The sequence below is a fragment of the Micrasema longulum genome, unplaced genomic scaffold (genome assembly GCF_059751315.1).
Source record: "Micrasema longulum isolate JH-2025_06_02 unplaced genomic scaffold, ASM5975131v1 h1tg002399l, whole genome shotgun sequence".
In the NCBI taxonomy this organism is placed as follows: Eukaryota; Metazoa; Arthropoda; class Insecta; order Trichoptera; family Brachycentridae; genus Micrasema; species Micrasema longulum.
The window spans coordinates 15,894-87,982 of record NW_028279548.1 but is presented as its reverse complement, the minus strand read 5'-3'; the positions used below and the strand labels follow the sequence as shown (position 1 = coordinate 87,982).

Sequence of the window (72,089 nt, the reverse complement as noted above, 5' to 3'; positions counted from 1 at the left end):
TTCCACCATTCCTGTCGCGACCCGCCTTCATCCTTTCCAGGCGCGAGGCGACAGCATGCTAAGGACTCGTGACAGCCACGACCAAACATTAAACTTACATCACACAACTTGAATTAACGTAGTTCGAGCAGACAACGCGTCTTGTGGCCTGATTGCTTGGCACACACACCACACTATACATTTAAAATAAAGTCATATTTAAAATTTAAAATGGAGATTAAAAATGTACGGAAGTTTATTGACATTGTCCATATATACAATTTATAGGGTTTAAATATTACAATCAAAGAATAGTTATAATAAAACATGAAGAAAAAAGAAAAGAAGCATTGACAAACATAAGGGTCATCAAGACAAGATCTGGACTATTTATTTAGTGCTCGTTTAAATCGTTGTAAACTTAAACCAAAAAAGTCTAGATTTTGTCTTGAGTTAACAATACGACAAAGACGGGTCATTGGAGAATTAAGGCCAGTGTTTGTTCTATACTGATCGATAAACAATATTTCATCATTTCTCAACCTACGAGTCGGAATATTGCATTTTACTTGTCCCAGTAATGATGCAACATCGATTATACCATTTAGTATGCCAAACGTATATATGGAGTCAATATTAGTTCTACGTTTTTGTAGACTAGAAATATTTAACATTGACTCTACATCAGCATAAGTATAATTACCTCTCTCTAGTCCAAGCATCCACGATACTTTTCGAAGCAACCGATGTTGGACTGATTCAATGTGATTTATGCGATTGAAATAGGATGGAGACCAGACCACGGAGGCATATTCTATTCTACATTATCTTTATATCCATGTATATATATATAAGTCAATGTTAGTATCTATCCTCGATAGACTAAACAACTACTGTTTACTTGCTTTGCTCGTTTACTTGGTTTACTTGCTGTTTTCAGCAAAAGATGAGCTTTGCTATGGGCATAATCATAGCTTAATAAAATTTTTAATTTATTTAGATTAAAAAATAGAAGCTTTAATGTTTTATTCTTCGTTGAGCAAGGCTGCATTTGGAGAAAATGCATATACTAAAAATTGAAAGAATGCATATTTTTACACAAAAAAGTTTATTTTTGAATGTTTACAAACAGCATTCGTTTTTTATGGCTCCAAATCAGATTCTTCTCTTAAACGTAAAAATTTTCAATAATCCTAATCTTAAGCAGTCATTTTCATTTCATTTATTTTTAGCGTCAATATTTCTAGCTTATTGTTTAACTTTGTACAATATAAATTCACAATAAGATTCAGAACGTGACGAAAATTTTAAGTAATATGTTTTGGATAACTTATTTTCCTAACACATTTCTGGAACAAAATAATTCCCAAGTCAAAATATTATAATATTTTACTTACTTCGTGATACGTTGTAAATATAAAACATTATTCAAAAGTTCCTACGTTTTAAGCTATTCCTACTATTTTGATGTACAAATAATAAAAACAAATCTCCTGGCTCACAATTGAATCAATAAATACAATTCTTACTCGACGTAGATGTTTGCGTACATTTTTATGAGCTGGTAAAATAATAAATATTCATATGACAGGGTGAATAAAGAATATCAACATTTCTGTGTAAATTGAACCAGAATCCTGAACTAGTGTTTACAAATCGATAGCACTCAGGTAAAAATCCTGAAAAAATAAATTGAGTAAAGAATATTTCATTTCTTAGTGTAGTTTTTTATATTTTTTTTATAAAGTAGTTGCTTTATTATTTACCTTGCTAATAATATACAGGGTTTATATTTTAAAAGTGGATTTTTCTGCAATAAAATTTATTTAAATTTATCTAAACTGTTGGGATCAGGAGGGATATACTAATGTGGGCCAATCAGGAACTTATCAGCATTTGCTCATGTGGAGAGGAAACCACTTAAAACTCTTCAAGAGAAACCGGCCTGTTGGCAGTAGTCAACAGGCTTTCAATTCCACTAGATGAGTGTTCGGCATTATCTTCCCTACTTTGGTTTATTTTACCAATTGCCTGCACTATATTGACCATGTATGATACTACATCTCGTGTGAGTTTTTTATTACCTATCACCGATGGGATGTCGCATAGGTCTTCACCCAGGCTTCTGCATCGCGCCTCCAGCTCTTGTCTTTGAAAACTGAAAAGGGGGCAATGCATCAACAGGTGAGGGACATCTTGAGGAGTTTCAGCATCGCATGGGCAGCTGTTGATCTTGGAGAGCTTGAAGCGATGCAGGTAGTTCATAAACCCACCATAACCCGTAAGCATCTGGGTGAGCTCATAGCCAGCATTCTACATTCTCCTGAAATCATAAGCATGGAAAATGGTAGGGAAAAACATTTCAGTTATACTTCCGGTAGGTTCACTTAAATAACGATCGTTCCAGAGTTGAAGAGTTCTGCTTCTTATTTTCTTTTTGGCAAAGCTGAGCGAGAAATCGACAAAATCGGGGGGCTGTCCTCTTGAGCGTAGCTTTCTGAGCTATTTCGTCAGCCTTTTCGTTGCTAAGGATTCCGCAGCGTCCCCGTATCCAGCCGATGTACACGTCCTGGTGTCTGCATCTTAGCTTCTGGATATCTGTTCTAATATCCATTACAATAGGGTTGACCGAATTTCGGTCAGATATTGCATGAACGCCTCTTAGTGTAGTGGTTCGCTTACCATGCTTGAGATGCCAGGTTCGGTTCCTGAGAAAATAAACGTTTAACATTTTCTTCAAAGATATTTGGCACTAAAATATTTTACTGTCCCTGAAATAGCACGTAAAACGTAAGATTGATAACCTTACCTGTGTAACCAATGATCGAGATACACATCATTTAGTTTAAGAATGCAGTGACCTATGCGCCATCAGGTGGATATAAGGAATTTAAATATATCATTTTTACAGGTTGTAATAAATTTATCTCAACAGAGAGGGAAAAACATTTTTGAGAAAAGAATATGAAAGTCAAGGCATGTACAGGGCTTATGACCTGTCATTGGCTGGTTTAAGTGGCCACTTTATACACTGTGTAACATTCACCATTCTGCCCATGTTTAAACATCCACATTTCCTCAACTCTTCCTTCTGTTGACTTTTGTGAAGTAAAAGAGCTGAAACCTTTATCATTGGTTGAGCTGGATGAATCTCACCCCCGTGAGTACTAAGAATTAAGTTTAGGATCTAGGATGCTGTAGGCAAACGTACTTTGTGGAATAATCTCCACTTGTTTTCATTTTTCTAGATTTTTGCCTGAGCGTAGCCATCGAGTCGAAAACACGCGTTCGGGGTTATGTTACTATTTCACACACAGGAGTTGTCCAGGGTTCTTATCGTTATGTACCTATACGTGAAACTGTTTTTATTTAAAACCCTAAAAAAAATAAAAAATATTTCAACTTAATAAAACAAAACAACCCTCAAAATGTCTTAAAACAACCCGCGTCTTAAAAAATAACAAACAAGAAGAGAGTAAAAATATAAGTTACAAAGCAAGTACGATCATTGGCACTTCGACGGATAAAACATCGAGTAAAACAAAATGTTGAATAAACAATTCTAATTCAGAACAAAGAACGCAAAAACGCTAAACTTTTTTGTATCTTTTTGTTCGTGAAAGTAAGGCCTGGATCATCGGACACGCTTTTTGTTGGCAAAATGGGAGTTGCTTTGTTTTCTTGATTCGAGCTTTTTCCCAAACCTTTTGATAAATTGCATGTTTCCTTTTTACCGACGTAAACAAGCTATAGAAACTTGCCTCGGACTGGAAATTTTTATTACGGGTTTTGTTAACTCTGCGAGTTCAAGTGAATTTATAATCTACGGTCGGAACGTTATAATATAAACAGACGGGGGAAATATTTGAACAGATTACACGGGAGATTTGCTTAATTCTCTATTATTAACTGCTCATCATTAGCCATACGTAAAAGTGCATAGGGTCTGACACTGTCTTTATTTAAAAAACTGAAAAATAGATTTATACAATATGAAACTTTATTTTTTTTTAATTAACAAACGAAAACACATTTTTTACAACTAAACTTTATTTGTCAAACATATCTACTTATATATCCTTCATAAAATCAATCTATTTTGGGTCTAAAGTGGGACTGAAACTTGATATTATGGGGTTGGGGTCAAAAAGTAAAAGAAATTTTATAAAATACATCTATTTTTATTCATGTCTTTTTTTTGCCTTGTCTTCTCCAATCATTGTTACTTCTGGAGTACCTCAAGTAGCTCACCTTGTTCCATTATTATTTAATACTTTTGTGAGTGAAATTATTGATGTTTTTTAAAATATGAAATTCTGTTTTTTTGCTGATGACAAGATACTTAAACTTATTGAATCTCCCAATGATTGTCTTCTTTTTCAACATGATATTATTTTTTTAATGAATGGTGCGACATCAATTGTTTTCAACTAAACATTGACAAATGTAAAATAATTTCTTTCTCGCGACGAAAAAAACCTATACAATTCAACAACAAACTAAAAAATATTTCCCTTACAATGGTTTCGTCAATAAAGGATCTTGGCATTACTTTAGGTAGTAAACTCTCCTATCGTGAACACATTGATAATATTGTAAACAAATCTCTCAAACTTCTCGGTTTTATCAATAGAGTGACGACGGACTTCAAAAAAATTAATAACATCAAAACTCTTTATTGCTCACTAGTTCGACCCCATCTGGAATACGCTTTTCCTATTTGGTATCCATTTTACAGTGCTCATATTGACCATATTGAGTCTGTCTAACGCCGTTTTCTAAGTAAAGAAAGTGGCATATTTGTTCGAATAACAAAAGGGTAATTTTTCCTATTTTGAAATAGAGCAATATAATATAATCTGTCTTCATTAGAGAAATGTAGAACTGAGATGGACCTTATATGCATTTTTAAATACCCCAATGTCCAGAATGTGTAGATTAGTCAATTCGTCACATGACTTGGAATTCTTTGGGATAGATCTTCCAGCTTTTCATAGATCTTTTCGCAACTAAAACAGTGTGGGCTGAAGTTAGATTGGCATCGTTTAACTCGAAGTCTTATGTCTTTCGTTTTTATGAATAAATTATTTACCATTATTGTAATGCCTTTGTTTGTCTTTGCTACATGGTTTTATGTTATTTTTGTTCAGTTTCTTGTATTTATGTTTCTTCGTGTAACTGTTGTAATAGTTGACTTTGGCCGTATATATAAAAATTAATTAATCATAATAATTAATATTGTCCAAACTGTCACGTGTCTCGTAGCATTTTTTTTTTCAACCGAGTAAATTTAGGAGTGGTTTTTTCTGCAGGTAAAGTTTTCCGGAGTTTTCTCGTGTGTAGGAATTTTCGCACACAATAGCCGCCCGAGTACACTCGGGCATAGTTCAGAAGCGGTTATCAATATTTTAAGTTTGTCCAAATGTTTGTAGACACGGACTGGATTTAATGCCCTAAGGAGTTATTACAATCAACATTTGACAACAGAGATATAGAACATTTAGAGAGTGCAAATAGGCTACATAAAATCCTTGAAATATTTCAAATCAATTTGAAAAAAATGTTTTTTACAAATTTTGATAGAAAATGAAATGTTATTTTTAAGTGCATTTTAGTTATTTAGAGGCTTTTGACTAACTTGTTAAAGCATAAATAAATCAATAAACGAGAAAAGGTTAGGTCCCAAGCCCTATAAATGCCTAGATTTCAATATTCCCTTATTTAAAATATTCTCCATCTAGTTAACATTATTATGTAAAACAATGTTCTACACGGTTAAAAAATGTTTCTTCATGTTTTTTCATCTACATATTATATTAAATCGAGTACGGAAAGATTGCTAATAAATCTTCATTAAAAAATATTTTATGAAATTTATTTTGGAAACTCTACCATGTGAAGTTTTTTTTTTAATTTACTGATTTTACTCCCAATTCTTCTGCTGGAGTTCAAAATACTGGAAAATCATAAAGTTATTGATTTAAGAATTAATTTTATATGTATGGTTCAAATGCCTATTTCAATTTATTTATTTAAAGTATGTGATCCATTCCTTTTTTTTTCATCATTCCGTTTTTCGTTACACACATATTATATGTTTATTTATTTATATATATTAGAAAAATCACGTATGCATAATAACAGACCAATCTACTTAAGCACTAAGGATAACTCAAACAAACGAAGAAGTACGCTCAAGTATAGCGGAATACTTCAGGAGGTAATCTTCAATTATGGTTATATCCACTTTTGTCAAATTTGAGTAAATATGATTTTTAAGTTCTGAAGTTTCTATGCAAATATGACACTTGCTGACATCAGTATGTATGAAAAGAACAAAATTAAAATAGATTTGTATATTTATTCTTATTTTTATAAAATAATAAGCCTAAAATGGGTAATTTAGTTTGGACTTGACTAGTTTTGAAAACAAGTCATTACTTGTTTAAGTCCATTGACTTGACTAATTTTGAAAGCAATAGCCAGGGACTTGACTACTTTTGTTGGCAACTAGAATGACATAAACCTAGGTTAACCAAATTCAGGATATTGATAATATAATTTGAAATTAGAAGTTTTTTTTAGATTTAAGTTCACTGTGTCAAATAACTTGTAGTTATGGTTTACAAAACAATCAATTAAATTCACAATTAAAATTATTCCAAAAAGTGAAAAATATGAAAACTATGACAACGTTCATATTTAAAAAGAAAAACAATTTTTACTCATTTATTATTAAAATTAATGAAAATGATTCCTCGAGGTGTAGAATGTACAAACAATATTTCAGTATTTATATTTAAAATCCGGAAAAAATTACAAAATAAATTATTGCCCCGTACTCTACCTTTATTTATTGGCAGTGACTGTAAAAAAAGTATTTCTACAAACAAGTATTATTTCTTTATTTCTCATCTTTATTGTATATAACACGTTTGAAAATGTCCTAAAAAGACGAAACACGTCACAATATACCCTGTTGTATATTTTAAAAAATAAAGGAAAATGAAAATCCAATAAACGTGTTTTATTTTGGCTACATTACCAAATCTAATATGGAATTCTACCAATATTTTGCATACACAATAAAAAAGTCATTATCTTGCCATTCTCAGTCCTAGTACTAATTCTCTTCCTTTTAGGATTTTTTGCAGTTTACAATACTTCAAAATGAAGTTATCAAGATTTGGTTTCCCAAGGGAAACTTTATTTTTTTCAAAATAAAACAAACTCCATTATGTCTTCAAGTACTAAATTTACACACTTTAAAGCCCCTGTATTATGACCACAAGGGTAATTTCGTTTTCTCGGTTTCTCCGAATATCTAAAAATAATACGAATTTATTTAAAACACACAGTTTTAATTTAATTTTTTTTTTTTAAATTTCAATCAATGACATCTTGTGACACCCTTGTATGAGTAAAGCGATTTAAGTTATTGCTGGGTAAAAACTCACTTTTTAATTTTATCATTTTCACATTGTGTAGCTCCCCACAATTTTTTATTTTTCTCCCCACATCCAATGGATATTCCTCTATGTTTTTTTAATATAATTTTCTAACAAAACAAAAACGATGCGAAAACTCTTGACACGCACTCACTAGATAACTTTCAAATTTGTATGATGTTAATCAAGATGGCGGGTCTTTATACGATTCTCTCATTGGTCAAAATGGACTAATATTGAAGCAGAACAGTAAAGGACTAGACGAAATTTGAAACTAAGCAAGGTTGTGGTCCCGCGGCTAGTGTTGCGGACTCACGGGCCAGAGATCCGAGGTTCGAATCCCACTATACCCCAACTTGATTTTCATTTTCTAATGGTGAGTTATTTACAACTCGTTGAAAATGGCCACAAAAATTCAAATATTTGGGTAGATTGTAAGAACGCATATTTTTTTTTCTTTTTAACACGTGTAATTTTTGTAAAAATAGGAATGATATTGTTCCATTTGGAAAAAAAGCGATGCTTTAAAATAAATGCACAAACATATTCCTCAAGAATAAAAAAGTATTTTTGGACTTGACCATTTTTGAAGATTACCTCCTGACTTGAGCGGATCTATCGGTTCCTATATAGGCAATGCCTGTTCTAAGGAACCGATATGTTGCGGAAAAAATATATGTAAGAACGTATGTGCAAAGGTGTATGTATATATAGAAATAAATATTTTCGTTCTTATGATTAACAAAATTATCCCAATTAAAGAGTTGTAAAACCCTATAAGAAAATGACAATCAGTGTTAGAGCAGGATTCGAACCTCAGACCTTTGATTCGCGAGTCATCGACACACGTCAAAAGTCCACAACTCGGTTTAAATTTATAAATTCGTAACTCAACGAGGTTTTTTTACAATTTTCCAGTATCTTAATTGATCAAGAAAATAAAACAAGTATATTCTGATTATTTAAAACATGTACTTTGTGGTCAAACATTTGACTTAATGTTTTTAAATATTTGTATCTAACCACTTGCCGACTTTTCTATGTATTTGAGAAGTACTCATCTCTTTGTCAGAACTCCAATTAAACTATGCAAATTGTAATTATAATAACTTATAAATTATAATCTGTTTATATAAGGGTTACCTACTTAAGGCATGTAGTTTCAAATCGAAACAACTTTAGTTATGGTGTATGGTGTATGGTTAGTTTTGCATATTAGTTTAATTGGTGTCCTGACGGAGAGACGGGGACGTTTTGAAAACCGGTAGGCATAGAAAAGTCAGTAGGTGTCTATTTACAAATATGAGTTCTTTTTACATTTTTAATGCACCTAATCAAGGTCTATGATATACTACCCAATAAAAAAAAACAGTTTTTGTTACTTATTGGCAGGATAAAAAATAATTTTAAATTTTGAATTTTGAATTACTGCAAAAACGGTCATTCTATTAACCACGCCCCTAATACGTCACGATTAATTCTTATTTGTTCCTGACCATTCAAATTTGTTTAGAACATCATCGTGAATCTTGATCATCCTCACAACGATCAAGGCCAAACGTGTCGCGTTTTTCTAATGACTTTTTTTTTTTTTTTTCTCTATTATATTTATATTTTATTTGATTTTATTAGGGAAATCAACAGTTCTACATACATATTTTTAGTAAACAAACAGATATAGTGCATAAACTCAGAACTAATAAAAGATTTCTACATAGTATACAAAGTTAGTAAAGAAAATATATTACAAATCAAATAAATACATACAATTTATACATATCAAAATGTTATTTTCATGTACTCAATAATCAAAGATTTTTAAAATAATTATTTTAAGAACATTAAGTTACTGTAAATTGGGCGAGATAAGGACAAAAATGCTTGAAGAGAGGATAAGGAGGGGAAGAGAGATGTACATATTTATTATTATAATGTCTACTAAGTTACATATATTAAAACATTTCTCCACAATATTTATATTAATTTTGAAAATATAATTTATTATTCTGAATCCATTTCATATATTTTTATCGGTATTCGTAGTATGTGATATTTCCATATTATATTGATTCGGGCTGTTATACTGTACACACAGTATCTTCTCTCAATTTCTCAATTATTTCCCTTCATTAACATTTCTCTAATCATGGTACGTCTCCATCGCAGGTTCTACTAAGTTAATGTTAATGGCTAGTGACATACTGGCTGTGCCGCCCAGGGCGAAGTGATTACCATAGGCGAGATGTTCCAATTAGTGCACATATCCTATGGAATATGCTATGGCATCAACTGCTCAGCCCCCATGGTAGGATGGTAGACATAAGGCGGGTTACTATGTGCCTTCTGCGTTGCTACTCAAATTCCGCTCAAGGCGACTAATTTTAAGGTTAATTGACATGTTTATATGTTATCTAGATACAGGTTGTAAGTTACCGAATATACTCAAATATTACAAAGCAAATTATATTACTTCAAAATGAAAGATTTTCATAGGAATAGAAAATTAAACGCGTGTAACCCCGAGTCGCATTTGACTCTCGAAAAAATAAGCTTTTAAATAATACACATATTATGGTACAAACATAATCGAATAGAATATAAATTTTATATTTGAAGCACTAACTTTACGTTTATTCATTATAATAAAATAAATAAAAACCAGTTTATTTTTAACTAATTATTATTATTTTCTACCGGTGGGTTTCAAAGCTATGCATGCTTGTTTATCAAAGAATGAATTCTATCAATTTTCGTTTTATCAACGTTTACATATTATGCTGCGTTTGGAGCTAACAAATCAAGTACTTTTATCTTATGAGGATAATTTGCTTAATGTGAGATGGATACGATCTTTAAAACTAGACAGGAGTTGATTTATTAGCTCTCATATTTAAACGTTGATAAAATAAAATAACTTAGAATTCATTAATTAAGTATACATTGATTAAGAAACTCGTATAACTTTGAAAACGGTCCGCAGAAAAAATAAAAATAAGTCGTTAAAATAAAGTTGTTTTTATTTTTTATAAATTAAATATAAGTTTGGGTTAGACTTGTTAAAACAGTAAACCTCCTGTATTTGACATGCACTTTTGCTCTTATTCCGAAACAAAACTCAACGAGATGAAAATACATTATACTGTCTTCACCTTCAAGTTATTCTCCGTACACGAGATTAGAATGTACTTTCTTTTTTTTTTTTTTGCACCACATTAGGGCCAGGAGGCCTAATTACAGTGGTGAATTACATCACAAAGCACCCAGGCTTGAGAAAAATCACATTTTTATTTTTTGTGTTCCCACCGGGAATCGAACCCGGAACCTTCCGTGCGTGAGTCAAGCGTCTTGACCACTACACCACGGAGGCCGCCGTCTATAACCACAGGCATCTTTATGTTGAACAATATTACTTTGGACATTGACATTTTTCACGTCTCTGAAGGAGTTTTTCGTTACAAGATTCTCTTACTTTTTTAACATATTATTCTCTGGATATTATGTATACTTATGTGTTTTTTTAAAATATATACATCTTCTTCTTTCAAGTCGGTCCCTCAATGCTGAGGATCGTGATTACCATGAACACTTCTAATTAGTCTGTCCCACTCCAGTCTGTCCTCAGCCCGACGTACTGACTCATCAAATTTTAGCCCCGTAGCTACCTTTATTTGGTCAGTCCATCTATATGGGATTCTACCCCGGCTTCTCCTACCTTCAACTCTGCCAGACATTATTGCCTTTTCTAGATTGTCTGGCTCACGTCTAGCAATATGTCCAAAGAAAGACAGTATCTTTCTCCAACACACCACTGATAGACGAGTTGTAATATGGAGCTCTTCCAGTATCGATGCATTCGTCCTTCTGGCTGTCCAAGGCACTCGCATCAGCCTTCTCCAACATAAATATACTTATTTTTATCTAATTATTTTAATTATTTCTATATGTATGAATTAGGATATTTCATTTTGTAATGTACATATATATGAATAAATATTTTATTTTTTTAAATAACACGAAAAACTGGAAAAAGTAATACGGAGATCCCCGATAAGAAAGCTCAATATTTTTTTTAAATTTTTTATTTGTTTATAGACTCTGCAAAGAAAAAAAATATATATATCGTATTCTCATCGCTACGGAGTTTGTAACTTTTTAGTTACACAGCGCGTGACATTACTAGTTCTCATCGGTGAGTTGTTATGACTGGTGGGTTGGCTTCCGGAAACGGAAATTGATTAAGAGGAACTTGGGATGTCATTTCAAGTAGTTCGTTTTTTTTGCACACATTTTAAAGAAACTTTGCCATACAATAAAATGCTCATATTTTTACTACGCATAAGAAAACGTTTTTATATCCAATTTCCCGTAGCGCTGAACTTCCTCATTATATGTATTCATCTAATATGTATATATATAACACGTAAATGTGTATATGTACATGCACATATATGCATGCAATGCATTACATTACCTAATGTCGTCGAGTGGTGTTTTTTATGTTGCTTTGACACGTGAATATTTTCAATCAATCAATCCATTCAATACCAAAAAATTAAAACAATAAAAATATCATCATTCCATGTCCGCTCCCTAGTTGGAACATATAATGTCCACGAAGATCCTCGAGGCATCTTTGTCAGTTGCCAGCTCCTGTGCATCCCCCTAGGTCAGGTGTGCGTCTTGTAGTTCTGACATGAACTGCCGATGAACAGTCGGCAGTGGACGTGCAGGACGTCGAGAACCTGATGCCTTGTAAAGTAGGCAAGCGTGATTAAAGCTCTCAGGAGGCACCCGCAATACATGGCCAAGCCAACCGTATCGCTTCCGATTAGTGACAGTTATCACCGGAGTTTGTTGCGTCAGTTCTCTTACTACTTCATTCCACTCAGAGTCAAACCACCGCACATCCGATATTCTTCTGAGACACCTATTCTTAAAACTCAGTATTTATCAGGTGCCACGATTCGCATCTTTCATACTCCTAAACACACTCCCAGTTCTTTTTGAAAGCTTCCATTTTCCATAACATATACTCTCAGGTATTTGAAACTCTTGGCGCTTTCGATGATTTGGTTATAATGAGTGCACTCAATTTTTTTTTTACAATCCGCCTGAAATGCGCCACCATGTGTATTTTTTTGTGTCGTAATGTCGACGTCACATTAAGCATAACTGTACTTCCTAAAATGGGTAAGTAAATCAATGATAATTCCACCCATCATTTCTGTTATCTAGTGTACGTACGTAATATTCATATGTGGGGTAATTTCCGATATGCAAGCATATTCATCAATGTCAAAAGCAGATAACTAAATTGTGTACCGCAAGAGATAGCAAGATTCTCTCAAAATAATTTGTTTGTAATACCATGTAGCATTATCAGTTGCTAATTAATAGGTCAAGCGAAGGTGTATATTTCAAATTATGTAATTTCCTGCCGGTAAAACAACTTTGTGACTACAAATTGATTGTAGATCACTTTGTTGATCCGGAATATGAAAAAAGAGTTTCCCACACTCACAACACTAGATTAAAAACTATGGGCTCCCTGATCGTTCCTCGAATTACAAATTACTTCGGAGAACGCATATTTAATTGCGTTATTTCAAAGTTGTTCAATTCATTTCAATTTTTAATTCAATTTATTTATTTTATAAACGTTTATGCACATTACAAAAAAGTTCAATACATACATAAAACGAAAAAATTAATACTAAAATTTAAATATACAAAAATGGTAAAATAAAAATACTCAGCAATTATAGAGAAAGAATGCTATCCTCTCTGAACTTTTTTTCACTAATATGAAAGATGTCGATATCCGAAGAGATACGGTTGAGTAAAGACATTGCTCTCAATAATCTGCCTCAAACCATCATTAACATCAGGATCGCTAATTGAAAAAAAAAACCGAAGAAATATCTTCTAAATACTCTATATTGCCTTTCAAACGATAATAAATAAATATTTATAATATAAATAAAATAATGTAAAAAAACCTGTCTAAAAAATTTGTCCTACCAAAAAATTTTTAGACTTAGTGGGTAACAAATTTTAATTTGTGTTTCAAAAATATCAAATAAACGCTGTTCAGTACTGAAGCTAAATAATAATTATAATCATCTGTTTTATATTTTTTAATATCTTTAAATTTTTATCATGTGTTTTGTATATTGATGTATCATCATATTTTTATTCTGGTGCCGACTCTGAAGTATTTGTGTTTAAAAAATATCAAATAAACGCTGTTCTGCGGTACTGAAGCTAAACAATAATTATAATTATCTGTTTTATCTTTTTTTATATCCATAATTTTTTATCATGTGTTTTGTATATTGATGTATCATAATATTTATATTCTGGTGCCAGCCCTGAAGTATGGGAGCGAAGTATGGAATTGAAAAAATTACGAAAGTAGGTTAAATGCTGTCGAAATGCGACCTCTTAGACGCATATGTGGTAAAACGATCAATAATAGGTGCACAAATGTCGAGATACGTACTAGTGCACGTAGTACATAGTATACGGTTCATGGTTGTAAGGCTGAGACAAGCATTATCGACAAAATCAAGATAGGGGTGCTGCGTTGATTTGGACATGTAGAGCGAATGGACAGCGAAAGAACGACTAAAACGATCTATAATGCTAATTTTGATGGATGCGGAAAACGAGGAAGACCGAGGAAGTCATGTCACGGTCAAATCTAACAAATACTTGAAGATGGACATGTCAAGAGTAGAAATAATTGGCGTACATGCATGAGAAGATGTACGATTGTAAAGGACTGCGAGGTCTGTATCAGAGATAGAGTGATACGGCGTTCTATCCTCTCTGCCTAACCCTACGTGGAAACAGCGTGATATATATATTTTTTTTTTGTATTATTTAATTTAGTACTCGATCTTATTTGGCATATTATTTATTACTTCTATTTCTTACTACAGTTTAAAGTGAGATTATAGAAACCATATCTCAATTATCATTTCAATTATGTTTTTATATATTAGATATTATTTTTCTATTGATTTCAATGATCCAAATTTTTATTTTATTTAATACTTCTATATTTTACTATTATACTTTTATTTTGTTGATTTCAATGATACTGTTATTTTGTATATTTGATTATGCTTGAATCTAAATTTGTATAATTTATAATTTACATCTTAATATTTATGTCTGATTATCTTTTTTAATTTGTATTGTCTTCTTTAGAATTTTATTATTTATTACTAATACCTTTTTTTCTGGATTGTTATTATATTGCATCACATGACATTTTATTTGAATCTAATTAATTTTACAATGTATTTTTTATTTTTTATTATTATGGCTTGACACGGGCACAGCCTAAAAAGCCTTAATAAGTTCACTTTCATTTAAACAAGTGTAATTTTAAATAAATAAATTTATAAATATATTGATTTGAGTAAAGAAGAATCCCGATTTAATACGGAATTTTCTAACTAGTTCGGACATGCAAATTAGTGATAGCGCTATAATTAAATTGTATTGTGTGTTTTAAGGAAATATATTTATTTTATATATTATGTATAAATTTAAATTTAAAAAAAAAAACTTAGTGCTATAAGCCTCTTTAGTTTGACCTTGTACACTGTATATGAAGACAGTAAAACAGCGTATCTTGCGTATCTTGATCTTACCATTCTGGGACCAGTCCAGGGACTATGAAATATTCTGGTGTAAAAACACCCTTTTAAATTAATAGTATATGTCAACTATGTCGGGAATCGAATCCGAGACCTCTTGTATTGTAGGCAAAAATGCTGACCATTACACCACGAGGCCGTCTAAACTGTCACTAGTTGCAAAATTATCTTGACCGTAAATTATAAGGTAAAGTGATGACGTAGATAAGAAATAACACATTGAAAAAAAACTGTCCTTTTTATTGTTGCTGAGGCTTAAAAATGTATTTTAACCCAATTTCATTTACAAATGTGTCATCGTGTAATGTTATTTAATTTAAATAAAACCATGTTATTTTTAGCAAATCGCGTAATACATCATTCATATTCATCGTTTGTAATTAAAAATATAATCGAGGACAAAACAGCTTCACAAAATATAACTTTTCTTTTAAAAGCCGTTATCAGTTTTGCGGCCATGTGATATTCGATTTTAACCACCAGAAGCAATAATTATAGTCATTTGTATTGTAGAGTTCATAGTTGGGACCAAAACGGAACTTAATTGCTGCTAAAACGGCATTTGGACTTAGGAAATAGAAAATTACAATCAAAACTCGTTTGCTCCTAAAATTAGCAATTAACCGACATCGACAGTTCTAAATCCTGCAAATACCAGGGATTTACGTACATACATACTATATGTACGTACAGTTGCGCATTTGAAATAAAATGATTTTGCATTCACTGACTTTCACTGTAGTCATCGAAGTCAGTGAATGCTGAAAAATATGAATAAAATAATTTAGGAGTGGGTGGGATCAACAATATCAAAGACGTAACTCAAGAAATTGATGACCCAGTATTTCAGTATATTCCTGCGTCTTGCCATCGAGCTCGTTCTGCAAGAGAGTATTTTTTTAATGCATTTTGATGCTTTACCTAATTGTAATAAACATTTTTTTGACTACTTTTGGGGTTTTTCTTCGCATCTCAAAGAATTATTGGTAGTTAATTCCCTTTAGTAGATAGGAAATAGCCAGAACTGAACGGGAACAAAATGGAAAAAATCGATCCAGGAGTTCAAGCATTTTATAAAAAAAATTCGTTTCAAAAAACTTTAAGTGAATTTTCAAATAAACTCTACAAATCCATGCCGAGATGAAGAAATAGTGAGATCAAAATTAAAGTTGGTCGAAAAAATCTAAAAAAACAGTATTTAACAAGTAATTTTTTTCAGATGCTTCTAGGTGTTGTATTTACTAAACAAATGTTTAAAAGTTTAAATATACATGTTTTTAAAACAAAATTATTATAGATTATTTTATTATGGTATAAGGCCTAAATAAAGTGGAAGAAACGTATAGGTATTTTTTTTGGATTTTAAATGTTTTTTTTCTCGCGTAGAAACACTCATAACTTTTTTTTAACCGTCAAACTTAGTGTTTCATTGGCGTAAAGTATACTCATATGTTGCCTGATTTCCATAGAATTAAAAAATATATTGGAATGCGCCGGAAAGAATCGGAAAAATAAGGAAATATCAAAATTGCCTTTTTTATGCGTTCGGCTTTTTATGATGCGGAGTCTGTTGGTAGTTGTCTTTTTGCATATATTTTTCACATAAATATTTACATGTGAATTGTGATTTGATTTCTCTTTTTTCAAATTGTTGAGAGCAACGCAATATTGGATATAATATGTAAGATGGAAATAGTGTAAGAATAAAGTGTCCATTTTTTTTCACGTTAGTGGTCTAAATGCTAAGAAACAACACCAATCCAACCATTACACCGACTCTAGATCCTATTTAGCCATCTAAAACTCTGATTCTCGTTAAAAATAAAAAGAACGGAACATGTCTGAACCTTCTTTAGACCACAATTAAAGAGGTTAGCTTATGGAAGGGGGCTCAAGCCATTTGGTTTATCTAAAATGGCGATCGGCCGCAAGAAAATGGAGGGAAAAAAGTTAACATGGCGTTATCAGCCGAGGCGGGGTTGCCAACTTTGCGACCTCTGCTGCCAATAACGGTATCGGCATCGTCGCTAATAAATTGCCGCCAAAAGGTATTATCCTCCCGCGCTTTTTGTTTTATCAACTGAAAGAATAGTCTTTTCAAGGGAGAAAATGGACGTTTGTTTATAAATCGAAGCAATAATTACGTGCTCAGAAAATTTTATTCACAATTTTCTCCCGACGTTGGATTAGATTATTTTGGTTCTAGTAGATTATGGCTATTTTTATGAGTATTTCGTAGAAAAATAGCTTTCATACTTCCATATCTTTGTAGATAATTGCTAAAATTATTTAAACAAAAATATCAGTTTAATCCTATAACGTCAAGAGCCCTTTTAATAACAATGACGCTTGTATATTAATGGCAGTTGTTTTGAGTGTGTAATAAAACTAAAAACCTGGAAATGTGTTTTCGGCTCGATAGCTACTCTCAGGTAGAAATCCGAAAAAGAGAATCGTTTGAAGATAAGTCAGCCTCTCGATATAACGATTAGCGTGTTTGCCTGCCAGCCTTTAGGTCCTAGTTTTGATTCCTGGCAGGGTCGACGTGGTATATTGTTTTTATATGTGATTCTGCACCAAACTGCAATATTTCACGGTTAATGGAATAGTACCTGAGGTGAATAACTGTTCACCGTGCATTCCATGTAACAAATATGATTGGGATACGCTGGGGTTGGTGTACTGATTCAGTGCCCTATTCACCATTTGGCACGGATAGGTAAATGATTAAAATAGATTTATTGAACAATTATAGACAAAAGCGTTTGTTTTTCAGAAACCAAGAAATTTTATTGAAATTTTTATCCAAATCGAAAATATTTTGAGTTTTTTCGATTGTTTGTAGTGAAGAAATGCATTTCACCCCTTATGGAGCCTCAAATATACATTCTATGTCAAGCGCATTGTTGGGCCGTATGGTACTTATTAAAACAGCCTCTATATCACATGTGGACATCTCCGGCCCGCATTTTATCCGCGCGATTTTTGATCGCAGAGATAAAAGACAAACGAAAAAATATTGATGGTTAAAAAAATTATTCTGGGTAACAAACTGTTAATAACGCGCCAGATTTGTCGGCTGCAAGTTCCTAAGCGTCCTCCCAAGTCAGAATGACAAGAACCCGATGCCTAGTAAAGTGGGCAAATAGTCACTTTTACCATGGAATAAAATTCAAAAGTTTACTTTTGAGATAAAAGAAGGCATTCAAAATAAATAATAAATGTAATAATCCTCTTTAATAAAGGTTTATTTATAACTTACTTACCTTTCGCACTTCTTAAGCCTTTTCTTATCCCCTTACAATACATTGCCTTATTTATTTCATCAGACCCTAATGAACCCGCATTGTCAATTTACTAATTCCTTAAGAGAGTTGAATCAACTTTTATTTCCGCCTTAATTAAGTTTTCCAAGAACACTTCTGTTATGATATGACATCTGAGCTAATTCTTATTCCTCGGAGGTTTTTCTTCCCGCTTTGTTTAGTACTAATAACAATTATACAATTTTATTTCCAGAAGAAATAAATACCTGAGAAACGAAAATATGATGATTTGAATACATAACTCGTCCTACTTTTGTATTTCTTTTTAATCTTTATCTTTTTAATAAATTTAAAAAATAGGTATTTTATTCTCATCTTTGTATTCTACATCAACAGAAGATTAAGAAATATGGGTCAAACAACTTATAAATTAAATATATGTATCATTATCAGAGCAAACATAAGAATATGTTTATATGTGCCCTATTTTAAGATCAAAAATAAAATAAATAAATTCTGTAATATCCGGACTGCGCAACACCTTAATATAAATTGTCAGCCAATTTTTATTAAATCGCATTTATTTATTGTTGACGTTATTATATATTATTAATGTCTTAATTTATTGCAACAGAGAGGGAAAACATTTTTGAGAGGGAAGTGTGAAAATCTAAGCATTAACAGAGCTTATGACCTGTCATTGGCTGGTTTAAGTGACCACTTTACGCACTGTACATTCACTATTCTGCCTGTGTTGAAACCTACTCTTCCATCTGTTGACTTTTTGTGGGGTGAAAGAGCTGAAACCTTTATCATGTAGGTGAGAGTCATTCGGCTGAACCTGAATTTGGTGGGGATAAGTCCGCTTCGCAGTTAAGTGGGTGGCCCATTCGCCTACCATACTTGAGGTCCCGGGTTCGATTCCTAAGAAGGTTGACATGAAACATTGATGTGAAAGGCGGTTATACACTTCAATATTTTATTTTCCCTGGACTGAAACGTACGACTGACCGTATCTCCATGCAACAGGTTATTAATTTGCGCTGCATTTCGTGTACGAATGCAGTGCCTCATGCAAATGAGCTTTAAAAAAACCATGATAAAAAAATAGAATCCATTTATGAATATTATTGATGTCTAGACCTGTCATTGGTTAATTAAAGTGGACACTTTTCTTACTGTATAAGAATCGCCAGTTGGCCTTTCATACTTTTTAAGTCTTCCGTCTATTGATGTTTAATTTGACTTTAAAACCATTTTTAGATGTCCATATGGAAAATACTCTGTAGAGTTTAGAATAATTAAAAATGCAATAAAATCTATTTTTGTTACAAAAACATTAGCTTTTCTCAGAATCTCCTGCCATTTGCCTAAAAATAATATTTTAACAAACTCACTTTTCAATAAAATGTTTCAAACCAATTATTATAAGTAGGAGAATAAATTTTCTTGGGCGTGATAGTTTTTGTTTAAAAACATTCGTTTCAATTACTTTTTATTAGAATAAGTACAAAACAATGAAAAAATCTTACCTTTTGATCTATTTGAACACCTGGGACCAAAATACGTATAACGCACTACAATTTGAAATCAATTTATTTTGACCACCTGGAAAAGATGAATTACATAATACTGTAATCATTATTGAATAAAAAAGTGGGATTTTAATCCTTTACACCGATCGCTTCATGAATTTCGAGTTGTACATCGATGACATTTCCTCGTCAAATCTGTCGAATGTTCCTTTGACCGCATCGCCAATTGAAATGACAGCTTCCTCCGCTTTGCTCTTGGGTTTAACTACTCCAATTTTCTCGCCTACGTACTCTCCTGCGTCCTTGAACGATTCTCCGACTGAATGAGCTGCATCCTTTATTTTCTGTCCAGCTTTTTTAGCGTGCCTCTCAATTGTCTCTAAGAATGTTTCTGCGTCATCTTTCTGCTCTTCGATGTTGTCTTCGATGTCTTCCGAAATATCTTCTACTTTTTCGATTCCTTTGTCGACAGTTTCCTTGACTTTCTTTGCTTGTTGCTTCAACTTGTCTGTGTGTTGTTCTATTCCTTTCTTTGCTTCGGAGAGAGCGTCGCTTATATCTTCTTCTAGATCCTCGATTTCTTTGTTAGCTTGTTCATTGTACGTATCGTCCGCATTGCAGATAACGGAAAGAGCTATCAGCACCACGATTGTTGTCGACTGAAAGATGCACGAAAAAGAACGTATTTTAATCCGGAATTAATTTAAAAGATGTTTTTTAGAACTCAAATAAAAAAAACATACCTTAAGAAACATTGTGGACTCACCAATTGGCACAAGTTATAGTGAGTAACTCTCTAAAGAATCTGATGTTTGTCGTTCGCATTAAGTTCTTTTATTAAAATCAATTGGTCGCGATCCCTCAAAATGTGCAGTACGATCAATTTTTTTTTAGGGCTTACTTACGTACAATATTATGTACCATTCAAATGCTAATGTAGAATCAATGAGAATGTTCAGTGGTTTAAAAAAAAAATGTTTGTTTATTGACTATTAGCCATTTAAAAAATATTTTTTATGTATTGTGTTATCGGCGCTATAAATTTTTAAAGTTTTGTAACTGTGGAGTTACTCCGCCTGCGACGTCACAAGTTCTGCTGATTTGTAAGTTGGCTTTCCGTAAACCAGAAATCCATCACTGGTCGATTCGATTGAACTTGTGACCTAGTTCAAAGTAGTTCATTATTATTAAAATCGTTTTGTATTTTCTTCATGCATTTTCGAAAAACTTTGCCGAACAATTAAATGCTCCAAAACCACGTGTAAGAAATCATTTTTATACCAATTTCCCGTAGCTCTGAACTTCCTCATTGAATTTGCAGTGTAGATGACGGCATTTTTTATTACTGTGTTTTTTTTAAAATTTCATTTACTTTACACAGCTTACCACCTTTTATTGGAGCACTCTTAAAAGTTAGGATTTATAGACCACCAGTGCTGCATTCAACGGGATTACAATTACAAAAAAGGGGGGATTTTATTTTTATGGAGACAAAAAACTATTTGAATGTTTACAAACAACATTCCGTTTTTATGAATCCCGATGAGATGTTTTCCTTTAATTCCTTATAATTTCTTAATATTTATTTAATTTTACTGGAAATTCGGTAATCCTAAAATAATATTACTGTAAAATCAAAAAAGTTTGACATTTACAAAAATAATTATGTATTTGATGTTTTGGGATTCAATCATAAACACCTAGGTACCTACTTACCAATGAAAAGTTTACACTATATTTAAACGTTTATCCAAACGGTTTTTACACACTTTCACGACGAAATACGGCTTTTTGGTTTCGAATTAAATGTCAAGCTTACGTCAAAATCTGGCTGGCGGTGAAAGAATAACTTAATACGCGTTGGGCATGACTGAGCGTTTAGGCATGAGTTTAAGTGTCATTATTTAAGAGGGCTCAGAGTGCGTCCATGTGTATTAATAGGTCGATGTTTTTATTAAGAACACCGAACCCGTTTTTTTGGTTACGCAAAAGCATTATGAAGTAAAGTTTTGTAAGTATACTGAATAATGTTGAATCTTAGGAGGAAATGTGTTCTTTTTTTTTTCCATAGAAACGTATTCCCGTAATTTCTCCCTGGATAATGGCACTAGAGTAGTGATTTTTGCGCAATAGATATTCAAATTTGGTGTGTCCGTATTGTTCTGTTTTTTTTCATAAATTGTTTATTATGGGAACTAAAACTAGAACCACCCAAAAACCTGTAAAAACGCCCAGTTTTATTTAGGGTCTTCGGGCGCACGTTATACAAATATGATGAATATTTTTTAAAAACGCAAATCGTACAGATACAGAAAAATTCATTCATATTCTCGGTCTAAAAAAATATCAAAATTGGTTTAGTTTTAAGGTGCAGAAAACGGGACAGCGAAAATACTATTTTGTTAATTTTAGTAAGGCACAGTATCGGAGAGGCATCTACAAGAAAGCGACAAAAAAACAATGTTCAAATATCTATTTTTCGAAATTTCACCCTCACCGCATATCCTCACAATTAATGAAATCCAAAACACAAAAATAATCATGTGTTTGTAGGTACATATTTTATTTTAATTAAATACAATACCCGATATCAAACTTTCAATTGTTTCCATTCAATTTATATAAGAGTATATTATACTCAAATCTAGCAACAGCGAAGCATTGTCGGGTTCAGCTCGTACTGTATAAAAGTTATGCTTATAAATCAAAACCATAGTAAATCATCGCAATTCTAAGGGCGGTTTGTTTTTTTAGATTAAAATATGAAAACTACGGTTTAAAGTATACATTTGAATATCCACTGGATCAGCCGAATGTTTAATGCCAATTACAATAAGATTTAACTGGATAATGTCACACGACTTGAGCTTCTCAGAATGAGTTTATCCGTGCCTACATGTTTACAACTGTCATATTAATATGGTGCGACGGTAGGTACCCCCAATTTATGGCTCCTTGCTGGCGGATATCACGTGTGCTGGGAAACTGGCGGATACAAACAAAAACATTAATTCCAAAAGGAAACGACGATGAACCAATCAAACTCTCGCTGTACTTTGAGCTGTTTCGAAACCCTTACTGTAAGAAACCGGGAAATAAAATAGTGATGCTCCTAACCGACAGAGCTAAAGGAATAATCGAATATTAAAGAACCGGTTGTAGAAATAATGACTGTTTTTCACGGCCCGGATTTTCGAAAAATGGAATCTCAATTTTAGATTCGCTAATAATGCTATCAATCGGTTTTTGTTATCATAATTCATCAGTCTCAAAACCATATTTATGTATCAACATAATCTGCATATTTATTTGTTTTTTTTATTTTTTTATATTTATTTGTCGATTTGTTACTTCATTTATTTGATTAGATTTTTTAAATACTCATTTACTTATTTATTTATTGGTTCATTTGTTTTATTATTGATTACTCTATGTATTTAATTGTTTGTTCATTCATTCATATTTACGCTTGTTTATAGATTCATTATTTATCAAGGCTTTTTAGTCTATAATAAAAATAAAATAAAAAAATACATTGAAATATAAATTAAATTGTACATACATGTGATGCAATAGAATAATAATCCAGAAAAATTAAGCATCAATAATAAATCATAAATCAGTAAGTGAATATGGAATTGTATTTTGATAAAGAGTGTGAATAAATAAATAAATAAATAAATGACATTCCAAAGAAGGTAACACAATAAGAAGTCAGATATAAATATTAACATATAAATTATACAAATTTAGTACTATACGTAATCAAAAACCTGTACAAAATAATAGAATCATTAATATCAATAGAAAATAATACAAAAAAAATAACTAATTATTTATTAATCTAAATTTAGATTTATTTTATTATTGTTATCAAAAACATTTTTCACTTTGTGGTATGACATTTTAAACTTATTTGTTTATAAATTTGTATAAACCACTTTAATTTATTAACAAATAAGTGTTAGATTTATTTATTTATGACAAAAAACATAGTTTTTAACTTTACATATAACATTAAATTACATATTTTATTTGTACGAAATATTCCCAATTGGCAAAAGTTCTGGTATGAGGGGATATGTATAATATATTATGACAATAGTTTCAATAAAAGGTCGATAAAATAACATAACATATCACTCGTCACACGGGCTTTTAAAACTGTTTTATTTAGGTGTTTTTTTAAGGATGTATATGTTTTGTATATTTGTAAGGTCATTAGAAAGTGAATTGTAGACATTTATTGTTGTATACACAAAACTGTTTCTTTTCTGTTAGTCCTAGGTTGTTTGCAAGGTAAATTATTTTACGCTCTTGTATTTATTTCATGTATATTGTAGTTGAAATTAAATTCAATATTTGTCTGTCTTTTATTATTTTTCTTCTGAAATATCATATTTACCTTTTCTGTGTAAATTGATTCATCTGAATCGAGCATTTTTGTTATTTTGTATAAATCTGTGGTTCTAGTATATTTATAAAAATTAAATGTTACTTCAAGTGATTTATAACAAGATTTACATCTGTTGATGGCCTAGTCGTACCAAAATTTAAAAATAAATATGGACAACATACGTTGGATTATATTGTTCCAAAAATATTTAATATGTTGCCGCTTGACATGAAAACGTGTCATAATAAAAAAAAAATGTTTTTATCGCGAAAATGGTTAGTAGACAAAACGTTCCTTTATTGATTTATTATTTATGTAAAACATTTTTTATCTCTCCTTGAATACATTATTGTTATTTTATTAGGTAAACATTATTTTGTTTCTTATTTATTTTATTGACATTTTTAGATCTTAATTTTAATAGGTACTTATATACGCCCAATGGGCATTTTTAAGGCCATATTTATACATGGAAAGTAATTATAAAAAAAGTAGAAAGACTCAATGGTATATGGTAGACTTTGTGGGAGAGAAAGCGGAAGAGAGGTGTTTATAATTGAATTTGATTCAGTAATCGCCTGAAAGAAGATCACTTTTTATTTATTTGGCGGCCTCCGTGGTGTAGTGGTCAAGACGCTTGACTCACAGACGGGAGGTTCCGGGTTCGATTCCCGGTGAGAACACAAAAATTAAATGTGATTTTTCTCAAGCCTGGGTGTTCTGTGATGTAATTCACCGCTGTAATTGGGCCTCCTGGCCTGTTGTGGTGCAAAAATAGAAAATAAAAATAATAAAATATAAAAAAATCAAGACTGGTATGTTTGTTGGCAGTCCTAAGAATTCTTGGCATAGGGGAATGAAAACCATAGTTAGTTCAATGGTTATCGGTATGAAAGAGTAAGTTTTGTCTGAGGTTTCTAGTTGCGATATTTAATTTTACTGAGCTCAGTAGTTCAGGCGCATCAAAGAGTGAGTTGAGAATTTTAAAAGATATATTAAAGGTAGTTTCTAACTCATTATACGTTTATTGGTCTCTGGATAAGCCCAACCTCCAGCCTATCTTTCTCAAAAATCGATGTTGAACTGATTCAACATTTTTGATGTGAACATCAAGATATATAGTAAGCAAATAAAAGTATTTAAGGAAAGCAGATTAGTGAATGTTCACTAGTCTCGAACGAAATACGATCAACTTTCTCCTATAGTACAAATAATAATTATGGTTATCACAAAATTAATTAATTATCTAACTAATTTCTAATACCACACAAGCGAAGCCGCGGGTAAAAGCTGGTAAGACTATAAATGCAAATTTCATCATAAAGAACCCTACATTATCATGGCAGACGAAAGGAAATAAAACCTTTGGATTTTATCTCCTAAGAAAAGAGAAAAATGTTAAAATCCTTTAATAACAACAGAGATGGAGAACATTTCAGAGAAGGGAATATAAAAGTATTTCTTAGATAAAGGAAAAGGGAATATAGAATAAGATATTTTAGACGTTGCTTGGGTGGTAATCTGAATCTTCTCTACCCCCTTAGAGAGTGATTAATTTTAAGTTTTTTTTTATTTTTATTTGCTCCATATAATGGCCACACTGACGATAAAACGTTAAACAAATACGATCACGTGCAACTAAATCTGAAACTTTTTATTTAAACCATTGTTGCGACCCAAAACACTTAATTATATATATATATATTTATATATATGTTTAGATAATTTATACAGCGCTATTTTTGTGAAAATTACCTCAAGGGCGCTGTAAAATAAATAAATATCCCAGCACGTCTTGCAGCTGCAGAGCGCATGGACAGTAAGAAATGTAGCCCCTATTTACAATTTTTATTTTTTTTATTTGCCAGTGAAGTTTAGAGTTTAAGTGATATTTTAAAAAACGAAATAAAAAGCAAATTTATAAAAATAGACGTTAGACAACAACAAGTCTTGCAGCTACTGAGCGCATAGACGGTTGAAATTCTAGACCCCATTTACTAAATTTAGATATTTGATAGTTGATAACATTTACATAATATGATAGTCTTGAAAAAAGTCTTGTAGCTTCAAAACGCATTGCATGATAAAGCATATTGCATATTGCAACAGAGATGAATAACATTTGAGAGAAGATATTATAGAAGTCTAGACATCTACAGGTCTTATAACATATCATTGGCTGGTTAAAGTGGCCATTTTATACACTAAGTAATATTCACCTTTCTGCCCATTCTTGAATATATATATTACCTCAATTCTTTTATCTGTTGATGTTTGTGAAGTTAAAGAGCTGTAACCTTCATTTATGCGGGTGAGATTCATGTAATTGAATTATTTCACCTACATACTAGGCAACGCCTGAAAATGTTATTTTTTCAATTCCTATACTTCTTCATAAACCAGGTGGATTTATCAATATTTTGAGTTTGTCCAAATTTTTGTAGACAAGGACTGTTAATTTAAACAGCTCCCCAGGGAGTTGAATGCAGTCCTTGACTACAAAAATTTCGACAAACTCAAAATATTGCTGACATCAAAATAAAAAGCAATTTGTTAATTTCTCTAAAATTTTATTGGACACGCGGAAATATTGATTGACACAACAGAGTAGATAAGTAAAGGGTCATTTAATAAGAGTAATTGAATAAATGAACTCTGAACTTAAAATATAAAACAAATTTTACATGAAGTAAAATGGATATTTTTAAATCATGTTAAATAATATTCGATGTTTTAAAAATAATGTCGGTCAAAGTTCCACTACGGCGTTGTTTAATCCGGGGTCCAATTTTCATTAGTTTTCTCATAAGATGAGCAAAATAGGGAAAAAAATACTACCCTGTCAACACTAACGTAATGTCCATTTTTTTTTCTTCTAAAATCTGACAGATGGAAAAATAATTCAAGATTAAGTAACGTATTTGCCACTTACACATGCATTTGCTAATTTCACATGAAATGTGATCTTATCCTGTTTCTTTGAGATCCCAGCAGTATTTCACATTACACTTAAAAAAAACACAACACCGCATAGTTGAATTCAAATCGGGAGTTGCGTACTGAGCGACGTCTACAAAGAAACTAACGGGTCAAAACGTACAACTACTCTTTTAAGAGTAGTTTGGTTGCCTTCTGTTTGATGCTCGAATGCGGTTTCTGGACTATCCTTAATTCTATGCATATAAATATAAATACAAAGATTAATTAAAAGCGTAAAAAAAAAGCGATACAGAAATCTGTTGATAAATACACTTAAAAATGCATCTAAAGATGTTTTATTATATTGTAGTATACATAAGAAAAATAATACAATAAATATTTTTCAGCAAAAGCACAGTTTGAATCAAATAGTTATGACATCTGTGTATACAAAATCAAAGCTTCAACAAACAAGCGATGGCATGGTGTCAAATCCTTATTAATGGTTAAACACCTTTTTAAATATGTTCATAGATGTCACAACTATTTATTTTACTTTTAACTAATTTTTTTAAATGTTTATTTCGAAACCAATAATAAACAGCTTTCAATAAAGCCGCAATAATGTATTAAAATGTACTTATGCAATTAACACGTAATTTAAACAAATTAATTTCAACGACATAGCTGCCATCTATGTTTTAACAACCTGAAGCTTCTTCATATATCCGAGCTTTTAAAAATTTAATACCTACCTAGGTTTTAAAATATTCTACACTTTTTAGTTGTTTATTAGGAATATGGATAAAAACGATTTTTTAATTCGACTACCGTTTAATAATACAATAAATAATTGTGAAAGGTTGTTTTTTATTGAAAAATTATTAATGAATGTATAAGAAACATATGAATTTTTTAAAATTACGAATTTATTAGTTTAAGTAATTAATAAATTAATGCAGCAGATAGATTCTCAAACTCATGTCTTATGCTCAGGCATAAATAAAAACACCAGTATTATTTTAGACAAATTCAAGCAATCTTGATCTCAAAATGCAGGCCAAAAAATCTATCTTATTTTGTGTACGTACATTTTATTTTAAAATTTCTGTCGTTCCTAAAAATAATTATGATTCAAAAATATATCAGCAAAATCTAAATTAAGTTCGACCGTGACAGGACTCGAACCTGCAATCTTCGGATCCGAAGTCCGACGCCTTATCCATTAGGCCACACGGTCATGGGAGAAGAAGGCGAAAAACTGTTATTTAAGCTAAACATATTGATTATTAAAACATCATGTGGGATTAAGTTTATTCTATAAAATTGAGTTCAAGAAATTTGCACTGATGATTTCATTTTCAACTTGAGCAAAAACTGTGAAAATATTAAACTATTTGATTGACATTATTTATATTCATGTAAAGGTGCCAGAAAAACTGGTTCATGGTTCAAACACTGACAGAAAAACTGGTTCATAATATTACCAAAAAATATTTTTTTTGCAGATATAATGGTATTTCAAATTCTACCTTATATACTTATTAAAACGAAACCTGATACTTAAGAACAATACCAAAACTTGGCAAGAACCTAACGCGATGAATTGAACTCAAGTGCAAGATTTCGAGAGCTGACCAAAAACAACAAATACACAATTGCGACGTATTTAGAACCGCGTTATAAATCTATTTTTTTCACCAGCGTCACTCCGGAGCAACTTGACTCTAAATTTTTAAATATGACGATCAGCAGAACCCAATAATCCAGACAGTTCACTAGTTCTACATCTCAGAAGTTCAGCACTTGTGATTACGGCATGCCATCCCCAAAAGAAAATCAATTATGAATTCATCATTACAAATGTTAGAATCCATGTTGAGTATAAATGAAAACCAGCAAGACTCAATTACAAATAACGAGAATGACAATCTATTTTAGAGACACAATCACAACTTCAGGAGCACAAAAAAAAAAAAAACAATTGCCTTTACATGAGGATCCCCTTATGTGGTGGAAATAAAATTAATTTAAACGTAGTAATCATTTGCCATTTGTGCGCTAATATTTATCAGCTTTTCCCAGCAGCGCCGCCAATGAGCATCATTTAATATCAATAGTCTAGAAATATTACAGTGTTTTTTTTAAATAATCTTTAATTATCACACGTGTACTATATTTGTAAGTCAAAAAACTGTCTTCTTTTGAACGTATAAAAATCGTGTAGATTTCAATAACAAAAACATCTAACACATGACCCAATAATTCGTGGGTCAACAATTTTAATTACTTTAGTAGCTATCATACATCGTAAAAATATATTTTATTCAAGTTATGATTTGTCATTACTCTAGGCAATGACGTTATCAAAATAAATCGACTCAGTTTGACATCACGGGTGATATAATGAAGTTGGTAGTATTTTTATCGACTTTGGTTTGTATTTGTGCTGTGAGGGTGTCTGTTCCAGGTTTGGGAACGATTTTGGGAACAAAAACGCTATCAGCATGGACTCAAAGAACCATATTTGCTTTTAAAGGTATAAAATTTGCACTGTCGCCCTCTGGCAACCGCAGATTCATGGTAAGAGATTTTTTTGGTACAGATATAAAAAAAAGCATGTTATTATATGTTAAGCAAGTTGTTTATTGTTTTATTTTATACTTAATCTAAGCCATATAACATCAAATAGTTGTTTTTAATTTTTTACGTATTGGGTCAACAAAATCATATTTTTTCGTCATTATTATGTTACTAAGACAAGTTCCTAAAATCTTATCCTCATCACAAAATATAAGCAGTAGTTTAAATATCTTCTTGGTCGTTAGCTCTCGGCAGAGCAGTCGTTGTCACGATGGCAGGGGGAAGCACGTCGCCAAGATTCGACTTCACCCGCTTCTGTCGTCAGCGCTTCTGAAGGCCCTCTGAAGAGGGACGCCAGTCGTTTCTATCACCGAGACTCTCCATCTTGAAGCGCTTTTTCCGGGGATTGAGTTTACTCTTAATTGTTTCACAAATTGTTCCACAAATTGTTCCACAAATTGTTCCACAAATTGTTCCACAAATTGTTCCACAAATTATTCCACAAATTGTTCCATGTTATCACGTCGCCTAGTAACGTGCCTGAAATACCCGAAAACACCACGATTCTAACTTATAAATCCGGTGTTAAGTTATACCTAGGCCAATGGCTATTATACTTTTGGTAGAAATCTCTACCACTATGCCTAGGCATTACTTTATATTAGGTTTATAAGTGAGGCCCTGATTTGTACGGTGGAAGAAAGACGCCGTTCGATTCCCAATTCTTGGGTTATTTAAATATTAGTTATATGGGTTGTCCATGTTATCCGGAACATTTTACGCTAGTATCTACCACATTTTGAAGGCTTCTATCTTTCTTCATTCTATTTGTCCATGTTTCTGCGATGTAGAAGAATATAGGAAAAAATTGGACTGACCATTTTATTTTTTGTAGACTTAGTTATCCTTCGTTATTGCCAAACTTTTTTCAACTTCTCCATCGTAGAGCAAGCTAAAGCATGTCTTCTTTTAGTAGTAATATATTATGTTGTACCCAATTACATAACCTTTAGCTGATATGAATGTGGGAAAGGAATTTTATTAATTTATTTGAGATTATTAAGAAGTTGCACAGTTCCAAATCTTTTTATATTAAACCTATGGAGTGAATTAGAAGCATCTACTGCTTAATTAAACTTACTTTAAATCCCAAAGTAATAAGGAATCTCTTTGATTATTGTTTTTTTTTTGCAGCCACCTGTTCCAGAAGAACCATGGGATAATATTTACAATGCAAGTTCTTCTGGAAGAAACTGTCCTCAGTTTTTGAAAAAAATTGTTGAATCTACCCATGAAGATGTAGAAGATTGCCTCTTCCTGAACGTTTTCACACCATTTGTAAGTAAACACTACATTCAAACTATTTCTACTTTTTGTTATCAGGTGTTTGGTCATTCCATCTATATTTTGGGTTTGTTCACTAATTAAACCAAGTGCACATTTACATTATGAAAAATAAAAAAAATATTGAAATATGATGAATATATTCAACATCGCCATATTTTAGGTTGGCGATTTGGACTGTATTTATGTCGTTTTTGCATTTGAACTTGAAAGGTGTAAAAAAATTAACTCGTTTATATCTCATAAATAACAGAACATTCCAGATCAGCACTATCAGCAGTCAATGTAAAGGGCTAGATCCACGAGATGGTTTTTCCATCAAATTATTTTTAAATGATTTTTATGTCACCGTGCATAAATATTTTGGGTTGTTTAAGATTCCAGATTCAACTAACAAAACTTTGCTTCCTGTTATGGTTTATATTCACGGAGGTGGTTTTTACGAAGGCTCGGCAAGATCTTTCCCTCCAAATTACCTTTTAGAAAACGATGTTATTCTAGTAGTCTTACAATACCGTCTCGGTCCATTGGGTAATTATTATAAATATTTTTTTCACCAATCTTTAAATGTTAAGCAAGTTTTTTTTTTTAAACTTTTTATACATTGGCAGGGTTATTGCCAAATTGCAATTTCTTCCAACCAACCAATAAAGTAAAACGTTTCATTTATTTAATTTTATTTCAATACGTTTGTGAAACATAACAAAATAAAAAGGACGCCTTAATAGAATTAGCAATATATTTATAACAATAAATTAATGGGAAGTGGGAATAAAGAAAAGGAAAAAGGAGAGATTAAAGAAGAGAAACGAGAAGTTTTTTCAGATGCCATTTAAAGATTCTTCAGATAATTACACAGTCTTATCACATGGACATTATTTTATGAGCTTGAAGAGAACGAGGAATTGTGGATAGGAATCTAAAAGTTTTTTTTAATGTGAACGAAGATGCAAGAAAAAGACGTAAAGAAGAGAAGATATAAGCCATGAACTGATAAGCGTTGAAATTTTTCACAAAGGTATAGTGGAGCTATAGAACTAAGAAATACAGTGAACAGAAGTAATGGGGTATGATAATCTCTTCGCCAACGATAATCAGATAATATATGTGGTCATATATCCTATGACGAAAGATATACCTTTTGCGTGTATTCCGAAGTTGTTCACTGACATTATAACATTTATTAATTGCCTACACAAGTTACAATCTTCATAATATTCTTTACCAATTAAAACATATCTTTCCAGGTTTCATGTCCTTACACACAGATGGTCTGGCTGGGAATGTGGGATTAATGGATCAAGTCCTTGGACTAAAATGGGTCAAAAATCATATTAAAACCTTCGGCGGAAATAATAATAGGATTACCTTATTTGGCCACAGTGCAGGAGCTGCTTCCATATCATTTATGCTTTTGAGTCCAATGGTAGAAAGTTACAATTATTCATCACCATTTATTTCTGGTTTCTTCATTTTTTATAATAATGTGTGTTTTTAGGTGGATGAGAGTTTATTTCAAAAAGCGATTCTGCAGTCTGGGTCAGCGTTAAGTAGTTTAATTTTTGAAAACAATCCAATGGTGTTTACCAAAGCCTTGTTCAAAAAGTTAACTAATATAACTCAACCTGTTGATGACTCTACTATTGAAACATATTTTAAAAATGCGACTGTAAATGATCTTCAACGTGCGCTTCAAGATTTGATCGTAAGTAATACAAGCACTTATTTGACAAACTTAACTGATTTTCCTGGTTCAATTGTATTTAATGTATTGGTTTTGTTATATTGAAATACTATTTTAGGCAAACGACCCATCAATGGTATCTAGTATAGGACGACCAGTAATTCAGAAGGCTGGAATCGTAAAGTTTATTGATGGATATCCTGATGAAATTATTAATCAGGGTAAAATACGTACATTACCAATTATGCTGGGAGTCACAAAACACGATGGATCCTACGTAACTACATGTCAGATTTTTTACTATGCTTTGTGTACAATATTTAGCAAACACCTTATGTAGTAGACATTTTAATTTATTTTGTGATTTTTTTCCAGCTCTTTTTGATACTTTAGAAAGCAAACAATTGCTCACTAATGATATTTATCTTAGAAACAACTTTATTCCATATTTATTAAAAAAGTTAGGTAAATTGAAACAATTTCTTTTTCATAAATATTTTTATATTAATTATATATCTAATTTATCGTAGTAATCGGCCATCTTTTTTAGGAGTCGTTGACGAAACTGGAGCATTATCTCATATTATTCAGAACAAATATTTTCAAAAGCTCTTCGAACGGGAGGAAGATACTAACTTTATCAATATGATTCCTGGGGTTATAGATGTAAGTTGAAAATTCGATAAGTATTTGGTCAAATATGACGTGCATTATTCAAAATTGTTTAATTTCATTTAAATCAATTCATAACAAAACGAAAAAACAAATAATACATGAAATAGAATCGTTGATTGTATTTTAATCTTCAAAGTTTGGCAGACTAAATTACGTATAAATTGATCAGACGAGATTTTTTTGGAAATACTCTAGATTTATTTTTTTTTCCAAAAAACCAACAACATTTTGAGTTTGTCCAAATTTTTGTAGACAAGGCCTGGATTCAACTCCCTGGGGAGCTGTTAATATTAACATATTACAATAGAGATCTTCATCTATGTTCTTCAACATTTTAGAGATTGTATTATAGAAGTCTAGGCATCTACAAGACTTGTAACCTATCGTTGGCTGGTTTAAGTGGCCACTTTACACACTGTGTAACATTCACCATTCTGCCCATACTTGAACATATATATTTCCTCAATTCTTTCATCTGTTGATGTTTGTAAAGTTAAAGAGCTGAAACCTTTATTTATGCGGGTTAGATTCATCTAATAGAATTATTTCACCCACATACGCCTAAAAATGTTATTTTTTCAATTTCTATACTTCTTCATGGACCAGGTCATAAGCCCAGTAGATGCCAAGACTTCTATATTACCGTCTCTAAAATGTTCTTCGTCTATGTTGTAATACTTTTTTTTTTAATACGTTTTAAAAGAAAAGAAATTATGTTTTAAGCATTAAAAAAAAGTTTTATTTTAGATTTGCGGAATGCTTTACTTTAAAGCGCATGCTTTGAAACATGCTAAAATTAACGCCTGGTCAAACGAGCCCACGTTTTTATACACCTTTGATTACAAAGGAGAACACACAAGATTTGGCTATGATACAAATACTTCAAAATACCCCTTTGATGGTGGAATCCACCATTCTAACGAACTTCTGTATTTATTTCCTTACCATTACAAAACACCATTGAATGAAGATGATCTTAGGATAGCTAAAACCATGGTAAGAAAATGTTTAAAATTCCCAAAGCTGCTTATTTTTTTACGCAATAAGCAAGTACTTGTACCGATGTTCGCCATATTAACATAATAAGTGTTGTTGTAATTCTAATCACGATGAGAAACTATTTTTAAATGAACTTTGAAAATGTGTTAACTGTTTTTATTTATAAAACGACCAGTCAACTAAAACGGTTTAAAAAAATTGGAATATTGTTTTCTTAATGCTAATGTAACGTGTTACCCATATGCTTGTTTGTTACAGGTATATTTATGGACCAATTTTGCAATTAATGGTTTCCCTAGTGCGCAAGATTCAGATATTTGGAGTCCTGTAAAACCAGGTGAGCAAATTTGAATTTATTTATTCATTCAAAATTACAAAATTAAATATTTATGAACTTATTAAGGCTTTTTAGGCTATGCCCGTGTCAAGCCACAATAAATAACAATAAAAATACATGGTAAAATTAAATAGATCAAATTATTATGACATAGAATAACACTCTAGAAAAAAAGGTAAATGTTATAAATAATCAAATTCCAAAGAATACAATGCAAAAAAGATAATCAGTAATAATTTTTAAAATATAAAATTAAACAAATTGAGAATCACAGATAATCAAATATACAAAATAGTGGTATCAATAAAATCAACAAAATAATTGTAAAATATAGTAGTATTAAAAAAAAACAAAATAAGATTATCATTTAAATCAACAGAAAAAGAATATATACATAAAAGCATACTTGAAATGATAATTAAGATATGTATTCTTGAAACTCACTCAATACTATAGTAAGAAATAGGAGTAATAAATCATGTGCCAAATAATAGTACGTACTAAATTAAATTAAACAAAAATACATAATGAAAAAAAAAACATAAAAATGAAAAAAAGAATTGTTAAAAGTTATTATTTCATGAAAGAAGGCAATTTTTTTCGAGTGTAATCTTCCTAATGTCACACATGATGACAATTGTATTTTTTTATCACTGTTCATAAAAACTAAATAAAACTTTTATTGCAAAATTGTTCTACCTCACTTTATTTTTAACTACTCGTTTTACTGATCTATATTATTTAATATTTCTGTTTCAGGAAAAAATGGCCCATACTATCACATCAACTCTACTTGCTACAAGGATGAAGATTTCGGTTCAGAATACAAAACAATTTAAAATTATTTATAAACCACGTGCATTATGATGTCTGTAACATTATAAACTATGGATATCCGCATTAGTACTGTTCGAGATACCTATAATTGAGTATTTTACCAAAATATAAATATTATTATACAGAAGAATTTCAACTTTTTGCTGCGCAATCCTATATTCACAATGCTTCCAGTCAGTCCGACTACCACGTGACCTTCTTCGTGACTTTCCTTCTTCGCCGCTTGGAGGCGATGCCGGCGCGATAGCTAGTACCACGTAATCCTAACGTTCACAGCGCTTCAAAATGCTCGCAATAGTACCAATACAAAATAATGTAATTTGTACTAACTGTTTTTAATTCCCTGCTTTACGATTTTCAGGCAATGCCTTATTTATGTTTTAATGTTTTAAATAAATATGCAATAAAACGCTTGTATCAAATTCACTTTTAGTTTATCCACAAATTAGTAACTTTCGCTCTAGTCAAGCACAGTCAAATCGGTAAATATGTAGATTTTGAATTTGAATTTATGTAAAACAAGCAAAAATAAATAAATCAGGAATATAATAAACACTACCCAAACTAAAGCAATTCATTATGTCTTAATGGGAAATAAAATATAAAGCAGAATAATACAGCTGAACTCCGTTTATCCGAGCTCCGGACCTGCGGATCGCCATATATCAAGATCATCATCAGGAAATAAAAAATAAAGAAGTTTTAAATTTAAAATTTGTGCAATTAACTTTGCTGGTCATGTTTAAATTAGTTTTAGATGTTATTACAATTAGCTGTCTTTCAAAAGCAATAAAATCTGGCACCCAATAATCCGGAAAATTTGAATTTTACCGTATTATTAAAACCATGGAATTTTACAACGGTCTTTGTTACCGTACAATCTGACGTTAAAAGAGTTATCTTCAATTTTTCTGAAAGAAAATGAGTGTATTCGAAGGAAAATTTTAAGTTTCTTTTTTGATAAACTGTAATTGAAGGTATTGTTGAAATAGCTTAAAGTTTTATAAATACTGTATTTTGCAATAATAAAACAAATGAAAACAACTTTGTTTTGTACCTCTTATTTTCAACTTTTCCTGTAGACCGATTTTAAAAGATATTCACGCTTCTTTATCAAGGTAGACTGAACTAATGAATTATGAAACCAATGAATATAAAACATGTTTTGCATTATAAAAAAATAGTTAGCTTTCTAGGCAATTGGATATAACTTCGTTAACTGACCATCGTCATACGGGCCCACGTACATATTGAAAAAGATAGCTCCTGTCTATTTTTTTGTTTTTTATTTATGTATCTACGCATAGTAATTATTTTAATTTTTTGAAATAATATTTTTTATTTATTTGATAAAATCATCACTGAAATACAAAATTAAACAATTATCAAAGAATAACTGTTTGGGAAAACTCGGTAGGATGAGAGAATAGAAAAAATAGCAAAAGGAAGAAAATGTGAAATAATGCCAAAAATATCTATGTAAAAAAAATAATAATAATAAAGGGAAAGAGAACTAATAATTAAAAATTGTGGTGTCATAGTATCCATGTAAATAGTGACTGAGACAGTAACGATAGTAATGGAAGTAGCACCAATGATACTTTCAAGTTTAGGGAATCGATAAAAATGATAGTGCTGAAGAAAACGATACTGATAACGAGAATGATGATGGTTATGATTTATGATAGTGATAAGGAAGAAGAAGTAAGTAATTATTAAGACGTTAAAAGTGATGTTTTCATGCAGTTAAGAATGTAACAGCAATATTTATAAGCAACCTTAGCAAAAAGAATTTGGCACACTATCTTATCTGTCTCCTAGACATATATCAACCCATCGTAATTGTTTTGTATATAAGTGTGGATACAATATTATTTCGTAAAAAAAAATTCTAAGACTAAGCGGGTTTATGTCAGTCGTAAGCCGTTATCGAAAACAAAAATTTGCTTCGGTTCCCACGGACCGTGTCTAAAATGAAACATAAATAATAAAATACTTAGATCCGAACTAGAAAATGCTATACAGCATTATTGAATTCATTTTTTTCTTTGTTATAAAACTGTACCTTATTATTTTTGTACCGCATATTTACGTATTTTATTTTGCTCGGGCCAAGGTCGCATATAATTTGAGAATAAGAAAAATTACATTTGTTAAAAGAATAATTGAAAAATAAGTGATTTACTAATATTTTTTACTAACCATGCCCCTCTAGTTCTTGGGCAAGCTTTATCATCATAATAATTCCCTTTCCGCACCTAGCAAAACGCCCCTAAGAGTTCGACGCCAAACGGGTGGTAAAAAAAAAACTTTTTTTTTTTTGGCCAAACATTTCAAAAAAAGTTCATTAAATATATGTATATGACCACTTACCGATTTTTCTATGTCTACCGATTTCGAGACGTGCCTGTGATTGTATCACTAGTTCAATTACACTAACATGCAAATCCCGCTATACACATTCAGCATTCTTAGTAGTCGCACAAAAATCAACGTCCCGATAGAATACATACTACTTACAAGCTAACACCAACTTTCATTGATTATAATAATATTAAAACGTCTTTTATTTAGGATAGAAAAAAAGGGAGAGGAGTATTTAAAAAAAATATTCATTTGGACAATATATTCCATACACACTAGAATCACGTTTATCCGAATTCCAGTCATTCTGATCGTTATCAGGAAATACTAAATAGAGAAGTTATAATAAGGATGTTATGGCTACCTCCGTGGTGTAGTGGTTGAGACACTTGACTTACACAGCTAAGGTTCTGGGTTCGATTCCCGATGAGAATACAAAAATTGAATGTGATTTTTCTCAACTCTCGGTGCACTGCACTGTAATTCACCACTGTACTTGGCCCTCAAGGCCTGCTGTGATGCAAAAAATTAAAATTATTTGTAAACGAGTTTCTTTGTCGAGATAATTAACTTTGCTAGATATGTTTGACTATTAAAAAACATTGGAAAATAATTCCTTTGCGCGTGGTGATGTAACATCGTGTTACCACAAGCAAAAGACAGAATATTCTAAGGCTGACATTTGAAAAAAAAACAACATAAAATATACTGTTTCAGAATTCCTTTTATATGATTTATAAAAATAAATAAACAGCCCTGTTATTGCAATAAAAAATCATAAATTCGCCGCTTATAATTCACGCGTGCGTCCCACATCACTGTCAAAAACCGATTAAATTTGTTTCACACAACACCGGCTACGGCGGCTACAGAATAGTGTCTCTGTCTTCTTTCTTGTTATGAGTTCTATCCTCGGCCTCTCTCTAATACATATGTATTACTGTATTTGGGGACATCATTCTTCGGGTAGCAACACTAAATATTTTTTAAATTAAAATCCGGCATAGTTATACAAATTTTACTTTCCAAATCTGGTGTGAAAGTGTTCATTTGAAGATCATAAAAAATACAACGTCATCATTAAAAAAATAAGAGAGATATATCAAGTAAAAAACAGATATACGAGGGTAAAGTCGATGGTAAATGAAATGAAATTATTAACATATAAACAAAGAATATTTTACAATACAATGGCATTTGTTCATAAAATTATAAACTCTAATAAAAAAACAGAATTTTGGAAAAAAATTGATCGGAACCAGCATGAACACGATCACAATACTAGAGAAAAGAACAAAATTAGACTTCCATTTAGGAAAAAGGCAAAGTCACAAAATTCTATTTTATTTAAAGCAATTAAAAAGTGAAAACGAAATGGAAAAAAATATTTATGAAGAAAAAAACATATCAAAATTTAAAATAATGGTCAAGACATATGTGATAAACAATTTATAAATTAAATATATTTGCAATGTTATTATTAGAACACACATAACAATATGTATGATATGTGTGCCCTACTTTAAGATTTAAATAAAAAAAATAAAAAAAAAAGTATTATATGGTATGTCGACTAGTGTGACGTTAACAACTTTATCAGATTTCTTTAATAGTTACTATGGTATTGGGCTCATATGTGTAAATCAATTTCCTTAGTCCACTTCTGTAACTAGGCAATAAACTATTAGGTACCCCCACTATGTCGGCTTAAAATACTTCAGTCAACTGTTGAAGAAAAACGTGCACAGAATAGAAAATGTTTTTTCCATTCATCAATACATCGCTTGCTAACAATTAGCATATTATTTTCTTTAAAGACATTACCATAAGTGCACCATAAAAGGCAGTGACGAAACGAATAGTTTTTGAATGAGTGAAAAGTGAATTTAATGGAAAGCGAAAAATTATCTGTGCAGTGGTCAGTACGTTGTTCTTCATGCATCTTATTGCCAGAACAATGTTCATCTAGGTCAACGAAATATTACAGAGCAAGTTTTTTAATAGCTTTTACTCGCGACTTCGCTCACGCCGTATTAGGGAGAAAATATTTAGGTTATTCATTAGTTGTATCGTTTATCATTAAAAAAATTATTTATGGAATTATATATTTTATCGGGATTGAACCTGGTCTTCCAAATATCGCTATGAAAGAAATTCGATGATCCGTTGGTCTATTGCGACGTAGCAAAGTAATTGTGTTAAAAAATCTAAAATTCCACTGAAAAACCAAAATGAAAAGCAAACCAAACTAACCATAGATAATGCAAGTTAATGATTAAAATTTAAAGAATTAATTACAAATTGATTCCTTTTGACATCCCTCCTTACCGCCTACTCATTTTCGAATAATGATGCTCATTGTATTAAACAAATATATAAAATATGGACGGGAGTGACATACCGATATTTAGGGGGAGTATTTTTCAGGTATTTTTATTGACAAGTCCACTCCCCTACAATGACCTGCCTCACCCCCCTTTAAATGGCCGCCATTTTTATTTTTACGTTGCGATTACGCTAGTGCATGTACAAAAATTTCAATAACTGAGTACGTAAATATCGCAGAACAATAAATTTGGTGTTATTTGCACGATAACATATTGTTCTAGCGCTTACTAAACAAATTTTATTGATACTAACGGTCAAACATACCTAAAAACATTCAAACACAGAAAAAAGTATGCGAACAATTTATTTTTTTTGTGCATTTCCGCACATCATTCAAAAACTAGTCAGTTAGGTGGTAATTTTTTATGCTATTTCTACAGCTTGTTATGTTATAAAAGTATTTAAATTCACTCTCCACGTTTCTCAATCCAATGAAGTGCATTTGATGCACTTCGGGATTCACTTCTTTCAGCACAAAGATATTAAAACTACCAGATTACAGAAAGCTACTTTTGGCAGCTTTTCTAATTCGGCAACAAAAAATTTATCCTTGACCGCCAAGAAGACTTATGTCCTCGGATGCGGTGGGCGATACGTGGTGGGCAAGCTGGATACTCAAAACATTTTCACAAAAATCAAAAGGTGTAAGAGTTGAGAAAATGTGGATGTTTAAACAAAGGCAGAATGGTGAATGTTACACAGCGTGTAAAAAATGTGGCCACTTAAACCAGCCAATGGCAGGTCATAAGCCCTGTAAATGCCTAGACTTCCATATTCCCCTCTCAAAAATGTTTTTCCTTTCTGTGGTAAAAAAAATATATTTACCAAAGATTTTAATTTTGTGAATAGATAAAAACATTTTATTTTTTTATTACTTCAAACATATTGAAATTTTCATATTACCATTATCCCATTTTTTTTGCACCACAACAGGCTAGGAGGCCTAATTACAGTGGTGAATTACATCACAGAGCACCCAGGCTTGAGAATTGTTTTAATTTTTGTGTTCTTACCGGGAATCGAACCCGGAACCTTCCGTGCGTGAGTCAAGCGTCTTGACCACTACACCACGGAGGCCGCCATTAAAATCAACCACTTTGATTTAACTCTATTAAAATAGTTTTGTTTTTATTTTTTTTAATTGGTATTGGTTTATTCCCATAATTATAATCATTGTTCATGCTGAACTTGATACGGTCAATTTACTATCACTACAGGTACTTAACCTAGAATTATTTAACTATATAAGGGCCTTCTGCCTATTTGATCAAAAAACTTGTTTGAAAATGCCCTAACAAGGCGAAACAATCGTCCGATTTTATTGTTTTTGTGTTTCAAAATAAAATAAGCGGTTTTAGTAGACTATAAACAGTGTTTGCTTTTGATGTTTAAGTTATAACATGAGATTTACAAAATAAATACAATGTCAATAAATAAATCAATTAAAACCTATTCTTATTACTCTTAGTGGTGAGGGTCAGTGCTATGCAAGCTCCTGACGTCACTGCAACCTGTGAAGATTTATTGTGACGGGTCCCCGTGAATAGTTCTCGCCCTCCAAACCCCGGTCTATAAAGAGCCTGGCTACTGTGCGGAAGGCGAGAGTTTACATTTTGCTAAATCTCCCCCTCCTAGCACAGATCCGTAAAGTATCGGGCTATTAGGTAGGGGACAAGCTCTTTAACATCCTATGGTTTTACCAGTGGTCCCCCGAGGATGAGGTTCTTTTTGTGATTTAAAGCATCACATTTACATATAATGTGTATACAATGAAAGCATCCACCCCTTTCCCGAAACTGTTCATAAAGACTTGAGTATTTCTTCAGTTGTTAGGACGATTAGGGTCTTTGCATGGGATTGTTTCTACTGTTGGTATTAGGATAATGGTTTTTGTGAGGAATTCAGTATTATGACGAGAAGTAATTTCGTCTGAGTTCGATAGGGATTATGTTAGGATTTTGCCAGTAGTGTCATGATAATTTGATGTTCCTCTGTGATTTAGTATGGATACGTATTGTTTTTCTTCTGTTGCTTAAATGCATGTTGTATAGGGCAAATTATTCTAATGTTTCTTATATGTATTTAGGTTTTGTGTCGTTGTTTAATTTGTTTGTATTACTACGTTCTTCTTCCTTTCCGAGGCGGGATCTGTAGCGTGCGGCCGCGGTCTCAATTTGGAACTAATACTGTATTCCTTTACTGTCATACATTGATATTAAAAAAAGGTAATTGTGCTGACCATGTGTATTTGATTGATCACAAATTGACAATACTGCAGTGAGGAGTACAATAAAAGCTTTAAAAGATTCTTTTTTTGTTACTTCCGCGGTTTGATTGTAAAGAAATATTAAACTTTCCCTTAATTAGTTTTAAAAAAATTGATATTCCTCGTATGCACTGCAGAACCTACCTCTAGAAGTTTCGGAAAGGTTCATTCTAGCAAGTTGTTTGTTCAATCGGAAGGGCCTGTAAGGACTCTAGTAATAACCCTCATTTGATTTCGTCTGAGCTTTATTAGGTCGAATGCAAACCTTTGCGAGTATCCTTTTATCACTTTCTTCGCATGATGCTGACCAGGTACATGCTGCCAGAGCATTACGCTCTACTTCCTGATCCATAAAATCTAAGCTCGTTACGAGGAACACATGGACGACCCACAGTAGGGCTCAGGAACTGTTGGGGCTCCCTCAGCTGGCTGTTTGAGTGTCCAGGTACCCAAATGAATGTCACATTGTTACACACACTGACACAATAAAGCGCCCGTAGACATTCCAATGTTAATTTAAAAGTGATCTCAACAGAGCTTTGCTTTAAGAGCAACCTGACTGTCTGAGACAGTAAAAGTTCTTTTGTTTTTGTGTTGTCTGCGCAAATTTTCATGTGCGCAGGCATAGATGGCAAAGAGTTCCGTTTAGAAGACAGTGGGGTAGAGCCCTAGGCTAATGGAAACCTTCTAAATTGACTATCTTAAAAATGTTTTTAAAAATTAGAATTGCATTTAACGTTTATTAATTTTACTAGAAATAATAATTTATTGTATGTAAAATTAATACAAGTATAGGCTAGTTAAACATTACACTTAAATATATTATTATTTGTACATCCACGAAAATTTGCAAATTTTGTCATTCATAATAAATTATTACTGTAAAAACATCGGCGCAAATACAAGTATTTGTACAGATTTTCATTAGAATCCGTGAAATCTGCAATATATAATAAAGTTAGGTACCCGTTTCAATAATTAACAGTAAAAGCTGACGAAATGGTGTTAGCTGTAACATTTCGCACATCCAATAAAACAGAGTCACAACCCGAAAAAATATTTTTTTATATAAGAAAGAAGAATAAATTATTTTTTAAAACTCTCACGTTTACGACTAAAATAACGGATGAAAGAATTGAAGGAAAATATACGTTCAAATATGGGCAGAATGGTGAATGTTACACAGTGTGTAAAATGGCCACTTAAACCAGCCAATGACAGGTCATAAGCCCTGTAGATGCCTAGACTTCTATATTACCTTTTCCGAAATGTTCTTCATCTCCGTTGTAATATGTTAATGTTATCAGCTCCCCAGGGAGTTGAATCCAGTCCTTGTCTACAAAAATTTGGAAAAACTCAAAATATTGTTGATAAATTCACCTGGTCCATGAAGAAGTAAAGAAATTGAAAAAATAATTTTTCAGGCGTTGCCTAGTATGTAGGTGAAATAATTCAATCACACGAATCTCACCCGCATAAATAAAGGTTTCAGCTCTTTGACTTCACGAACATCAACAGATGAAAGAATTGAAGGAATATAGATGTTCAAATATGGGCAGAATGGTGAATGTTACACAGTGTGTAAAGTGGCCACTTAAACCAGCCAATGACAGGTCATAAGCTCTGTAGATGCCTAGACTTCTATAGTACCTTTTCTGAAATGTTCTTCATCTCTGTTGTAATATGTTTATATTAATTATTAGAAATTACATAGAGAAAGAAGATTCTTTAGGCTTGTTTTAAACATTTGATGTTTGGATCTGCATCCGTCTGCTTCTGAGATACAGATATAATATATTTATTTTGTATATATAAATACATATAAGTTTATACATATAAAAATGTTAAATTTTTGTAAATACTTTTTTAATAATCAAAGAAAATACTTTTTTTATAAGAAAATGTAACATTTACAGGGCCTAAGACCTGTCATTGGCTGGTTAAAGTGGTAATTTTACACAATGTATAATATTCACAATTCTATCAGTGTTTAAAGATCCAAATTTCCTCAACACTTTCATTTGACCATGGTGGAGTAGACCTTTATAATCCGTTTTCGTGTTTTCCCTGTTTGTTGCAATACATTTGTATCTTATAACTCTCAAGGGAGTAAAATCCTGCCTGTCTGCAAACATTTTTAACTCGAAACGTTGCTGATGTTATTTAAGTTTTTATGCTCACGTGGGAACTCTGCATTTTCGATTTGTGACTCGGTTTAATCTCTTGTGCGATATTTTATGTTTCGTTTTGAAGTACCTATTTATTAGAACTGAATTCATAAAACTGTCTTTAAAATTCGAATTCACTTATCAATTTTGTTCAGTCTAGAATGGAAAGTGTCACGATGAGGTTGTTACTTTACCTTGGGATTTTGGTATCAGCCGATGGCATATTGGTGACAGTGCCGGATTTAGGGTACATATTGGGGACACAGGTGGAATCCACGTGGACCAACCGAACAATTTACGCTTTTTATGGAATACGATTTGCCCTCGCACCATCAGGATCCAGGAGATTCATGGTAACGTAAAATGCAATAAAAAAATTTTTTTCGCTTTATTTTTTAATATTAATTTGTATTTTTTATGCATTACAACTGTTGATGTATCGTGTTTCTGGCACAAGTAACTACAAATGTTCAAGAATTGAAATATCTTATCAAAAATATTTCGTATTTTATGCATCCAAAAACGAATATTTTATAATGTTCAGCTTGCAGTTTTATGAGAATACGGAAACATCACTCTTTTGTAACATTTTTAAAGTAATACAGGTCTATGAAATACTGTCCAGTAAAAAAAAAAAGTATTAGTAACATAAAAAATACCTTAAAATTTGTAATTTTAAATTCCCGCAAAAACAATCATTCCGTTAGCCACGCCCCTAATACGTCACGATTCATGTTTATTTGTTCCTGGCAATTGAAATTTGTGTAAAACAATATCACGAATCTTGACGTCACAACAACCAAGGCCAAACACGTCGCATTTTTCTAGCAACGTTTTTATTAAATTTCTTTTTTACTTTTATGTAAGAAGACATTTCTCCACAATATCCATATTGATTTTGAAAATACAATCAATTATTTTTAATCCATTTAATTTATTTCTATCGGTACATCAACAACATCTCACAGCTAGTAAATGAGGTTATCAGCTTGTGACAGAAACCCGACGATTTATTTGTACACTAGATGCAGTACTAATCACCCGTCTTGTGTTCCATTCAACCTAAGTTCCCGAACTTAACTTGTAGTCAGTAAATATGAAGCAGCGTAAAAAGTCGCGACATACAGCTGCGCATTCACAGTAAACTGACTTTTTCTCTACTAAACGTTTTGCCCTGCAATGTTGACGCTTCAACCTTATTTTTAAGAACATTACTTCAAACTATCGTTCTATGAAGCATCATCTCTATTTAATTGCATCTCAGTGATTACAACGTACATTGATAAAGTTACATTTAAAAATATGTTTTAACTTTGCATTAAAAATTAAAATAAACAATAAAATCCCATGTATTTGGTCTCAGCGTGGGTATACTTTATTTATATTGTAAAGTGACCATAAAATAGACTAAAACTATGTAATGTAACATGCATTTTTTTATTTGTTTATTTTTTCATTTACTATACATAAGAATTTGAATGGTGTGTTTCATATTTCGTATTTATATTTTATTATTTTTTCTCCCTCTCAATTCAGTGCTAACGTTCTGTGTTCTGTCGTTGATCAGGTTGATTTTATAGTTTTGTGCAACTCCTACTTTGGTAAAGGTGTATAGTAGGTATTGCATGTTGGTATAATAAGTGACCTGATGAAAAAACGGGTACGTCACGAAACCGGTAGGCATAGAAAAATCGGTAAGTGGTTATGTACAATTATTGACTATCATTTCTTCTTCCGCTGCCTTGTCGGGTTGGTGATCAATGCAGAGAAAAATTTTATAAAAAAATATCGAATAATAATAAAATAATAAAATTTTATAAATAATTATCGAAAAAGATATCATGATTTCCATTTAGAGTTTGCGAAACATGAGTGTTAGGATAATAAAAATGGGACTCAAAAAGAACGACCCCTTATGACTACAAAGATACTGCAGATATTTTATTATCATCATCATCATTTCCCTTTCTAAACCCAGTGGCTGGCATTGCATTAACCCAATCCCAGCGGGAACTATCTTTAGACAGTCTGAAAAATCGTGCCCCGTACGCGGCAACTGTCTTTAGACATTTTCGACTTTACACGCTGATACTTTGATAAATACACGATAGCTGGCCAAAAAGTTTGTATCGAAATATTCCCTGAACATTTGTTGATGAGTGACATCTCTGAATAACTCCTAGGATTATATTTGTTTATATTATAAAAGATTTTAATCAGAACGGGCGAAAAAATAACCCAGCAGTTTTAAAATTCCCGCTCGGCAATGACCTCGCGCCGTATCTCGAGTGTCGTATTTCGTTATCTTTATAGAACTGTGCGTTGATAGTGTTATTGAATATCTTGTGTTACTGCTGTACTGAAAACATGTAAGAATTATATTTGTAATAATAACGACTTTAAATAAAAACTACTATATTAATTACATTGAAAACCTCATTTTGTATAGTTTGTGTTTAGTTTTTCTAAAAATATACATTATTTAAAAAATAATCATAATATCTCAATATGTCAAACCGACGAAAATGATGAGTAGATTTGTGAAGGACAGATATAAAGTAAGCTAGAATAGTCTTTCATTTTGAAAACGATATTCGAAATATTGTTGTTTCTATATATGCCAAGGAAAATTCCGATATTAACCAACGATACATTCACTTTTATTATTTTATATGTAGAATCCTAAAATCATTAGTATAATTATTTTTATTTTAACAATAAAAACAACATAAATGTGAGTTTCGCTCCTCGCGCATCTTGATATTTGAACCGATGCGATGTTAAAAAAAAAAAAAAAACAATATTAGGACATAATATTAAATGAATTTTGAACAAACAATATTTTTGTTTGTTAAGTTATGTTATATGCAAATGCGTTCACTATGTATAATCTTAGAACGTAAACACTAATAATTACTGTGCTTAGGCGTCTCCGCGCTGTGTTCCATCAACACATTTATAAACATGAGTGAGTACCTATAGTATAATGCTAGCGCTCTGTTCACAAATCGGTTAGAACGCTTTTATTTGAATGATTATTGATGTAATTTCTTTGTGTACACTTAAAAACTTATTTGATTATTGAAATGCAAGTATTTGGGAAGATAACTAAACGATAAATTATACGGATAAATGCATTTGTCTCTTATAACTCGACGATTCAAAAATCTCATCCGTGATATTTAGCGTTTGAAAATATGCCGCCGCGTACAGGTGTCGACAAACGTAATCTATGCTTAGCGGTGAAAGAGTTAAATGCAAAAATTTTGTAAACCAAATGTATTTCGATCATCTGTCTCATGCAGGGTTATCAGGTGTGAGTCCAGGAATATGATAGATTGCAGTGTGTGTACTATTTATGGTTTATCAAATGATTTGTATTTTAAATGTTGTAATTTGTACAAGGCATGTCATTGTATACTATTGAAAATAATGCATTTAACGGTCAAACGTTTGATTATTTAACTATTCTTGGGAGAACGTGAAAATTATTATTATTATTTTTGTTGATCTTTGAACAAGTAAGCTCATAATCTTAAGATTAAAAACATTATTTAAAATGCGTAATTTGTGATCTTACCGTGGAATGAGTAATTCTGCGAAAACTGATAAGAATTTTCCATGAAGGATTTATTTTTTCGCTGTCATTTTATAAAACAAAATGTATAAAAATAGGAATAAAAATATGATTAAATATGTCAAGTTTTGAGTTTAAGATAGTCAAACATTTTTATAACTTTTACCTTACTATTTATAAGCTTTTACATGACAGGTACAAAATTAAAATTCAAGACCGATTGTTTTGTTTCGGATTCTCGATGTTTTATTGTAACTTGAACTTTACCAAGATTTACTGAATTACTTTACTGTAATAATTATAATTTGTTATTTTATTCTAACATAAACGACAAATCTGCCTTTTACAAAAAAATTATAATACTTACATATTTGGCTTAATATTTTTTTATACATTAACATAATAATATTGAAAATTAACATAAATTTCAATATTATATATAGTATAATAAAAATAATCTAAAAATTATACAGCATATTTAGTAGAAAGTTTAAATAATGAAGAACTTCAGCACAACGGGAAATTGGATACAAAAAATGTTTTCTTGCGCGGGGTAAAATTTAGATTTAGAACATTCAATTGTACTGCAAAGTTTCTTGAAAATGTACGGAAAAAATAATAAAAATATTTTGATAAAAACGCACTACTTTGAATGATGTCACTGGTTCATGCGAATCAACATATGATACACATCAATAATCGTTTAAAATCAACAAACTTTAAACTGATAGAGAATTTGCAAAAAAAGATCCGTAAACGGCTTTGCGCGCCCTTTTATAACAACTGAATTCACTCCGAACATTGGCGCAAATTGAGTGTGCTCAACAAAAGAAAAAAAAAATATTAATTAAAAATCCAACGGAATGAAAAGAGATTTCGACAATACCAGGAGATAGTGGATAAAGAAAATAAGAAGAGTGAATCGGAGTAGTAAAACATAAATGAAGGAGTCTACTTATTTTTATGTTTTATTTTTCATACTAAAAATTGACTATTATTTCCCCTCAACTATTAAAGCCCTAAAATATTAGTCACACTTTTTAAAAGTTGCCTTTTAGGCATTTTTTGTAGTTTCTTTAATATTATTTGAAAATGAAATTATTTTCTGATTTAATGTTAAGACGTGTCGTTGAAATTTGTTATATTTTTCGTAATTTTGTTCAATTATATTCCAAAATATTCGAGCTCACAGAATTCGCTTTCAATATTTATCAATCAATATTGTTTAATACTTCTAGGTCTAATCGGATCCATCTTCGGTATGAGTTGATAAATTAATTGAAGTAGGAGTATATTGAAATCTGAAATGATCGAAATACCGTTAAAATGTTTTCTTTTCAGTGCGTTCGGTTAAGAGTGAGGATTATAAAATATGTAATTTTGAGTAACAACTACAAACTCAAAATATAATACATGGCTTTTAGTACTAACGGAAAATTATAAAGGAAGGGAAAACACTTCCAATATGACATACATGGACAAAATGACACACTGTGATATTATGCGATATCGCCCTTATCTTTCGTATATTGTCTTTTCTTAATTATGTTTATTATATAACCATAAAATCTCGTCTACTATATATTTTAACGATGTTTTTCAAGCCTAGTTTGGAGTCACTGTAAAAGTAAAAAGCAAAGGCTTTAGGTCCTGCACTACAACAAAAATACAATAATTTTAGTGAAAGGGCTAAGGGTTTATTTTTCAGCAATTTGTCGAGCCAAGATTTTATTTTTGAAACGCAAATAACCAACGTTTGTTTACATTGGGAGGATGTGGCAAATGCCATTTATAATTTAAATGATTACCTTGCCAGCTCTGAATATTCTTCCTTTCGTATTCGAGTCGCATATTGAAAAATAATGTAAAACACCTTTATAAGATTCACTACAATGGCGCATTTTAGCTTTTTGCTTGTGCAAACACATGTTATAAAATCACCCCATTTTTTTATGTAATGAGGACCTCAACAGGCATTTACTTTTTGTTTTCAGATTTTTTTTCTAATGTTGATTTTTTTATATTATTTGGTAGTTTCTTTGTCTTTTAGGGGTACAAACTCCATCAAGACAAGGTATCTATTTCGCACTCCCAGACTGTGAATTAGTAAAACCTTTCATCTCACAAATTTGTATATTTTGAGAAGTTAAAAAAAACCTCAAAATTAAACTGTATTTTTGACGGTAAAATCACCCCCTACGCATAACCCATTTATAGACCGAGGATTTTCCTATCGGTTTAGCTTATACTTAAAAACATTTTTTTGCTGGTTTAAGTGGCCACTTTACACACTGTGTTACATTCACCATTCTGCCCATATTTGAACATCTATATTCCTTCAATTCTTCCATCTGTTGATGTTTTTTGAGTTAAAGAGTTAAACCTTTATTCATCTATATTCCTTCAATTCTTCCGTCTGTTGATGTTTTTGAAGTTAAAGAGCTGAAACCTTTATTCAGCTCTTTAACTTCAAAAACATCTGAAACCTTTATTCAGCTCTTTAACTTCAAAAACATCAACAGATGGAAGAATTGAAGGAATATAGATGTTCAAATACGAACAGAATGGTGAATGTTACAGTGTGTAAAGTGGCCACTTAGACCAGCCAATGACAGGTCATAAGCCCTGTAGATGTCTAGAATTCTATATTACCTTCTCTAAAATGTTCTTCATCTCTGTTGTAATATACCCCTTTATTTGTTCTTTCGCGTGCTGCTGACTTGAATAAACATATATTGTAAGAAAATATTGTTTGAGTCACAAAAAATGAATGTTTGATAATTTCTAAAGCGCAAGTTTCTAAAAAAACAACAAATAAATCCTTTAGTACCTACACATGTTTTTGTTTTATAACCACAGGAATTATTTTAAGCATGAAAGGGTTAAGCACATTAAATTTACGCTGTTAAGAATCAAAAATATAAAGTGTGGTATTTGCTTGCAAATAAAAACGAATCTTCGGTATTGTTAAACTAATTATTTTTCAAATAATAATAATACACCCTCTAATACATATTTATATACTTTAAGTATCTTTTAACGCCACAGAAAGGGCAGTTATTAAATCATTTGATATAAATATACCAATTTAATAAAGATGATATTGTTACTTTTACAAATAAAGAATTTTTTAAGACATAATAGTTCATTTTTACACATTCACATTTAAATTTAGCCCCCTACAAATATTACCTCGCAAAGCAAAACATAGGTAGGACTAGCAGAGGTGGTGTATTATACATCGGGTTTGTGCCTGCCGACAAGAGAACTCGGAGGGAATGTCTGAAGTTTTTTAATTTCGTACACCCCGATTTCAATTTTATTAAACTATACTGCTTTCATTGCTTCTTTCACTGCGTTTGACAATTGATAAAGAAGGCCATGTCGGATATTGTCCTTTTTTCATCATGATCATATTCTAATTATATTGAAAACAGTAGCGAAAAAAAAAATGGCTCAAGCTGCGGTGTTTATTTTCCACGAGACTTTTTGCATTTAAGTGACAAAAGGTTCGCTGTAATAAATAGGCTTTTTTGAAAAAAATATAAATAATAATATTTTTTATAGCCACCGGAACCATATTTACCAGATAATGAAGATGAGTATTACAATGCAACTGTGCTTGGAAGAGATTGTCCATATCTTTTAAAAAAAGATTTTCGTTTTAGTGCTGAAGAAGATTTAGAAGACTGCCTCACCCTCAACGTGTATACACCCTATGTAAGCATTTTTAAATAATACAAAAACACCTATTCGTATACATAAATCCTAATTCAATCAAAATTACAATCTAATTTTAACATACTATTGTTTCATACAGTTTAATTAATTTACGAAATAAAAACATAATAAAACTTTTAAATTAGAAAAAAAAACATAATAACATATTACAACAGAGATGAAGAACATTTAAGAGAAGGTAATATAGAAGTCCAGGTATCTACAGGGCTTATGACCTGTCAATGGCTGGTTTAAGTGGCCACTTTACACACTGTGTAACATTCACCATTCTGCCTATATTTGAACATCTATATTCCTTCAATTCTTTCATCTGTTGATGTTCGTAAAGTATGGACTTCGTTAAATTGTTAAAAAAACAAAACTTAAAAAAGTTTTCATTGACATTGTGGGACGACATAATTAAATTTATCAATTAAAACACTTTGCTATGAAACCATTCAAATTTATTTTGGGGCACTGTTATAAATATAGTTTCGGAAAGCATATATCTTCCCATCTACAGGTGTAGTTATAAAGTTTATAAAAAAATCATCTGGTTTTCACAACTAAGTGTTTTATTTAATAAATTAAGTATCTAAGGTACTAACTTTGTGGTTTTTGATGTTAAATAGTACAAGTTTGTGTAAAATCACTGAAATAAATTTAATATGCCGATCGGTTTCCGATTCCTTTATTACTATTTAACGTGTGTTAATAATAACATTATTTTTTACTTTTCTGAAAATCAGTAGTCCAGACGTGAAACACTGTCCATATTTCCAATAAAATACCTCTTGTGATTTGGTGTTGTTTGCTTTGACAACTTAAAAAATATTTTGTCTTAGTTTATTTTTAGCGTACCGGTTTACTTTTACAATTTTACATAATCTAAATACGTATTCACATCATCTTGCTTCATTACTTTTTCTGAAATCTTCAACCGGTTTGTCAATACCAATTAATTTAATTTGTTTTCTTGTCGTTCTAGATTCCAGATTTTACCAATGATGATACAAAGCTCCTCCCCGTAATGGTTTTAATTTATGGGGGGGGTTTCTATGAAGGATCACCGCGATACTTTCCCCCAAATTATCTTTTGGATAAGGATGTTTTACTCGTTGTTGTTCAGTATCGTCTTGGTCCCTTAGGTTTGTAGTGTAATGACACATCGATGAATTTTGTGTTTTAATAAATTACTTTATACATATAAAAAATAAATTCATCACTAAACTTGAAATACGTTTGCATTGTAAACTAGAGACAAAATCTGGACTTTTTGGTGTAAGCCTTTCTAGATTTAAAAAATGACTTAAATAGACCAGATCTTGCCTTAAGGTAGTAATTGTTATTATTTTTATATCCTAGCTTTAATTTTTTTTATTTGTATGTAATTGAGACAAAATTTGTGTTAATCACTAGATGTGAGATGCATTTTCATCAGTATAATAATATACGACATATTTGCCTATCTCTAGATAAGAAACGCGTTTTCTCGGAAAGATGTAAAATATTTAATGTATTAAATAACGAGACTATTTAGTCAATATTTGTATATAAAGATTTATCGACTTTTCTATGTCTAGCAGTCTCTTCGTCAGGACACTAATAATACTTACATCGGTGGCCTCCTTAGTGTAGTGGTTAAGACACTTGACTCACACATGGATAGTTCTGGGTTCGATTTGCGGTGAGAACACAAACTAAATGTTATTTTTCTAAAGCCTGAGTGTACTGTTTGGTAATTCAGCTTCGAGGGTGTGGTGCAATAAAAAAATAAATTAGGTCTTAAAAAACAATGATATTAAAAAAACATAATACAATAAAAATATGAAACCACCGCTGATAGGACACGTGCTAAGAAGCTAACACCGACGAGCCCTGTTTCGTTCTAAAAGCATATGTGTAATCGGCACGTTGGTTTTATATTTTTGTGCGGCTACTATGTTAAAGTGTATTGAAATGCGCATGTTAGTTTAGTTAATGTCCCGACGAAGAGATTAGTACGTTTCGAAACCGGTAAACATTGAAAAGTCAGTGAGTGATTATATACAAAAATGTATTGAATTTTTCACCGCAAAGGTAATTCATTAAATATTAATAATAAATAAACAAACCTTTATAAATATTTCAAAAGAAATAAAAAAAACTAAAAGTGAATCGATTGGTACCTACGTCTCATGCATTACTATCTGTCCTTCTAAACGTTAAAATAATGAGTTAAAAATCATTTACGTAAGTTAATATTGTGATTACGTGTATATTTTTTTTTCAAAAATTTTGATCGGTTTATCTTCTTGGTAAAACAACAAAACACGCACTTGCAACTTTTATTGTTATACCCGTATGCAGAGACAAAACTTAAGGGGGGAAAAGTACATTCTAATTTCAAATGCAGAGAAAAACCCGAAGGTGAAGACAAAATAATGTACTTTCCTTACCTTAAGGTTTGTCTCTGTATACAGGTATTAGATATTTTCACCCTGAAAGACTAACCTCAATCTGAATAACAACCGAGAAAGGTTTTCTTGGTTTTGTTAAGATATTTACTTTATTTCTTTTTAAATAGGTTTCATGTCGCTACAAACTGACGGCATAGCAGGAAATGTTGGATTTATGGATCAAGTTTTGGCCCTCAAATGGGTTAACAAGAATATTGAAAGTTTTGGAGGAGATAAAAACCAAGTTACTGTCTTTGGACAGAGTGCTGGAGGAGCTTCCATTTCGCTTTTGCTTATGAGCCCCATGGTAAGTAGATCATATTTTAGTTGTGACAATAATATGAAAAACCTTATATTGGCGTTGATTAAGGGGGTTCTCTGGTTTGACTTTAGTTTGATTTTTAAGCATTTTTTGGGATCTTTTGTGAAAACCAATGAAGAGATGGAATTTTAGAGTTTTAATTATTTATTTATAAATTTTTCAAAAGTAAACATATGAACGTTTGGCTAAAAATAATAATTAGGACCAAAGGTATAGTACTCTAAAGACAACTCCCTCGAAAATATGGACGCTCACTCCCTCCACAAAATCAGCTGATTTGCAATTTATGCAGAAAACAATTTATGCAAAAAAAAATTTTTGAACCCATCAAACCTCTTTTTTATATTTTTAAGGGGGTTCTCTACCGCCTTAAAATTAAAAAAATATGATACGCCCTTTCAACTAACCAAAATTCAAGATATTAAAAGACTACCAATTTTTCAATAAATATGAATATCACACAACGTACAAAGTGATGACTAAACTAGCTAATATCACTTTTTAGACCCGTTAGTACCTATCAATAAAATTGTAGGTAGGTATTATTATTGGTGATTATTTTTTACTGTAAAAAACGTTTCTATAAATAATTTGTTTTTTTTTTTTTTAATTATTTGGTGTCGCAAAATCCTTTTGATTTTTGTCTCATCTATTTATAGGCAACTGCGTCAAAATATAATACAGTTATATTTGTAAAATTTAACCAGAATCGGCTAATCATAGGTAAAAATCTAGAAAAAAATAAATCTTGTAGTGCAGTCATTGATTGTAGTTTTTATTCTTATTCTGAAGAATGGAGGCCAGTGCTATATGAGCTTCTGACGTCACTGCGACCTGTGTAGATCTATTGTGACGAGTCCTCGTTACTTAATTATCACCCTCCAGGCCCAGGTCTTTGGCCGATGAGTGGGAGCGAGTGTTCTCATGACTTTACCTTCCTGGCTCTTAAAATTTTAATCATTTTCCGGCAGTCAAGAATTCCATAAGTGCCAATACATTTAAGAAAAGTATTTGCAATTTGATTTTGCATATTGGACAAGGTTGTCAATTTTTTAACCCACATTCTTTATTTTTATTTTATTTTATTTCATTGGAAAGCCAACAGACATTTATACATTTATAAGAATCAATTATACCATAAATACATATCATAAAGTCCAATTAGAGGCTTCCACATAATATTGTTATTGTAAATGTTGTCACATAAAAATTATACATAACATAAAATAACTAATCATACAAAACTTATAATATTACTAGAAATGTAAATGAATATTGGTCACACAGTTGCACATTACAATAAATAATACAACTATAGTTGACCATACAGTGTTCATTTATTATGTGCCTACATACAGAACTGCACATCACCTGCATTCTTATTTAAAATATGTGTAGGTTTTTTATAGGGGCCCCTTTTCCAGAAATTAGGACGATATCTAAAGTAAGTCCTATACATCGATGAACAGCATGGGTTGAGGAAAGGTCTCTGGGTTCTTACAAATTTAATGGTATTAACACACAATATTACAGCTGCATTAAATGTAGGACATCAGGTTGACTGTTCATAAAACGACTTTGCCAAAGCCTTTGACACAGTCAATCGTGATGTTATGTTAAACAAGCCGAGTAAGATCTGTTTCTCTGATAGAATGCTAAAATGTATGACTTGTTACCTCCAAAACAGAAACCAATACGTTTCACATGGCTTGTATGCATAAAAAAATTTAGTACTTACTCAGGTGTCCCCCATGGATCTAACCAGGGCCCATTGCTGTTTTCTATTTTTATTGACGATATTTTAGTCAATTCGCGTTTTTTATTATTCGCGAATGACTTGAAGCTATTTTTGAGGGTTAAAACTTTGAATGATTTTTGTACCTCTAGGCGGATATATAATAAACGTATCTGAATGGGGAAGATGAAATAAATTATTGTTCAATATTTCATAATGCTCAGTTATGTCTTTTACTAGGGCCCACAAAACGCGTTTTTTTTCGTAAAAAAATACCACAAAGACTGCGTGTGGGTATACATTTTATTTTAAATAAAGGCTACTGAAAGAATACGATAGATATAAACAAATAAATGCTCATATTAGAAACAATTTTTGTTATCGATAAAAATGAGAAAACAATGCTAAAGTGTAGTAAATGCTATTAATTAAATAAAGAAGCTATTTAATTTATTTTTTTTATCCATAACTTCAACAAAAATTTAAATCGAAAGAAGTTCAATAAATTAATCTTGATGATATTGTCTTTATAAAACATTGAATATTTTTGTAGCTACGAAAATTGAGATTCTTTGCCCGAGTCTGGATTTACAGTAAGGGATTTCAAGTAGAATAATCAATCTTTGATTATATCTATTAAAATTTATCGCGTTATCCTTATGTAATCGACGATTTAAATATGTTTGCTGTTTACCATATTTGGTGTGCTAATGTAGTTCCCAATCATCACGTGATGATGGTGATGATAATTTTTTAAATACAGTAAAGAGTAAACCTATAATCTGACTAAACTTGATTTTTTCTTTTACAGGTTGACCGGGATTTATTTCAACGAGCAATTTTGCAATCTGGAGCTGCTCTCAGTAGCTGGGTTATTGATGAGAACCCAACGATCTTTGCAAAGGCGTTGTTCCAAGTCCTGACAAATGTGACTGAAAATGTTAGCAAGGATATTATCGAAAGCCGTTTCAAAAATGCTACTCTTGAAGAAATTCATACTGCGGTTCTTTCTTTAGTAGTAAGTTTAATATTATGTTAAAATATATAAAAACTTGTGAATATATTATTTCATTTGTGCACACAACTTCAATGAATAATTAATACATGGGTACACTCACTTTTTCCACGACTCCACATGTTAGCAAACGAACATAAAAGTAAAGGTTTATTTAAATCGCTTTAAAAATTAAAATCGATGTTTTGAAAACTTTTTTTATGCTTAGATCGCTTAATGGACTAAGTTATTTACTTATGCTAAGATTGTTGAAAAATATCATTCATGTCACTTAACCGTGAATCTGTACTTTTTACCTGTCAATCGACAATATTATATCCATTTTTGGACACATTTTTTTTTCTTTTTAGGAAAGAGATCCATCGAAATTGGCATATATAGGCAGAGCCGTAGTTCAAAATGCTGGAAAGGTAAAGTTTCTGGACGATCACCCTGAAAATATTGTAAGACAAGGAAAAGTGAGACCAGTTCCAATGATGGCTGGAGTCACAACTCATGATGGATCATATTTAATCACAGGTTTGAATGCACAGACGTTTAATTAATTGATACATTAATTGCATTACTACAACTTATGGTAAGATTTTCATTGATTGATTGACTATTGAAGAAATGATTTGTTTATAATACGAGTATTAGTTTTCTTGTATTGGTAACAGCGAATACGCTTCTACGTTCGGAGTACATTAAAATTTCACAAATAAAAGCGCAAATTAATGGCGTTCCGCCCTCCCACCACCAATTTTTTATCAGACTAAAGTTCCTTGATTTTAATATTGGCTCCGGCGAAGTTAGCTGCCATTTTATTATATTTACACCAAAGTAATTATTAAGTAATTAGGTAAAAGTTGGAAAGTTACAAGTCATACTTGTGCAATTAACTTTCATAACAAAAAAGAGACTCTAGCAAATTAAACATGCAGTCTACAACCTAATAAGCCGTATCCATTTTAAGAAAACATTGATTTACTCTACAACTTCTCTGTGTCCAGGCGGATGAAGAATACAGTTATGTGAACGAGTGCGTTTGACGCGATATTTGCACTCAGATAAAAATCCTGACTACGGAAATCAAAATGAGATAAGTTCGCCTCGTTGCGTACTGTGTATTGGTTGAAATTTTTAATTTTCATTTTACAAGTCCCGGCTTAGATTCTTGATAGGGTGGATGTGAAATGTTAATTTTAAAGGTTTTTTTAAACTGCAAAATTTCATTGATCCAGGACTCGCACCTGAACCGTAAGACTGATCACCTTACTTTCATGTAACAGATAAATGAGTTAGACTGAATTTTGTCTACTTATATAGTACTCTATGCACCACTGGGTGCAGAAAGAAGGCTGTTGATGATACAGTATTGAAATCTATTTCGTAATATTGACAATTGTAGGTATTCATTCACTCTTGTGTAATATTTTTCAATTTTTAGTCATTTGCAACTTATATTATAATTTGGATTCCATCGTGAATTGTCGATAAATAACAAATATCGATAACAACTGTTTCTGTTTCTTTCAGAACTCTATGACCAGTTGGAATTGTTCAATCTTGTCAATAATTCTGACTACCTTAGACATAATTTAACAAGTGATATGTTGAAGATGCTAGGTAAAGTATAAATACAATTAACCGTCTGCACAACACGTAATATTATATTACGTGAATGTCATATTTAACATAATTTTTTTAGAGGTGGATGACATATCAGGATCCTATGCTGATACACTTGAAAACAAATACTTTAAAAAGATATTTGATGAGGAAAGAGATCTAAATTTTATCGATATTACTCCAGGAATTATTGACGTAAGTAAAAACTTGTCACATGACTTCAATAAAAAATACATTTTTATGTAGATTTATTTAACCAGTTAAGCGCAATAAGCGCGTAAACGCGCTCTCCGTTTCTCCTTCCTTTACGAGGGTCGGTTTTACAAAAGAAGCGCATAAGGACGCGTCCTTTGTACGCGCTGGTCGAGTATTTCGTACGATTTTAGATTTATTCTACTTCGAGACATCGGTTTGAAACTTGATGAAATGCTGGAACACGAATAATTATTAAAATTATCGACACGATAGCTTTTCAAATTGCTAAAAATTGCCTTTAAATTTTGCAGCCTGCATTTCAATTTAATGATTTTTTTAAACCATATCAAAAATATTTATCTTTATTTTACTGTATACTCGTATGTACTAGTTTTTGAAAAAAAAACTTACGTCGAAGTGCGAAATTGCCTAATCATCCAATCGCCTCTAATTTTAATAAAACTTTCTGCAAAAACATGCGATCTGAAGATAGCTTGTGTAATTTGAAATTTTGCGATTTTGAACACGCTCTACGCTAAAAACCCGCTGGGTCAAACAAACACCTACGTACGTGGCGGTGTTGGGTCAAATTAGACCTGGTTTTTAATATCGCCTTTTAGGCATTTTGCTGAGTTTATAACTTTTTTTTGTCGTAATATGCTCTGAATCATAAAACACCTTATGGTTAAATTTTGTGTACAATTTTTCATGATTTAGGCAAAGCAAACGACGTGTAAAAATTATATTTCACAAAAATGATAATTGAGAATACTACTGGGTCTAATTGGACCCATCTCCGAAAGGTCTAAGTTAAAATGACCAGTATCATTCAAAGCCCCCTCCACTTACCCGGATCCCTTCTAGAAGTCTGGTGCCTTTTTTTAGACCCTCACATTGCAAAAACAAATTTGAGGCTTTATTGAATGGATGATGTATTTTTTAATTTTAACATTTGTTGTTTATTAAAGGTTCGCGTTGTAAGACATTCAAATTAACTACTTTTAATTCCACTATCACTGTCAATACACATTATTCTATATAGTCAATTCCATCAACATCAATCTAATTTTTCCACATGTGACAGTGATAGGGTATGTTAGTTCATAACATTGAATGTGGACCAGGGGTTGTATTCTGAACGCAAAAGCGCGCGTAGTAAACGCATTTTTAACGCGTATTTATGTACTAAATACACCCTAACAGAACAATCTCTTCACACACAATTCCGTTCAGAATACCAGGCATAAAAGCCAAGTCTGATCGGGCAAACTTGAGCCGTCGCCGACCCTCTACTATCCATTTTACTATATAACAGCTCATACAGAGCAACCCTTTCACGAAAGTTTGTAGTTTTAAAGACACCCTGATTAAGACATCTCCCAAAATGTATTTATATACCTTTGATATAATTCTTCTTTGATTAATGAAACAATTTTTTTTTTTAGATCGCTGGAATGGGCTTCTTTAAAGCACCCATTCTTAAACATGCCAAGATCAACTCTATGTACAAAAAGTCAACGTTCTTATACACGTTTGACTATAAAGGAGAGTTTACCAGATTTGGATATGGAAAGGACACTTCGAAATACCCATTTGATGGCGGAGTTCACCATTCGGATGATCTTCTATACCTTTTCCCATATCACTATAATTCCACCTTGAATGAAGACGATACAAAAATTGCTAAAATTATGGTAATGAAATATTAAAAATTGCGCTTCTTGCGAATCGATGAATCACATCTTACCTTTCTCAGAAAAATGACAATCAACATAATCAAATTATTTAAGTCAAGTTTAATTAAAATTTACAGTGCATACATATTTTTTTTCTACAATAGTATCTTCATGCAACCCTTGACATTCACTGTCAATATGATATTCGAAACAAGTCTGTAAAATAATGCGAGTGACTTTATCTTCTCAAAATCGACTGACGATGCATTATATCACAAATTTTAGAACAACACCTTTAACCTTTTTTTAAAACCACAGTTGTGTACAAAAAAGGGCCAACGGGTTTCTAATTTAAGCTACGTACTGCTAGGTATTTTTTTCTGAATTTGGTTTAACTGACTTTTATATTTCGGTAATCGGTAAATATTGTTAGTTTAAATACGTTTAAAACACATTTAATTTTGTATCCCCTTAAAAATAAAGACAAAATATAATTCAACGTAACGTATTTTTAACACGCAGCTTATTTACGTAATATTGTAAATTTTAACATACGACACATCGTCAAAACTGCTAAGAAATTCTTCAATGTTAATTTATTAATTATTTCTATTATTTTACGTTTTCTTTTATAAAGTGTGAATGAAATATTATTTACATTTTCACACGTATTGTATTTTATCATGTAAATGACGAGTAAAATAAAATAGAGAGATGAGTATTTATCATCATGTAACTGACTGATTCTAGGTGGATATTTGGACGAGTTTTGCAATATCTGGCATTCCGAACTCTCAAAACAAATTAGATGATTGGCTCCCGATTAGACCAGGTATTTAAAAATGTAGTTAGTAAAATAAATATACGGTGCACAGATAAACTTTGTGAATCATTATATTTATCAATTCGTTTTACGCTGCATAAATAAAATGTTTGTTTTTATGCATATACTTTTTTTTCCCTAAAGAACAAATTTTTTTTCGTCAATTGTTTCAATCGAAATTTCAAAACATTTTTGTTACCAATTGCAAATCATCATGATAAGCACATTAATGTATAAGTATTCCCTGGGCCGGCACCTGAAACGTATTACTGTAAATCTTACCGTCATGTAACAAAAATGACCAAGATACGTTGCGGTTGATGTATCAGTGCACTGACTATTTTTTAAATTTTATTTTATAAATTTATTGTATGTATAAGTATGCATATTTAATTCCATGGACTCTATATAAAACTAGTGAAGAGAAATGAATACGGAGCGTTCTCTAGTTAGGTTAGTATTCATCCAACATGGCTCAGCCTGTTTTAAGTAGGAGATTTTTTATCTTTTAAAGTAACTAGATCCTCAACACAAAGACAACTTAAACGAATTTATACAAATACCACTTTCGGACAAAGGGATTTTGAGTATTATGCAATTTAAATCATTAACCTACTTCCACTATCTATTAAAACCACTAATTAAAACAATTAGAAATTAGATAATATGCAAAAATGCTATAAAAAATGTATTGTGGAGCTGAGTAGAAATAAAATGGACTATCTCATTCGTCCAAACCAATATTGAATAAACTGCTTCACAAATGTATTGTCAATGTTTTGTTTTTGTTATTTTATTGTACGTTATATTATTATATAACTTTATATTATTATATAAAGTACTATAGATGTACATAAATTAAATATAAACTTAAATACGTCGTATTTAAAACTTTCTGAACATCGTGTGAAGTATTTCTGTACTAAGTCTCCTTTGTTTATTCTCACATGTCAGAATATTTAAAAAAAAGTATATTGTTAAATGTCCTCGACACTTGTAACCCCAGTGAGGTCTCATTATTTTATTGTTAATCTTTGTTTATTATGGAAAAAAAAAGAATAAATAAATAAATAAGTAGTTCTTTACTAATATAACAAAAACTATGCACCACAAGGTGCGGAAAGAGAATGATGATGATGATTTGTTTAAAATTTAACAGTTTTATCAAGTGCTTTTTACATCATTTATGTTTTAAAAATACAGATTCGTATACTTTAACTCAGCATTTTTTAAATAAAACAGCACGTTATTCGAAACAAAATATTTTAATTATTCGGCTAAAAAGTACTGTGTTATTATTGCATTTTTTTATGTACTCTTCAGTTAAATATATGTTTTTTTTTTTGTAATAAAAGTATTAATTATTTCAACGATATTTTGTCAAAAAATATATAATTTTATGTCTAAAAATCTTTCACCAATCACAAAAACACATTTTTTTATTTGCGCGATTCACTACGTTTTTTTAATTTAAATATGATTTTTTCAGGTAAAAATGGACCATATTATCACATCAATAGCACTTGTCACAGTGATCCAGACTTTATAGATTTGGAGTATATTGCGGCAACAAATTATGAAATATTTTAATGATTTTATTGAGAAATAAAGTTTGTGATATTTGTAAGATAAATTGAATTCAAAATATTTTAACAATAAATAGTCAATTTTATAATTTTCATTTCGTTTTGATACTTTAGGATATTTTTTAATTTTCACTTATTTAGAAATAGGTAAATCATATTACAAGACTACAGGAAATTTTATAATTAATATCGTTTGAATAATTTTAGATATTTTTTCATTTTCATTTATTTAGAAATAAATATCAAATATATTACATTTGTTGAATAAAAACTAGATAGGTACCTAGCAGGCGCATGCGGTAAATATTATCAGTAGGGATTCTGACAAAAAATAATTATGTCTTTACTTTTAGTAGGCATGATAGTAGTACATGTGGGTAAATATCGAACTAAAATCAATATATCATAGAATCACTTTATTAAACGGGCTTGAGGTATTATATAACGAAAATGATGCTATATTAGTTTTCTATAAGTACCCAAAACTCGTGATGTTCTTCAATTTTAGCCAAATATCAATAATAAGATATTTAAACTCTTATGTTATATCTTATTACAGTAGTTTTTTCTTTGCAATACTTGAATTGGATGCTCTAATCTCTATGAGTCTTGAAAAACAATATGACAACGTTATGAACCTCAATGCGCGTGCGCGGAAATTCGATCATCTTTCATAGGACTGAACTCAATATGAAAAGTAGTATCCAGATTCCAGCATATCTAACGAATACTGTCAAGGCCAAGGTACCTTGATATCTGGTACGCCAATATAAGAAATACGGAATGCGATGATTTTAAGCATATTTAAGAATTGTTTTAAAAATTTTAAATTTTTTAAAAACTATTTTTTTTTTCTAATATTCAAGGGATGCGCCGTATCCACAGTATGTATGGGCGGAATGCGCCTGGTACCTAGGTATTGAGAATTTTTATTAAATTTTGAGAGAAGTTTTATTTATAAGAAGCTGTGGAAAAAATATTTAGCTTATAATTAATAAAAACTACTAATAATCAATTAACAATTAGTTTTTATAGAAATTTGAGTACCTACATCTACATGCATACGTGCAAATCTGAAAAATCAAGTGGTAAGGTTGAAGAGAAATCATTAAATATTAATTTAATACACACAACCTTTATTTAAAAAACATAAAATATTATTGATGTATTTAACATGCCCCGTAATTTATTTAAAAATAAATTACGACTTATCTGACTGCGTTACACTCCCACTTGCTTTTTAATGACGCACACGCTTACACACACCTGACCACTTACTCTTATACAAACACACACAAACGTAGTTCCATGAAGTTGAAACTTGTGTCTTAATAACTTTAATGTTATTGAATCAAATATTTGTGAATAAATAAATCTTTAATCTATTTTATTATTATCTAGTAGGGTAAAGTATACAATTTACCGGCACTACCCAGTTTTTCAACACTTTAATTATTTCTATTTTAAAAAATGATGAATGTTTTTTTTCTATGACAATCTACATATATTTTTTAATATTTTAACTATCTTTCCCAAAAAGAGACTGGCTTTTGTGCTTGAAGAGTGACTTACACTGTTATATTCGATCGGGTTATGGTCCTGTGGCTAGTGTCTCGGACTCACGGCTCAAAGGTCCGTTCATCGGATCCCACTATACCCCACTTGATCCCATTTTCTAGTAGTGAGTTATTTACAACTCGTTCAAAATGAAATATTTGGGAAATCAGAAAAACGCAAATATTTATTTAAAAATAATAATATTCAGTAATTTGAAGTTTGGAGTTGAAAATACATGAGAAAAAAATTAAAATTATACGAAGTAAAAAGTAACAGAAAATAATAATACTAATTTAAACAAATTGTTGTTTTTACTAAGGTTCTAAAAATTTCTTTTAATTTACTTTGAATTTATCAACTGATAAATCTGTTTTAAAAGTTTTTTGTTCATTGGGAAGATTATTGTATTATTTCTCTGAAAACATAATTATTTTGACCACGATTGGTGTGGTATTTATGAATTTAGATATTATTTTGATTTTTGAGTGATTTATTCATCTGAAATTTGTTTATTTTTTCTTCTTTGTAAATTTGTATAATATAATTTATTTTGTAAATAGTATCTACTGTATGAATTTTAAATAATTTGTTTAGATTTTCCGTGTTGAATGTTGAGGCTTTCTTTAAAATATAATTGTTTAACATCCAAAAGTTTTTGTGAGTTCACTGTAACATTCACCATTCTGCCACCATGTTTAAACATCCACATTCCTTAAAGTCTTCCACACGTTGACTTTTTCAGCCCGTTGAAATCCAGCCTATCTACAAACATTTGGACAAACTTGAAAAGTCGTTAAGTTAAATATAGTTTAAATTTCCATAATTGTTGCATTTTCGTCAAAATAAACCAAAGAGTTTGCACGAAAAGGTAGAATAAAACAACTCATTTTGCAGATTTTGAGAAAAACGCAACAATTATTTAACTTTTAACATTATTTCACTTAACTTATTTATGCTTACTTAAGACTTATATGACCAGAAATCTTTAAATAATTATGAAAATAAAACTTTGTCATTAGTGTCATACAGTTTTTATTATTTTACAAGAACACTACTATAGTTTCGGGAGAGCACTCCTCCCATCGACGGGTGATATAAAACTAATATAGTAAACACAGAATATTGTTCACAATGCCATAGAATTTAAACAAAAAATAAACAAATTAATCAGTGAAACTTATAGCAGGGGGGTTTTTTCTTTCATAATAATTTATAATAAAGTGTTACGAAGTGAATGCCGATTGAATTACAAAAAGAAATCTTTAATATCATCCAGCAAACCTTCCTCAATATATTTTACTTTATTATATTTAAAAAAATATATGTATGCTAGTTTTAAGATATTATTTTGGAAAATATATTTTTTCAACTAAATACGTTTAACTTGAACAAACTTTTTCTATCGGGATAAAATCATATGAAACAAATTTATCGATTTTTCGACATAATTTCCATCAAAACTTTTTTTTTGTAGTGATAATTGGGTTTGGGTTTGAATTTTTATATTAAATATAAAAAGATAACTTACATTGACCTCGTTTACATATTTCTTTACCAATGTGTCAATACACTGTATTGTATATTATAACACGAAATTATGAATTATTGTGAAATAGATAATACGGTTGTTAATTACATTTTTAACAGTTCCCGGTTTTATCAACCAGAGTATTAAGTTATAAATATTCGATTAAGTATCGAAATCAATCTAAGAACGATTTTTTGAATCAATTCATTTTTTCGTTTACAACTGTTATAACCAACAATCTCTTTCCGTATGTAATAGTGCATAGGGCACTACATAGGTACACTAACCGCAACGTATCTTGATTATTTTCATGACGTCAAGGTAAGATGCTTAGTCGTACGCTTCAGGTATCAGTCCAGGGACTATGAAAATTTCAAATCTAAATCTAAAATTGGGTTATGGTCCTGCGGCTAGTGTTTCGGACTCACGGATCAAAGGTCCGTGGTTCGTATCGCACTCTTCCCCAACTTGATTCGCATTTTGTAATAGTTAGTTACTTGTTGAAATTTGCTCTCTAAATTATATATTTGGGTAAATCATGAAAACAGAAATATTTTTTAATTTAAAAAAAAAAATATTTTTATTAAAGAAGGTAAAAACATGAACAGAAAATATAAAAGGAAAAATAATAAAACCCACTAAACCGCGAAACCGGCTTGTCAGCAGGTTTCTTTGTTTTCCTTTACAAAGAGAAACGTTAGTGAAATTATATCAATTTAAAAAGTAATATAAACATTCTTAAGAACTAAAAGCATACCTAATTTTTACACAAAATTTATTTATAAAAATTAAAATAGATGATATTTAATGATAATCAATAAAATGCTTTGTTACGCATTAACCATTTAATTGTTTTTTTCTTAAAAGCTTTGTCAACATTTTCTTTTAAAATTCATCTTAGGAATCTTATTAAAAAAATTGTAATTATCTTTTATTTTCAATATAAGTGAAAAAAATATAAAAAACACCTTTTTTTAAAAAAAAAACTTTATTTCTTGTCGGGAATGTCTCTATTTCACCTTGTCAAGAATTAAACCCGAGACTTCTTGCGTGGTGGACAACTGCGTTAACCATTTGACTACGAGGGGAATAATTATATATAATATAAATTTGTGCAATGACCAACAAACTGTCACAAAAAGGTTCTGAATGTGTAACAATAAAAAAATCTTAGCATATTAATAATTTTTTTTCGCAGTTTTGTAGGTAACTTTGTTTTTTGTACGAATTTTCACCCTTTGTATTTTATTAATTTTTTGGCTATCATCACGTAGTTTAGTGGTAAGAGCGTTGTTCTATCATTCAAGAGATCTTGCATTAGATTTAAGAGATGATTTGATGAAATGCTAATTTAGGTATACCATGCATTATTTTTCATAGTACAAGAACTGGCAACCAGAAGGTATACTGATTATTTTTCCATCATGTAATGAAAAATAAAAATGATAAAATACTGTACTGATCATGATATATTCAATTTAAAAAAAAACTAATGGAACAAGAAATGTTGAGGGTTATAATTCTGTGGCTTGGTCTTAAAATCTTCATTTAAAAAATATGTTATATTTTTTTTAGAAAAGGAAATATAGTATATATTCTAGGTCGTCAATAAATAAGAAATATGGCTGCATTGAATATTTAGGAAATATTTCGGAAATAATTGGGAAAATCTTCAGAAATAACAAATAAACGTTGCCTTCAAAACAAATATGCATTGGGAAAAAAATAAAAATTCTTAGGAACATATTAATATTTTGGATAAAAGTGGTATTTACAAATTAACACATAATAAATATAATGCCATTGATATCAATCAATCAGGAAAATCTTTCAATTTTAGATTTAAAGAACATTCATCAAACCGAAGCCAAAAAATCCAAATTTGCAAATCACCAATAATAAACATAATTTGACAAACAACAATAAGCCCGAACCATTACAAGCGAATAAAGGTTTAAGACTCAATTTATTAAATTGATTATAAACAATAAAAAAATACGTTTACCCAGCGAATATACTCATAGATAAATAGTTTTACCTAGTTAATTAACCTTAGCTTAATATTTTCAAAACACAACAAAACTTATTATTTGGAATTGTTTATTTTGTGTTATGTATAATAAACTTATTCTATACTTATTATATACCTACTTAATTAATAAAAACTTGTTATATTCCTACTCAATAAATGAATAAGCAGCATTCCCAATTAATTTAATTAAAACAATAACAATATTACTACTTGTGATTTTATCCAAATAATTCCATTTTGCGATCATTTTCTTTTGATCGTAAATAAACGAATTAGAAAATGGGAAACAAGTTGTGGTAGAGCGTGGTTCGAACCTTATGTCTCTTTATCGCTGTCCACGGAATAAAAACCCGTTTTTATAACTGGTATTTTCACATTTCTTGTGGCTTAATCACAAATAACTATCGACGTGCTACTAAACGACGTGATAAAAATTTCTCACTGTGGTTGTATATCGTATTCGTGATCACAATGAAATATTCAAACAGCTAATATTAAATGTCAAAATATTTACGTTTCGCGACGTATAATCCTGCTGCGCAATCACATATTTGAATTTCACCGGTGTAAATATGGAAAATATTTAAAAACTGCTATTTTTATTTATTTATTTATTATTGATCATGCATTTAGCTGGTGGTTGGCTAGCCAAATGTAAAAAAAAAGCAGTTGCCATCATAATTGTAATCAATTTTTTTTTGTTTGTATTAGTTACTCCTTACTATTTTTAAAATGCATAATTTTGTTTTATTTTTTATAGTAAACGCTGATTTTTTGCCAGTGAACTGTATTCATTTACGAGGTAAACAAAAAACAAACCAACACGAGCGTTGACTTAGAGATTACACACGCGTTGACCTATGACTTCGATAACTTAAGCATGTTTATTATTGTTCATTGTGATAACTTGAATGCTTAGCATGTTATTTTTACATCTGAGCATGTTTTTCATTCTTTATTTCAATTCTTAATTTTTAATTACTCTTACAAATTTTCTTCATTTTTAATATTATTTCCATTTGTAAATGCTCACTACAAACTACAAACTTTAAAATATCTTTTCTTTACTTAAATTTTAATTTTTAAACAACTTTCAGTTATGTTTTTCTTTTTCCTTCTCTTTTTTATACTTTCATAATTAACCTTACATATAATTGCTTTATAATATGGAAACTTCACTGGTCCATTAGAGTTAAGTCTAATTGTGTACAATATTAAACTTTGTAACTGCACTGTATGTTTCCTAAATAAAAGAAAATAAAAATAAAATGTTTTTAACCTCGTCGATAGTTATTTGTGATTGAGCTACAGACCTACCTCTACGGGGATATGTCACGAATCTGGATTATTTACGCATACATGAACAGAAAAACGATCATATCAGGTTGAACCTTGAGTATAAAACATAGGCTGGAATAGAATCCAAATTTGCATCCACTGGTGGACAATTTTTTTTTGACCGACTCATTGTTAAATTGTTATTTATTATTACCCTTAAATATTTTATATTATAACTGTTTAGTAACGATTGGTTAAAGCCAGTTGAGAATTATTCGATTATTCGTATCAATCGGTTATACCATCACTAAAACCGTTGGCTTTGATTTTTGTTAGGTTAGTTGTCATGAGTCATGAGAGTGCTAACACTCTTGGTTGTTCTATATTGCGCTCGTGCGGGAGGTGTTATTGTGAACATACCAGGATTAGGTCAAGTGTTGGGTAAGGAGAGTGAAACAACATGGAGCAAAAGGAAAGTCCATGCTTTCTATGGCGTGAGATATGCACAGTCGCCGTCAGGAAGCAGAAGATTCATGGTAAACCTTTCGGCATGTTTGAAGGAATTGAAAATAAATTTCCCAAAAAAAAAAAAAACTTTAATAGATTATTGACGACGAATTCATCAGTGATTATTGACGTAATAATTGATCACCACTTATAATTTTTGACGTATTATTACATTAATATATAAATTAATTAAATAATATTAACAGGCGCGTTAACAATATAACGGTACGTAAGTTGGTAGTACCGTAGTTTAAGTATCTGCTATTTCAAAGATGTTTGTTATTTTTAGCGTAATTTAGAGTGAACTAAAATTCGTTATGAAATCCTTAAGACTATGTTATTATGTTTTGTTATTATAAAGTATGATGAAATTTAACTTTGACGTCGCTTTGTCATTTGTTTATGAAAAGAACAAAAACGCATTTAAAAGTTAATTCAATTTTTCATTTAATATGGCTTCTTCCACCTTGTGGTAATATTGGCCAGAAAATGACCGGAAATAAAACACATGATTCGTACAAATATTATGAGAGAGCAAACAATGACGTATACCGCCAATGACACAATATTTAAATATCATTCGTTTATATCTGAAAATAAATTATCAGTAAGGGCTCTACTTTGGTACAACTTCATTTGTCAGCATGCGTCGCATTCCGAGTATAAAGACAAACTGGTACATGATTACAAAACCTAGGCCCCGATTACAACGGGAAGTTAATATTTTTCTTCAATTTTATCTACAAAGCAAAATTAATTTTTCTGTATGAAAAGCAGAATATGGATAAATGTTTTCTTTTCAACATTTTCAATTATAAGTTACCGATGAAGATACTTAAAATGTTCATGCAAATATACATTATACATTTTCGTACACAAATATTGCTTTTTCTTTATGGAGACAGTCGAAGGCTCGAAGGAAACTTTATTAACTTGTTAACCTATTGTAATCGGGGCCAGGGGTGCAAAAACGAATATTCTCTCTTCCTTAGGTTGATTTGGAGATATTTATTTTTCCATGCGACTATTTTTTGCTTAATATATGGCCACCCTGATAATTGAAGAAAATTTAACGTCAACAAATATGAACACGTGAAATCAAACATAATGATTTTCATTTAGAACATTATTGTTACCTTAAGCATTTACCACACCGTATTGTTTTATTACCATTTCTGAATCAGTTTAATAAACCATTTGACAATTTATCATCAGTGTGACCATTACATGAAGCAAAAAGTCGTCGCATAATAAAAAAGTCTCCAAATCAACCACTCTCTAAGGAGTAGAGAAGATTTAGAATATCACCCCTGTGGTGATTGAACGAACAGACCATTACAGCTGTCAAAACTTAAGTTCTAGTTTCGTTTCTATTATTACCCAGGAATAAATACGAATTAAGGAAACGTGTATATCTTTTTCTTACTAAAATGATAGCATGAGTATCGTGATTTTCCATATCTTTTTTTAACAATGTTTATGATCGGAAGATTTGCTGTAAAAGAAAAATGTGTTTATTTATTATTCGAGTGCGTCATTATGAGCAAAAAAATATTACATAAAATAAAACAAATAAAACAGAAAAATCAGATCAAATCTCATTCACAATTAAAATAAATAGAATATGAAAA

General features: G+C 31.0%; 4 protein-coding genes and 1 non-coding gene across 8 annotated transcripts in view; 3 read left to right on the top strand and 2 right to left on the bottom strand.

The window, feature by feature from the left end:
• Positions 1-19,941: 19,941 nt before the first annotated feature.
• LOC148272279 (uncharacterized) lies at positions 19,942-20,700 on the bottom strand. The gene is made up of 2 exons (XM_088240260.1): positions 20,642-20,700; positions 19,942-20,557 (listed from the first exon to the last, which is right to left on the bottom strand). The coding sequence occupies exons 1-2, from the start codon at positions 20,651-20,653 to the stop codon at positions 20,036-20,038; spliced, it is 534 nt and encodes a 177-aa protein (XP_088096386.1). The 5' UTR covers positions 20,654-20,700; the 3' UTR covers positions 19,942-20,035.
• A 7,680-nt stretch (positions 20,701-28,380) lies between these two features.
• On the bottom strand, positions 28,381-28,453 carry TRNAR-UCG (transfer RNA arginine (anticodon UCG)). Its single transcript has one exon. It is a non-coding gene; the product is annotated as a tRNA-Arg (tRNA).
• A 1,119-nt stretch (positions 28,454-29,572) lies between these two features.
• LOC148272277 (glutactin-like) lies at positions 29,573-35,802 on the top strand. Of its 2 annotated transcripts, XM_088240257.1 has the most exons (11): positions 29,573-29,796; positions 30,991-31,134; positions 31,518-31,671; positions 32,388-32,566; positions 32,639-32,845; positions 32,943-33,111; positions 33,200-33,289; positions 33,375-33,490; positions 34,247-34,495; positions 34,757-34,835; positions 35,595-35,802. In XM_088240257.1, the coding sequence occupies exons 1-11, from the start codon at positions 29,620-29,622 to the stop codon at positions 35,672-35,674; spliced, it is 1,644 nt and encodes a 547-aa protein (XP_088096383.1). In that variant the 5' UTR covers positions 29,573-29,619; the 3' UTR covers positions 35,675-35,802. The 2 variants fall into 2 exon arrangements, with proteins under 2 accessions (XP_088096383.1, XP_088096384.1); XM_088240258.1 differs by lacking the exon at positions 31,518-31,671 and having other exon boundaries at positions 29,622-29,796.
• Positions 35,803-45,017: 9,215 nt separating this feature from the next.
• LOC148272276 (juvenile hormone esterase-like) lies at positions 45,018-63,648 on the top strand. The gene is made up of 11 exons (XM_088240262.1): positions 45,018-45,211; positions 52,003-52,155; positions 53,144-53,303; positions 54,722-54,900; positions 57,462-57,668; positions 58,016-58,184; positions 59,184-59,273; positions 59,356-59,471; positions 60,917-61,165; positions 61,898-61,979; positions 63,460-63,648. Exons 1-11 carry the CDS (start codon positions 45,020-45,022, stop codon positions 63,558-63,560), a joined length of 1,698 nt encoding a protein of 565 aa, XP_088096388.1. The 5' UTR covers positions 45,018-45,019; the 3' UTR covers positions 63,561-63,648.
• Positions 63,649-70,275: 6,627 nt separating this feature from the next.
• LOC148272275 (neuroligin-4, X-linked-like) overlaps positions 70,276-72,089 on the top strand; it is an 11,439-nt gene continuing 9,625 nt past the window's right edge. For 2 of the 3 annotated variants that reach the window (XM_088240255.1, XM_088240256.1), the window contains exon 1: positions 70,286-70,487. In XM_088240255.1, the coding sequence (XP_088096381.1) occupies positions 70,305-70,487 (183 nt within the window). In that variant the 5' untranslated portion in view covers positions 70,286-70,304. Of the gene's footprint in view, positions 70,488-72,089 lie in introns of all 3 variants that reach the window. The other variant, XM_088240254.1, reaches the window with a different exon arrangement.

Bases quoted from the DNA above. Each gene is read 5' to 3' on its own strand.
- LOC148272277 (XM_088240257.1), top strand. From the start codon at position 29,620: ATGAAGTTGGTAGTATTTTTATCGACTTTGGTTTGTATTTGTGCTGTG. The intron at 32,846-32,942 runs GTAAGTAATACA...ATACTATTTTAG, and splicing joins GTGCGCTTCAAGATTTGATC to GCAAACGACCCATCAATGGT. The intron at 33,112-33,199 runs GTCAGATTTTTT...ATTTTTTTCCAG, and splicing joins TGGATCCTACGTAACTACAT to CTCTTTTTGATACTTTAGAA.
- LOC148272276 (XM_088240262.1), top strand. From the start codon at position 45,020: ATGGAAAGTGTCACGATGAGGTTGTTACTTTACCTTGGGATTTTGGTA. The intron at 52,156-53,143 runs GTAAGCATTTTT...TTGTCGTTCTAG, and splicing joins TCAACGTGTATACACCCTAT to ATTCCAGATTTTACCAATGA. The intron at 61,166-61,897 runs GTAATGAAATAT...GACTGATTCTAG, and splicing joins CAAAAATTGCTAAAATTATG to GTGGATATTTGGACGAGTTT.